Source organism: Phalacrocorax aristotelis, chromosome 23, assembly GCF_949628215.1.
Source record: "Phalacrocorax aristotelis chromosome 23, bGulAri2.1, whole genome shotgun sequence".
Taxonomy (NCBI): Eukaryota; Metazoa; Chordata; class Aves; order Suliformes; family Phalacrocoracidae; genus Phalacrocorax; species Phalacrocorax aristotelis.
The window spans coordinates 5,736,542-5,797,489 of NC_134298.1; the positions used below are offsets into that span (position 1 = coordinate 5,736,542).

Genomic DNA, 60,948 nt, shown 5'->3' on the forward strand with positions numbered 1-60,948 from the left:
GGGCCAGGCCGGCCACCTGCCACCCACCCGGGGGACCCCCAGCGCAGCCGGGCCCGGGGCCACATCCTGCACCTGGCTGCATCCAGCCCTGGGTGCTTTGCAGCCCAGGGACCAAAGGGAGCCACATCCATGGTCTCTCCCCGCTGTACACCGGAGCAGAGCGATGCTGCCGAGCTCCTCCATAGCCTGCCTGGGCTCCCACCCTGAAAACCCCTCTCCCGCACCCCCAGCCTGGCCATCCTGCAGTCAGAGCACCCCAGGCACCCTGTCGTCCGTCCCCCCCAAAAGGGTAGCCAGGTGCCATGCCACCAGCAGTGCCCTGAGTCAGCGCGGGCAGGGGAAACTGAGTCGCGGGCAGTGACGAGTGGGGAACGAGGCAGAGCCAGCGGCCAGTTTCGGAGGCTCAGCCCCCACTGCGGTGGGTCCCGGCCCCTGTCCTCCCCACGCCGCTGCTCCCCACCCTGCACCCCAGCACTGTCACCCTCCTCCTTCCTGCCCCACACCACCTGGTGCTGGCAGGCGGCTGCCACGCTGCACCCCGGCCCTTCGGCAGCCCTGCTTGGGGGGAAGCCCCACGGGGGAGGCCCGGGGGGAAGGAGGGGAGCAGGGGGGGCCGTGGTGAGCCTGTCCTGCTGTGGGGCTTCCCCCGAACACCCTCAAACCATATCCCTATCTTGTGGGAGGAATCCTGACCGGCGCTGGGAGGATGCTCAGCACCTCCTGCCGCCAGACCCCACTAGAAGGAGGGCACCCATGGGTGCTGGGGATGGGAGCTACTCCTCCAGCGCTGCCGGGGCCAGGCCTGAGCCAGCCAGGGGTGACAAGTCGGTGGCAGCTCCGGGCAGGGGGTCAGTGGCTGCGGGGGGGGGCCGAGCAGACGGCTCCTTAATCTCGGGGAAGGAAGCAGCTCTGGTTACGGAGCTGCCCTCGGTGTAAAAGGAGAGCAACAGGAAGAAAAGTCATTAACATCGTTCCAGCTGCTGCCATCCAAAACCCTCCTGGTGCTCGGCCCCACGCCGCCAACCCCCGCGCCCCCGCCACCACCGCCGCTGCCACCGCACTCCCGGAGGGCCCTGGGGTTCGGGCAGAGGGAGCCCCCTGATGCCCTGTCCCTGGGGTGGTCCCGCTCGAAGCCCCAGCTCCCGGAGTCACTGGGCTCAGCAGTGGTGGGTTCTTTGCCTCCCACCTGCGGGACAGATTCTGCCCGCTGGCCCCGAGAGACCGAACCGCAGTTTGGCTTTGGTCCTTCCTCCTCTTCCTCACCATGGCTGTGGGAGCCCGCGTGGGAGGTGGCAGTGTGCATGGGGCAGCTTCCCACCGCATCCCTGCCCAGGTGTCACCGTGTCCGCGGTGTCACCGCGTCCAGGGTGCCACCGTCCCCGGGGTGCCACCGTCCCCCCCTGAGCACGGTGCAGGAGCACCGGGGAGCAGCGATGAGCGTGGGGCTGTGTAGGTGTGCGAGGGGGGGCCGCTATGTGTGCTTGGGTGCGCGAGAGGGCTGGGGGTGTCTGTGCATGGGTGTGCGAGGGGCCGGAGGGGGTGTGCGTGCAAGGGGGCACGGGTGTGAGAGGGTGCCGGTATTTGCACGGGTGTGGAAGGGGGCCAGTGCGTGTGTGAGGGGGCCGGTGTGTGCATGGGTGTGCAGGGGGCTGGTGTGTGTAACACACCAAGGGCGGGGGGGCGGTGTGTGCGTGGGTGTGCAAGGGAGCCAGCCGCGTGCGTGCCAAGGATGCTGGCGTGCGCGTGCCCGCGTGCGCACAGGAGGCCCGCCACGTGCGCGTGCGGGCGTGCAGCGCGGGGGGTCCGCCGGCTGGGTGAGGGCCCCCCCCGCCAACGCCTGCCGGGCCTGGGGGGAGTCCGTTTCACCCCCCGCCGCCTCTCCGCAGCCCCTCGCCCCCCTCCTGTACGAGGCGATTTGCTTCAGCGGGAGCCAGATCCTCGGTGAAAAGCTGTGGCTCCCTGGGGAGCGCCGGGGGGCTGCAGCCCCTGTCTGGCCAGCTTAGCGTGATGGGGGCGCGTGGGGCTCGGGGCTCGAGCCCCCGGCCCTTCCTCTTCGTCAGCGGGAGGCGAAGGCCGGGGAGTGATGTGCGCTGACCGGGCGGGGGGATGGCGGGCGAGACACGGGCTACAGCTTCTGACAACGCGCAGCCCCTGTGGGCACACGCGTGTGTGGGATCACCCGCCCCGCCGCGGCCCTCCCGAGAGCCCCCGTTCGAGGATCTGGCCATGGGAGGGGTCCCGCGGGCTCGGTGGCACGGGTGACGTGGGGACATGGGGGGACAGGACCCCTCTGGGATGGGGTGGAGGATGCCCCTGCCCAGCAGCAGAGATGGCTATGTCTGGTCTTGCCCCACGAGGGACCAGTCCTGCCCCTCTAGGTCCCATCCCATCCTGCAGGGTCCTGTCCTGCCATGTAGGGTCTCATCCTGCCCCTTTAGGTCCCATCCTGTCCTGCAGGGTCCCAGCTGGGTCTCCAGCTCCTGCCACACGGGATCCTATCCTGTACCATAGGATCCAATCCTGCCCTGCAGGGACCAGCGCTGCCCTGAAGTGTCCCGTCCTCCCCTACAGGGTCTGATCCTGCCCCATAGAGCCTAGTCCTGCTTTCCAGCCATCCATCCTGCCCTGTAGGAGGGAATCCTGCCCTATAGGGTCCAATCCTGCTCCATAGGTTCCCATCCTGTGCTGCAGGGTCCTGTCCTGCCAGGTAGGGTCTCATCCTACCTCGTTGGGTCCCATCCTGTCCTGCAGGGTCCCATCCTACTCTGCAGGGTCCTATCTTGCTATGTAGGGGCCGATCATCCCCCATAGGGTCCAATCCTGCCCCATTGGGTCCCATCAGGTCCCAGGCAGTCCTGCAAGGTCCCACGCGGCTCTGGAGGGTCCGATCCTGCCCTGGAGGGTGGCAGGGGCTGGGGGAGGCAGCCGGAGGCAGGGCAGCGGCGGGGACGGACACTTGCTGCGTGCCAAACGACAGAGCCTGGAGTTAAAAATACCCGTGGGGGCCCTGCCGACGGAAGTGGAGGTGTCGGCACCGGCTGCTCAGGGACGGGGGGGGGGCTGCACTTGGGTGTCCCAGCCCTGCTGGGGACCCTCCTACCCAGCACCAGGATGCTACCAAAGCAGACAGCAACACCGGCCACTGCATCCCCACCATGCAGAGCCGGGCACCCCAAAATGCCGGGCAGGAGGAGCATCACCGGCACCCATCCTGCGGTGGGCACACCCAGCCCGGCGTGTGCCCACCACCACGGCGGCGGCAGGGTGAGGGGCCTTTGGGAAATGTAAAGTGACAAATGACGCCCCGCGCGCGTTAATTGATGTGACGCGGGGCTGACACCGTGGTCGCACCCGGGGCCGGCGCGCGGGAAGAGGGAAAAAAAAAAAAAATCCAATCAAATGTTAAAAATAGGTCAGGGGGAAGGAGCTGGAGCCGGTTTCATTTCAGCCGCTGGTTAAAAGGAGCCGCCTGCGGGTCCAGCCGGCGCGATGCGAGCCTGAGCGGCGGCGGGGGGAGCCGAAAATGAGGGAGGGGTGCGATGGAGGTAGAAGGGTACGGGATGCACCGTTGGCAGCACGTATCTCTGCTGGGGGGGGTGGGGGGGGTGGGCCCCAAATCCCACCTGCCCAAAACCCAGCTCCTCCAAAGCGCCTAGGCTCAGCATCAGGCCAGAATGCTCCTGCTGGCACAAGTGGGGCCAGATTTGTCCCCCCAATGCCATTTTCCCAGCTCCGAGCTGCCCCGCAGGCGCTGGAAGGCTTTAGGGGACCCTGAGGTTTCCCGTGGCAGGGTTCAGGACGGGATTGCAGCAGGGACCGCTGGGGCTGTGCTCCCCACGAGGGTGCCCCCGTGCCCGGGGTGGCCTCGTGCTGGCGGTGGCCGTGGCTGACGTCCTGGCGGGTCACAGGGAGTTCAGGCTGCCGGCGTGGGTGTCGATGGCCCCCGGGTGCCCGCCTGGTGCTGGATTTTGGGCCACCGGCCAGAGCAGGGCCACCAGTGGGTCGTGGCCGTCACAGTCCAACGTGTTCCCGCGGCCGCAGTGAGAGCCAGGACCTGCAGCGGGAGGTGTAGAGCAGCTCCCTGGGGACACATCTGCCACCGGGCCACCGCCATGGCTGGCCACCACCGTGCTGTCCCCGAGAGCCACACAGGGACCAGGCGACATATTTTTTTGTCCCTCCCTCCGCTGCATCCCTGCATCACGGAGCATCACTCCCTGCATCCCACCCCAGCAGCAATCCGGGACAAGGGGTGCCAGGGCACAGGGGTTTTTTGGGCGGGGTGTGTGTGTTGTCTTCTACTAGACACCCCCTGCCTTGGATGCTCGATCTAGGTGACCCTGAGTTTAACCCCACTTACAGCGCCAGCAGACGCTGCCCCCGATGCAGATGGGTTGTGACAGCCAAGAAGTGCCCCCCGGCGGGCGCTGGCGAGGCGCTGGCCATGGGGGGGTGGGGGGAGGCAGGAGGCCCATGTCAGGCCGCGTTGGCTCCGTCACCTCCCCGCAGCGAGACGGTGGGTCCCCCGCGTGCGAGGCCGGAGCCAGGCAGGCAGCCTGTGGGTCCCCGGGGGGCCTGGTGGCACTTGTCTCTCCGCAGCATCCGTGATGGCGCTGGGCACATGGCAGCCGGGGCTGTGCCGTCCGTCCCCCCTCGCTGTCATTTGAGGCCGCGGCCCCTCGGTGGTTGGGAACGGCGTGGGGGTGGGGGGCATCACCACAGATGGCTGCTGAAGAGCCGATGGATGATGAAGGACACTGGGGTGTCTTGGCCAGGAGGGGACGTGCCACACCCTCCCTGAGGTGGCAGGTTGGCATATCCGGGGCAGGAGGTCCCCGGGGACCACAGGAGCCACCACCGCTCCCCCCGAGGCTGTGGGGAGCCGAGGCCGGGGGGAGCGAGGCACGTGCAAAAACCTTCTGTCTCTCCAGGAAGAGCATCTGCGAAAGGTCAGGCAGCTGCGGGCACACGTGTGTGTGGAAGGGGACCAGCAGCGAGCGGTGCCGCAACCAGAGCCGGGGCTGGCAGGGGAACGACAGGCAGCTGCTGCCTGCAGGGCAGGCGAGCCAGGCACCCCAGGGTCATGTGGGCATCCCGGGGTGATGCAGGCATCAAGCACCCCAGGTAGATGCCGGTGCCCCGGGGTGAGCCGGGCATTCCCAGGGCGATGCAGGGACCCAGGGTGATGCAGGGACCAGGCACCCAGCTGGATGCAGGTACCCAAGGTGATGTGAGCACCCTGGGGTGACGTGGGCACCCCAGGGCAATGAGGGTGCCAGACACCCCTGGGAAGGGCCTGAGATGAGAAGCCAAAGTGCAGCAGCCCAGAGTCCTTTGCAGAAGACATGGGCCGAGAGCCAAGCCTGCGGCCGCCGCTGCAGCCACTAATCGTGCTGTGTCTGCCCACGGGGCCGAAGGGCTTCTCTCTAAGGGTGTGGGCAAAGCCCCCTGTGCCAGCCGGGGTCCCTTCCCCCGGCCGGGCAGCCCCTCCATTTCTTATAAACGCCTCTGGCGATGCTCCCCCATGACACGGCAGCTCTGGGGCTTGTGGTTAAACCCCAGGGCTCCGGCTTTGACTCACACCGGATCCGCGGCACAGAGGGGCCTTTCGGCGCCCACGGCTGGAAAGAAACGCTCACCCAGGCAGGAGCACCAAGCGCTTCCTCGCAGTGCTGTTTCCTATAAACCCCGACGGAGGGCAGCTGAGCTGAGCTGCTGCCGCAGCCCCCAAGCTGAGCTGGAGGAGTCTCCTGGAGCCCTCCTGGAGCTGCAGGGATCCCTCCAGCCTGGTTTGGGGGGTTCAGCTTGTGCATGTGGGTGATCCCCATGAGCATATGGAGCCCTTCAGTAGGCAAAGTTGAAAGGAATGAGAAACACCCAGGGCAAGACAACAGCACAACATTTACTAGACATCAGAGAATACCCTTCACAGCACACACCGCTGGGAATGCCAGGTCTGGCTGTCACCGCTGTCCTCCCTGCTTGGAGGTGGCCCCGAACACCCAGCAATGGGGCAGGAGCATCCCTGGCCCCCGTCCCCCACCCTGTGACGCAGGACCCAGCTGCAGGAGAAAGCGGGACCTGAGCAGTGAGAATTGCTTCATTTTTCCCCTAAATGATAGAAACACTGAGAAAAGAAAAGAAACGCCGAGAAAAGAAAAAAAACCCCAAAAGCCTGCTGGAAAAAGAAACCTTTCAACCGGCCCAAAATAAGAGGGGTTTTTTGCTGGGAAAGAAAAAAAAAAAAAAGAAAGTTGCCGCATAGGAAACGGCGAGGTGTGACCTGCCGCGAGGCAGGGCTGGCGTGGGGGGCCGGGACGCCAGGGGATGCGGGTACGGAGCCAGGCGTGCCCCCACCATGGGTGGGGGGCACAGCCTCGGGGTGGGGAGGGGGCTGCACGCACCCAGGCAGCGCTGGAGGACGATGCTCTGTGCAGGGGCTGTGACATCCCTGGTGTTTCGGGGATATTTCCCCCCGCCGCGGGGATGCTCCCGCCGCCCTCAGGACAGGCTGGAGGAGATGGACCCCAGCCCCTGCCACCGCTGGAAGCCCCCGCACAGCCCAGCCCTCTCACAGCCGCGGTGGGACCAGCTCGTCCCTTGTCACCGCAGCTGGCGCAGCCAGGCCGCAGCAGGGACCCGACGGGTCCAGCTGGACGCCGAGCGCCCACGAGTCCTGACACGGGACCTCCCACCCCCTGCTGCCAGTGGGACCCCCACACGAGACCCCTGGGCTTGGCCACCACCTCGTCCCGTCCCCAGCCGCTGCCGTGGGGAGTGGGCTGCAACGCCTGCAGCAGCGGGACAATGCTCCCCGCTGCCCGGTCCCCCGCCCCGAGACGTGGGGACGGCGGGGCCGTGTGTGTCCCCCCCCCCACCAGCACCCTTAGCGCAGGGCAGCTGCAGAGGTGCTCCGGGGTGGCTTTGGGGACAGGGGCTGCAGCGAGGGGGAGCCACGCACGGGTGGCATTGCAGCACCCTGAGCCCTGCAAGGCGGTCAGACACCCTGGGGTGCACTGGCTCCCCAGGAGCACCCGGTTCAGCGCCGGGTGGGTGCCCCAGGAAAAAGCCCTGCTGCCCTGGGGGGGGCGGTGAGGATGAGACCAAAAACCACAACCCAGTGCTGCGGTTTGCAGCTCCCTCCTGCGAGGTGCCAAGGAGGCAGCGGCACCCAAGGGGGCGGGGGGTGGGGGGGGTCGGAGGAAACAGGGCCACACACTCACACCCCCACGGGCAGCTTGGCTTGCCCCGCACGCCGGGCGCTGGAGCCGCAGCTGGGTGGCACGGGGGTCCCGAGGGTACGGGAGGCATCGCTGGGGACCTGTCCCTCTCGTAATGGGGATATCTCAGGGTTTCCCCACGCAGAGTGGGGCTGAGGTGGGCTGGTCCCCATGGGTGAAGGTGGGGGTGCAGGGGGTGTGTGTGAAGTGCCTGCATCCTGCTCACGGGATGTGACAAACTGCTCGCCCCGTGACCGCAGGCACCGCACAGCTGCCGGGCACCCAGCGTTGTGCCCCCCATGAGCATGGGTACCCTGGGGTGACCACCAGCCCTTTGTTGTCCCCCCCCACCCCCAGAGGAGCGGGGCAGCCCCCAGAAAGTGGCATCGCAGGTGAACACCCCAACCCCAAGTATTGGGACCCCCAAACTCACACGAGTATCGTGCACTTGGGATGGGGGACGCATCTGCCCCGGGTGACACATGTCCCACAGCCACCTGGCTCCTCCTACACGGTCCAGGAGCGGGAGGTGTTTTGGGGGGGCCGGGGTCCCCGTGCCCCTGGGGGAGCCCAGCAGCCTACTGACTCAGCGGCAGCCGCCCCCGGAGGAAAGCGGCGCTGAGTCGACAGTGGGATGAGTAACGGCACACGCCGTTTGACATTTATCACGTGATTTCAAAAAAAGAGAGAGGAGCTGGGGGGGAGAGTGGGTGGCAGGAGAGGGTGGGGGCCGGGCACCCCCTGCCCGCCACCGGGCCCACCCCCTCGCCCCCTGCCACTGTCCCCGTGCATTTCCAGTCCAAACTGGTGGAGAGGTGGAGGAGCCCGGCTGCCCTTGACGCCACCCCAGGTGCGGATCAGGCCTCATCCCTGGATGGGTGCAACCTCCCCCATTTCACTCTTTTTGGGACCCTTGCCCGCAGCATCGTGTCGCCACGGGGGTCACTGCGCCCCCTCGGCTCAGCCCCCTCGCTGCCCGGCACCCCAGGGCTGCCAATGCCCAGCCAGGGGGCCGGATCCAGCTCAGCCTGGGGCAGGGGCTGCTCTTCCTCCCCCTCCCCTGCCAGATGCAGAGATCTGCTTGCGATAACGCCCGCTGCTCCGCTGCCTCACCAGCAGCACGGAGCCTATCTTCTTCACACCATCGCCCCGCAGCCTGCCATACAGCGGCGGCTGGGAACTGGCTCTGTGCCTTGCTCAGGGCTGTGCTCGAGGAGCCGGGACAGAGCCCTCCCATCATGTCCTGCAGCCTCCCCCAGGCAGAGAGGCCTAAGAACGGTCACAGCTCATCACGTGGATGCTCCCAGCCAGAGCCAGGGCAGGCAGGGACTGGGATTTCTGAGAAGAAGCCGAGTTTAAGGGTATCAGCGCCGAGGTCATGCACCCACATCCCCATAGGGTGCAAAATCAGCCAAGGGCCCCACAGGGCCCCCCCCCCCAACCCTTCCCCTGCAGGCAGGGAGGCTGAAGGCCCTACAAGAACACGGAGGAGTGGGTCTCGGTGGTGCTGCGGGAGTGATGGTACCCACGGTGGGAGGGATGGGGCTTCCCCGTGCATGGGGCAGACCCTTCCCCCTGGTTAACCAGGAGCACCTTCACCCTGGCCATCACCCCGCTGAACCCCAAGCCCTGCGGGGTCTCCCCCACCTCAGCCCATTTGCTGGTAACGTTACGAGGGAGAAGCAGCAGCCCTTAACAAGGCCGCTTGCCAGCAGGTGATGGGAGACGTGAAGCCCGGCTGCCCTCCCCAACCTCCACCCGCTGCCGTGGATGCTTTGCGACCATCGCCCTGGTGTCACGCCCAAGGGTACCCCCACTACCCCTCCCTTTGCAGCCCCGACCCCAGCTTCGGGCTCCCTCCAGCGCTGCCCCGCTCGGCGCTTCGCTTACCCAGCACCTCGTGGGCTGTTTGCTTCCTCTGCGGTCCCAGCCCTGCGCCTTCGGGGCCGCACGCTCTCCCCCACAGCACCTTGCTCGCCCATCGGCTCCCCTCGGGAAGGGCAGGGCTGCTCCGTGCCAGGGTCCCACATGGGGCTGGGGGTCCCAATGTCCATTTTATCCCCGGTGTGTCACCCTGGGGACGTTCAGCATCACCAGGGTGAGCGGCTCAGGGCCGTGCCATCGTGATTCGGACGAGCCGAGCCCAGCACCCGTGTTGGCATCATCACAAAGACAATCCCCCCGCACCCGCCCCGCAGCCCCCCAGCTTGGGACAAGCCCCGGGGGGGGGATGTCCCCAGCTACAAGGGGACCCTGGAGGCACCGGTCTGGCCACACACCAGTGCTGGCTCTGCAGGGCCAGGGTTTGGTCGTGCCCCTGTCATCACCCCTGGGGCTGGTGATGGTTTTTGTTTTGCTTTTGATTGTCCCATTTCTTGTCGCCTGCCAGGCCAGTAAACCCGAAACATGTCGCTGTGCCGGGAACAGGCCCACGGGTACAGGTTACCCACAACGGGCACCCCGAACCCCATCACCCCCGCGGCCGCCCCGCTGGGCCCTGGTGACACGAGTTGGCTCTGCTGTACCAGCACCAGGATCGTCCCCCACCCCCGGGGAGCACCCACAGCCCAGCACCCCCCTCCCTCCCCAGGGGACCCGAAGAGAGGAGATGGCTCTGGTCCCCCCACGGCATTTTGGGCACTGGAAAGGTTTTATTTACTGGAGTCAGTGGCATTGCAGAGAGCGTGGGTCCCTCCGCCCGGGGGTCCCGGTGCAGTGGGGGGGGGCCCACACTCAGCCGGGCCCCCAGGGTGCATGGGGGGGGGGGGGGGGGGGCGCGCTGTGGCATGGGGGGAAACATGCAGCGCGGAGTGGCTCAGTGGTGGGGGATGGTGCTCTGGACCCCCCCCCTCTCCCCGGCGGCTTTGAGGTAGATTGAACGTGGAGGGGGGACGGGGGTGATGGAGTGGGGGGCTTTGTGTGAGCAGCCACCTGCAGCCCTGGGCTAAAGCTGAGGGGGCGGGCCTGATGGTGTGGGGGGCTGCTGGCAGATGCGCTGTCCCCACAATGGGGGGTCCAGGGTCAGGGAGAACCCTAGGGCTGCGGCGCCCAGTGCAATGGTGGGGGGTCCATGCTGCACCTCGGGGTTTGTTTCTCAGCAGCATCATTATGGGGAGAGGGGAGAAATGGGGGGGTGCTTTTAATGAGAAAGAGTGGAAAGATGCTTGAACCGGTGGGACGAGGTGGGGGGAACCGAGAACAAGCAGCTGCTCCCCCCCACCCCCCCAAACCCAACTCTGACCCAAGGAGCCAGGGAAGGGGCAGCCCCTTCCCTTCACCTGCTTCCTGGGGGCCGGATCCAGGACCCAGCCCCTTGAATCCTCCCTGAGATCAAGCAGCAACACCCAAGGGTGCAGATGACACCCAAGGGTGCACGCAGGTCCCCTCCAGGCACCACTCGGGACGGTGCTGTCCCAGCACCCCGATTCGAGCATCCAAACCCAGCGCGGATGCAGGGACGGGGTGAGGCAGGAGCGGAGGAGCCCAATTACGGGGGCTGGGAGCTCCAGGGGGCTCCGGGGTTGTGGCGGGGGGGGGCGAGCTCAGTCTTTCTGTAGCTACTGAAGACTTGGAGGTATTTTGGGAGCTGTGTCGCTCCTCGTGTGTTCTCATGCAGCATCCAAAGACCGGGGAGGGGGCAGGAGGCTCAGATCTTGCTGTTCTCCAGGTGCGAGTCGATGTGCTTCACCAGGGCATCGTCCGGGTAGCCGATGGGGAAGGCCAGCTGGCACAGCGGGCAGCTCCGCACCTCCGAGTCCACCGTTTCCAGCAGCAGCTGCGGGGGCACGGGGTGGCCCTGAGCCCACCACCCGCTCCCCGTGGGAGCCACATCCCCCCCTCCTCCCTCCCAGCACCCTCCCACTGCCAGGTACAGGCTGAGCTACCGCGCAGCCGGTCAGAGATAGGGGAACCGAGGCACGCTGTGGGGCGATCGCCCTGCCTGCACGGTGGTGGGGTTCCCTTGCCTCTCCCCCCCCAAAAACCAGCACACCTCCCCAAGGGGGTCCCGCTTACGTTGATCGAAGGCCAGGACTGGGCATGCTCTGCCCGGGCGTAGGCAGCGGCCGTCCGTTGCACGGCCTCGGCGTCGGGGATGGGGAAGCCGGCGCAGAAGGAGGCGCAGCGGATGGCCCCCGCCTCGGGGCTGGGGGGGCTGGGGAGCGCCCACTCCTCTTCATCCGATGATTGCTTTTCGAAGCGCACGTGCTCCTCAAAGGGCTCGTGGGCGCTCAGGGGGGACCCCGCGCCCCCCAGGTACACCTCGCCATAGGGCCGGTGCTTCGGGAGCGTCGAGGCTTCGGGCTGGAGCCAGAGCGAGCGGCTCTGCTGGTACAGGGCCACGTTGCTCACCTCCGAGTAGCTGCGGCGGCCCTGGAAGCCGGCTTTGATGTGGCGGCTGGAGGGTTTGGCATAGCCCAGCTCCATCCTCTCACCGGGGAGCCGGTGTGGCGATGCCGAAGCCGGGGACGGGCAGGGTGGTGGGGCCGGGGACCGGCGTTGCTGGGCAGGTGACTGGCTGGAAGGGGGCACTGGGGACCGGCGCTGCTGGGCTGGGGACTGGCAGGGGCCGGGGGCTGGCGAGCGGCGCTGCTGGGCCGGCGACTGGCTGGGGGGTCCCGGTGAGCGCCGTTGCAGCGCTGGCGACTGGCACTGGGGTGCCGGCGGACGCCCCGGTGGAGCGGGCGAGGGGCACTGCGGGGCAGGCGAGCGACGCTGCTGGACCGGGGAATGGCACTGGGACAGCGGGGAGTGGCGCTGGCCTGTAAAGCAAAACGGGGTGGGGGAGCACAGAAAATACCCCGCCATCAGCTCGGTGGCGCAGAAAATACCCCTCATCACCCATATGTGCGCCGGGCGGACAGGGGGATGCAGCATGGGGAACCCTCGTGGGAGGGACGCTCCCCAGGATGGGTACCCAGTGCGGTCTCCCCGTTTCTGCATCCCAGCCCTATCCATCCGTGGGGTGCCAGCCCCCCCGGGTACCCCCCTTACCACCATTGAGGCTCTTCTCCTGCAGCAGGGTGCGGAGGATCTGGCTCTGCAGGGAGCTGACGTTCCTCAGGCGGCACAGCTCCTCCGTCAGCTCCGTGTAGGCCAGCGCCAGGTTCACCCTGCGGCGGGGACAAAGCGTCACCGAGGGCGAAGCAGCCCCGGTCCCCTGGCTGGGAGCCCCCTCCCCCCTCCCCGACATGGGGTGCTGGGGGGGTGCACCCAAAACTAATCCAAATTCAGGCTTTTAACTCAAAAAGGAGAAGTTGTGGCCGTGCACCGCCAGGCATCGCCCCCGCAGCCACCCTGTGCACTGGGAGCAGCCGGGAGCAGGAGGAAGGTGGGTGCTGTGCTCCCCCCAACCCCCTCGCCCAGCTCTCGGAGGCCCTGACAAAGTCATCAATTCTTCCCCAACTTCGGTGTCGCTTTTCAAAACCATATTCTCTGTGGTGATGCGAAGGGAGAAGCCATCTCCCGAGGGCCCCGCGGGGCTGGGGGCTCAACGTGTCCTCCTGCGCCGCGTGCGGGGAGTTCAACTGAGCCGTTGTGACACCCCGGGGACCCGGGAGACGCCGCTCGTAACAGCAGCCGACAGGTCTGCCCCTGCCCGCCCTCCTGTCATCTCATCAGGGGGCGGGGGTGAAGAAAAAGAAAAGAAGAAAGAAGAAAAAGAAAAAAAGAAAGAAGAAAAAAGTAGATAAAGAGAGAGAGAAAAAGGAGAGAGAGAAAAAGGAGAGAGAGAAAAAGGAGAGAGAGAAAAAGGAGAGAGAGAAAAAGGAGAGAGAGAAAAAGGAGAGAGAGAAAAAGGAGAGAGAGAAAAAGGAGAGAGAGAAAAAGGAGAGAGAGAAAAAGGAGAGAGAGAAAAAGGAGAGAGAGAAGGGAAAGGAAAAGAGGAAAAAAGGAAAGAAAGAGAGAAAAAGACATTTCCCCAGCCGGGTCCCCGTGTCACGTCCCCATGGCCCTGCCAGGGTGGCACCAAGGACTCGAGCACCCAGGGACATCCCCGGGCACGACTGCCGCCCAGACCCCCGCCCCAGCCGTGGCCCCACCGGCTCCCACCTCTCCTGCCTCAGTTTCCCCTCTGTGGCCCATCGTGGGCACCCGGCTCCAAGCGCGGGACCCCGGCCCGGAGGCTGCGGGTGTTCCCCAAAGCGGGGGGGGGGGGGCGGGTGGGGTCCCCCAGGCTCTCCCAGCCCCGCTGCTGGATTTCAGCCACTCCCGCGGGGGCACCCCAGCGCCCCCCCCCCCAAAGTCACACTGAAGCACAGAGAGGAAGCGCTAAAACCGCAGTGCTGGGGCGGAGGAGTGAGCGGTGCCGGAGAGGGGGGAACGAGCAGACCCCAGCCCCCACCCAGGGCACCCTGCCGGGACCCCTGCCTGCACGGGAGGGAGGGCAGGGACCCACCCTGTGCGTCCCTCCTGCAGCCGGCACATCTGTGAGGCTTTTCAGGAGGTTTGGTGCTGGGGAGGGAAACATGGGGGGGTCTTGGTGCCCCCCACCTCTCAAAAAAAAGCTCTGTTTCAGGGCAAACTGTGCATTTTTGATACGCAACTGCAGATAAGCCGTGAGAACAAAACAGCCGCCGAAAACCCGGCCGCCCACGCCTGCCCGGCTGCCGAAAGCACCGCGGAGCATCACTGCTCCGGCGGGAGCGGGCCAGATCCTGCGGGACCGCGTGTGCGTCCCCCCCCACGGGCCTGGCATGACGACCGGCATCGCGGCCCCTCCTCGTCCCCAGCCAGAGATGCTGTGGTCAGTGTGGGGGGGGTGTGACAAGGAGGCTTCAAAGCACAGCTAAGACCCCCTCCCCACAGCTGGGACAACCAAAGCGAGGGGCTGGGAGGACACAGGAGGGCTGGGGTGCAGTGTCCCCCCCCACCCCAAAGCACCCAATGAGCGGCACCAGACCCAGCTGGGGAGGTGGGAGGTGGGGAATGGCGCAGCCTGGCCAGCAGCCCACGGGGCTGCCCGCCTGCCCCTAAAATGCTACCCATCTCCCCCAGAGCACGGTTGGTGCCTGGAGAGATGCCAACCACGTCATAACCCTCCCACCCCACCACAGAGCTGCCCCCCCACCCCGGCACCACACGGTCCCCAGAAACCCGGGGACTGGGGTTTGGCCCCCACCCTTAGTGGCAGCGTTAATCTGCGGTGTGTGGGCGCTGGCCAGGGTGCAGACCGCCCCTGGGTGGGGGGACAGAGGTGGAGGGGTGGGGGGGGAAGGAAGGGGTGACCTCGAGCGAATCACACCTGGTAAACAAGAAGCCGGTGAAGACTGAAATAAAAGCAGGAACCGCAGGCGTAGCTGCCATCGCCGCCGGGCTGGGGGGAAGCGTGGGCTGGGGGGGGGGGGGGCAGGCACGACCCCAACAGCTGCTCAGCCCCCCTTTGCCACAGGGCTGAGGTTGGGGGAGCCTGGGAGGGGAGCATGGGATAGGGATGTCCCACCACGGCATCGCTGGCAAAGCAGGCAGCGAGCACAGCGGCAGCTCCGGCACAGGCACCCAATGGATGCAAGATTCATTAAAACCCACAAAATCACACCAAAAAGGTGTCAGCAGCGGGGCAGCGAGAGGGCTCAGAGCTTGCAGGGGGGTGCTCTGACCTGCCTGCACCCAGCACCCCCGGCTTTTGGTGCTGCATGACCCCTGGATGCTGGCGGTGGTATCTTGGGGACGCATCCTGCAAAGCAGCCCCCGGCCCTGCAGCTCTCCAGCACCCTACAAGCCCCCAGCACCCCCCACCCTGCTCCCCCCGGGGCTTTGGCTCCCAGCTTTTCCCTGGCACAAGGGGGAACAGCCACAACCTCAGAAAGGACAAAAAAAGGGACAAAAACTAACGAAAAAAAAAAATCCCAACCAAAAAAAAGGGGGGGGGGGGGGGGGGCCCACAGGGACCCCTGCCCTGCTCACGCCGCGGTGACACGCTGACTAATTCAGCAAAAGCCAGCCAGAAAATTCACCCAGAGATGGAAAGCGCCGATAAGGCACCTTTCACACCAAAAAAAAAAGGTGGTGGAGAGGAGCAGGTTACAAAAAAAGAGCTGTATTTACAAGAAAAGAGCAGGGAGGGAAAGGCTGTGCCCGAGGAGGGGGGGAAGGTGCCCCCAGGGCTGGGGGTGAGGGGTGTGGAGCCAGCCGTGCCTCAGTTTCCCCGATCTGACCTGGGAACGTTGGTCTTAAAACCGAGGTAGGTTTGGCAAATATTTATACATATATTTGGAGTTTTATTTCCCGGTGGGGGTTGGATATTGTGGGCAGGGGGATGGGGAGAGGGGGCACCCGCTTCGGGAGGGACAACATGGGCGGCTCAGCCCAGCTCTCCCGGCCACAGCGGGGCTGAGCTTTGTGAAAAATAAAGTGAATTAAGGGGGGGAAGCACGGGGAGGGTTATTGAGGGACCCCCCCAGGGATGTGTGGGAGAGAGATGGGGCAGCAGCCACCTGGCCACGGCCCCCAGAGACGCCAGCGCGGTTGCAGCCCAGCCCCCCTGAGTCCCACACTCTGATTTACGCCGGGGAGACAAGAAACGGCAAAAGCATCTAACACCTTGGGGAAAAAAGGAGGGGGGACCCCACCCCCAACAACAACACCCCAGCACCTTCCCGGCCCCGCGCCAGGCGAGTCCCCGCGCGTCACCTTTTATCTGTCCACAGCTTGGCATGGGCTGCCAGCCCCGGTGCATCGCCGCCCGGCGCAGCCCGACGTGCCCGGAGGAGCCGCGATGCCAGCCCGGTGCGTCCTGCCCGGTGTCGCGGTATCGGGGACACACACACACACACACACACACACACACACACACACACACACACACAGAGGGGTGCGGAGTCCTGCTGCCGCGGCCTCGCAATCACCGGCCGCAGTGGGGACACGTGTGCGAGGCTGAAGCGGCGAGGACAGCGGGGTCACGAGGCCGTTGCCTAATTAAATGGGTAACGGACGGCTGTTTTTAGGGAAAATCTCAGCGCCGGCGCAGATCTGCTTTGTGCACCCCGATGCCAGGGTCGGCCCCAGGGACGGTGAAGGGGTCTGGCTGCGGGAAGCAGCCCCTGCCCCAGCAAAGCCGTGCCACCTCCCCCAGCTCCCCGGGCTTGGGGGCGTCGTGGCCCAGACCCCCAAATCCGTGGTGTCCCTGTCTCAGCGCCGCACAGCACCCCGGGGGTGCCTTGACGGAGCCCCCAGAGCTCACGGCTGCGGCAAGGAGGAGGCCAGGAAGAGGTGCGAGGGCCAGAGGACGGAGTCCCGGCACCGCGACGGCTCCACTTCAGTGACACCATTGCAAAAAAGAAATGGTGCCGGCGGGGTTTGGTGCAGAGCCGGAGCGAGCTGGAGAAGGGGCAGCCAGCGGTGCCGAGCAGCCCGGCCACGCTCCTGGTGCGGCCAAGCTGGCCTCCTGCAGCCTGGCAGGGCTGCGTGGCACGGTGTGGTGCTGTGCGGTGGCGGCGCGGTGCTGCACGGCAGCCACAAGCCGTCAGTGCCCTCTGGAGGCAGCGGCACACTCGCCGAGCCGGCATCGCGCAGACCGTACGGTGCCAGACACCGCCGCATCCACCCCGCGTCTGCTGCCCAGTTCAAACTCTCGGGGTGCGGCTGGTGCTTTTGGGGTGCAGGATCCCACCCACCTGCAGCACTTCAATGGGGGGAAGCCCCCAGGGACCCTGCCCAAAGGGAGGTCACATCCCCCAAGGACACCCTCAACATGAAGCCCAACAGTGCCCCAGAAGAGACCCCCATGTGCCCCCACCCCTCCCTGCCAGGTTGGGGACCCCCCACTCAACCACAGCCTAGCCATCGCCCCAGTTCACCCCCAGCACTTACTGGTCGTCGCCCACCTTCTTCACCCAGGCCATGTCCCGCTCCGACTGGTCCTGGGGAGAGCAGACATGCCGTCAGCACCCAGACCCTCACCCACTGGGGATGGGGGGTGGTCCCACATGGCCGGACCCCGCCCGGTACCTGCTCCCGGGTGTCCTGTAGGTGCTTCAGCTCCGCCTGCAGCCGCTCGCACTCGGCTTTGAGATGCTCCTCGCGGTGCTGGGCACGCTGGGTCTCCTGCCGCGCCGCCTCCAGCTCAGCTTCCAGCCGCCCCGCCGCCTCCAGCCCCCGGCTCTGCCAGCCCCCGGCACGCTCCAGCACTGCGGGCAGGGCACGGCTCAGCCCCTGGCACAGACCCCCCAGGAACCCCGGGGGGCGGTCCTGCGGTGCGGGGAGGGGGGCAGCTCACCGTGGGTCAGGCCAGGGTTGGGGTGCAGGGCGAGGAAAGGCACCTCCTGGCCCGGCAGCGGGGTCCCCAGCCCGGGGAAGGTGCTGCCGTCACGCTGCCGCAGCTGCTGCTCCAGGCTCCGGATGCGGCTCAGGTGCGTCTCCACCAGCGCCCGCTGCCCGGGGAGAGGGCTGAGCCCCGCTGGCACCGCACCCCCCCGCGGGGGTCACCCTGTCCTGGCAGCCCTGGCACTCGGGGTCCCCGCGGAGCTGGTGGCAGGGTGATGGGGGGGGTGTCTGTCCCCAGCACAGAAGAGGGTGGCATGGCAGGGGTGGCCCCCCCAGGCTTGCAGACCATCATGCCGGATGGGGCAGGGGAAGCCAGGGGTGCCCGGGCAACCCTGAGCACACGGCGCCAGGACAGGGACACGTGCCATGCTGGAGCATCCCTTGGCAGGGCGGGAGTGGGAAGAGACAGGGATAAAGCCGAGCCACGTGCACCCCTGCAACCCCCAACGTGGCCAGAATGGGGGCGAGCAGCCACGGACCCCCCAGCCCTGCATCCCCACCGAGTCCTGGCGGTGGCATCAGCCCCTCCGCGGGATGGAGAAGCTGTTTGCCCAGCTGCTGCCGTGGAGAGGGGAAGGGGACCCCCACACTCCCAGGCACTGGTGCCTGCCAGCAGCACCCACCAGCACCCACCATCTCTCCGAGCTCGGTCTCCAGGTCAGCCTTCTCCACGCACAGCTTCTCGTAGGCCTGGATCATCTCCTCCAGCTGCTCCTCCCGCTCTTTGCTCTTCTGCAGCTGCCGGGGAGGCAGGCAGGGGTGGGTGGGCAGCTCGGGGACCCGCCACGTCCCCCAGCCCCACCAGCCCCACCAGCCCCACTCACCTCGTGCTGGAACTGGTTGAGCTGCTGCTGCAGCGACGCCTTCTCGCTCTTGAGCAACGACGTCTCCTTGGCCTCGTAGAGGGAGAAGATGTGCTCCTCCCCGAACTCGCCAATCAGTGGGTACTGCAGCCGTGGGGCAGAGGCATCAGCGGGGACCCCAGCCCCACGCGCCCCCCGGCCACCCTGATCCCTCACCTTGACCTCGTACATCTTGAGCCGGCGCTTGAGCGTGGAGTTCTCCCTCTCCAGCCCCGTCAGCCGGTTCTTGATGTCATCATAGGCGGTGATGAGGGCGAAGTGGGAGGCCGAGCACATCTCGCCCGAGAGGTCGGTGTTGGGGCTGTCGAGCCAGTCCTCATCCGGCCCCAACGCCTCCTGCGTCAGGATGCTGATGTCGTCCTCAAACATGGAGTCCATGTCCTGCCTGGGCGGGGGGATGGATGGACAGACGGTGACCCCGCAGCCTCGCTCTCTGGGCGAAGCGGCGATGAACCCAGCCAGGGGCAGCCCGAAGCCCCCAGAGCAGGTTGGGCCACGGGGGCACTGGGTGCAGGATCTGGCCTGGGGCAGGGGGAGCTGCGGATCAGCCTCCACCAGGCTCGGATGGGTCCTGGGGGTCTGCAGGAGCTCGGCACGTCCCAAAGGCAAAGGGCGATGGAGGAAGGATGGTCCTGGGAGCCGCTACTGGTGGCAGCTCCAACCCCACACCATCCCCCGGGGCGGCGGGGGGACACCGGCCAGGCGATCCCCTCTGCCCTCGCTGGGGGAAGTGGGGGGGACGGGGGACCTGGCAGCCCCCCCAGCAGCGGCCATCACCGCCGGGGACCACGGTGGGAGCCGGGATGACGGAGGCTGTCCCCAACAGAGCAGCCTTGGGGGGACACAGTGACTTTCCCCATGTGCCCCCGGGAGCAAGCACCAGAAATAGCGGCCGGTGCCGCTGCCTCCCGCCCCGCCGCCGCACGCGAGCTGCTTCCCGCCCTCCCACGCCTCCGCGGCGGCACGCAGCCCGCGCCGTGCCCTATATACCGGCGCTGCCGCTCACCCCCCGGGGAGCCACCTGCCTCATGGCACAGCCCCCCAGCTGGCACCAGTGGGGGCCCGATCCTGCCCATCCCGCTCTACCGCGCCGCCCGCACCGCAGGATTTGTTCCCGGTTGAGGATTTTGAGTGGTCGAGGCTCCCAAAAGCTGCTGCCACTGGCAGCTCTCCCGCAGCTCCTGGGCCATTCGGCACAGCTGGCCCGGTGGGGAAAACGCGCCTCGAGCCGGAGAGGAGGCCATGACTGGGGTGCTGAGCCCCGGCACCCGCACGCGGTGCTCTGGCACTGTCCCTCCATCCCGGCCGGGGACCCTGCAGGCACTGGGGCGGCCGCCGGTCGTGCGCAGCCTCGCCGGCTCGGGCAGACATCTGGGAGCTGCTGCTGCCCAAATAATTCATAGCACAAAGCCGGGTGAGGGAGGCGATATCTGCAGGGTGACGCAGGGGGGGACAGCCTGAGCCCCCCCACGCCACTGCCAGAACTGGTGGCCAGCCCAGCCACGCTGCCACCCCGGTCCTGCTCTTCGCCAGGGGGCAAAGCCCCTCCTGGCTGCGGGGGCAGCCCCAGCCCAGCCGGGGTCAGGCGGCTGTGGGTTGCTGCAGCTGCGCATTTTGCAGCCTCCGCTGGGACAAGGAGCACGAAATGCAGACAAACCCTCCAGCACCGCGACCCCTCCTCAGCTCCCCCTAAGACGGCTTTAAATCCACCCCCACAGGGCAGTGATGGAGGGGACAGGGCACCCAGGAACCACCTCTGCTCGGGCGGGGAGGGCACCACCATCATCCCCCACGGGGAAACTGAGGCACCCTCATAAGCCAAAATAAGACTCCCCAAACCTCTGGTGACCCCCTCAAAGAAAGACCCCAGAAGTCCTGGGTCATGGGGCTGGTGTGTGTCCAGAGCCCTGCCTGGGGGTCCTGAGGGCACCACACAGGGTGGAGGGGGAGCTCCCTGTGCCGAGCGGGGATGGGACCCTCTCCCTCCCTGACACACAAGGCCTGGCAGCAGCTCTGCACCCGCAGTCTGGCCTCGAGACCCCTGGCCTGGCCCTGCTGCTCCCCAAACCGTGCCTCAGTTTCCCCATCTGTATCACACCGTGACACCTGCCTTGCAGTGGGCCCCGGGCGCGGGGCGAGGCGGTGCGGGCTGGGCAGGGCTGCGGCGCAGGCACGCGTGTCTCAGGCGTCGGCGGCGCAGGCAGGGAGCCACGGCGGGCAGGCGCTCAGGAGATCAGCCACGAGAGGGTCAGCGAGAGATGGCGGCGCCGTCATTAGGCTCCAGGGGCAACGGCGGAGGTCCCCACGGCACCGCACCAGCGATGGTCCTTTCACGTTCCCAGCAGTCGGCCCCTCCTTGAGGCCTACAAATACCTTTAAAGAGAGCAAAAACGGGGCTGCAGCTCCCCAGCACTGGGATGCTGCGGGAGGGCTCGGTCGGCGAGCGGCAGCTCACCGCCCCGGTGCACCGGCAGGGATGAGAACGGGCTGTGCCGGGCAGCGGGTACCACCGGGCTGCCGGCACCCAGCTGGCATTCGGGGAGAGGCACCGCGCAGCTGCCTGGCCCCCCAGTATGGCCCCACTGGGGGTTCTGGGAGGAGGTGCTCGGTGGGACTGAGCTCCCACGCAGCCCCCAGCCACACACCCCCTGTCCCGAGCCTTGGGGGGGTGCAACCCGTGAAAGCCCCCTCCCCATCGCTGTAACCTCCCTGGATGCTTTCCCCACCGCCAAGGTGGGAGTTGCGGGGGTCCTGGGGGGCTCTGGGGGGCTGCGGGGATGGGGCTGGTGGAGGCCAGGACGTGGTACCACTGCTACGGCCCCGAGTGAACGTGGCCAGGCTGCAAAACTGCGTGTAAACCTTGCGTGCAAGGGGGGGCCGGGAGGGAGCGTGCCCCCCGAGCCCGGGAGCGGGGCCCGGGCAGGCGGGTGAGCCCGGGCGGGGGTCGCGGGCACTGGCGGGCGGGGCTGGGGGGGGGGGGGGGCGGCCTGCAGCGGCCCCGGCGCCTCCGGTAAAGCCTCCCCGAGCGCCCCCGGCCCGGTCCGGTGCCGCCCGCCCCTCCCCTGCGCCCAGCCCGGTGCCGCACCGCGCCGGGGGTCGCCGGGCAGGGGACGGGGTCGGGGGCGCAGGAGGGGTGCGGGGCGGAGCCGGGGGTGGGGATGGAGCCGGGGATGGAGCCGGAGCCGGGGATGGGGATGGAGCCGAGGATGGAGCCGGGGATGGAGCCGCGGGTGGCGCGGGGAGATGGGGCCGGGGGAGGCCGGGAGCCGCCGGGCAGCGGGGGCGGGGGCAGCCCGGTTCCCCCCCGCCCCGGCCCCGGCCCCGGCCCAGGCCCCGCACTCACCGGCGGTGCGATGCGGTGATGCGGCAGCGCCCGCCGGGATGCGGCTCCTTCCCCGCCCCGGTCGGTGCCGGTGTCGGTGCCAGCCCGGTCCCGGCCGCCCCCGCCGCAGCCCCGGCCCCGCCGCCGTTTCTTCCGCTCCGGAGACACCGAAAAAAACCACGTGGGCACCGGGCGGCCGCCAGCCCCTCCCCCCGCCACGCGCCGGTGCCGCCCCCGGGGCTGCCCCCCCCCATCCCCCTCCAACCCACCCCCCCGGGGCACGGCGGGTCCCCGGGATGCTCCCGGGGGGACACACCGGACGGACACACGGACACACGCAGCTCCGGACCCCCGCCACACTGCAGCGCCCCCCCGCAGCCGGCCCCCCCTCCCGCCCTGCCCCGGGGTGGGGGGACCGGACCCCCCCCCCCCCCCCCCACCGTGGGGGTGACACCGGGGATGGGGGGCTTCTCCCTTCCCGGGCAGCCCCGGGGGCGACGGCAGAGCAGAGCCGCAGGCACAGGCTGTGGGGGCTGGGCTCGGCCCCCCCCCCCCCCCGTCCCCGAGAACATTTTATTCCCTGAATTGTTCTCTCGGAGCCGCTTCCATTATGGAATTACATTTTCTCTCCCTTTGCTGCGCAGGGTTATTAATAGCTGCTCTCCTTTCGCCGCTGCCGCTGCCGCCGCGCGCTCCACCAGTGAGTCCTGTGCTTGGGGGACAGACCCCTGCAGCCCCCCCGGGCGGGGGGACCACCGCCACCTGGTACCTGCAGACCCCAAGGACTGGACGGACAAACCCACGGCACTGGCTGACCCCAACGGCACAAGCATTCCTGCCGGGGCCTTGTCCCAGCCCACCCGAGGACCTGTGGGGGGAAGCGGAGCCCCATGGATGGGGACTGGGACGGGGGGCTTCGCTCCTGCCCAGGCACCGGCAGCAGAGGTGACCCGGGAGGCGTCAGCACGGTGCGATCCTGCGTCCCAGCCATCTGCCTCCATCACACGACGGCTCGTGCCGGGCTGGGGGAAAGGGCGTCAGCGCAAAACCGATGAAAGATGGGGCTTGTCTTCACCCAGCCCTTGATCCCCCCTTCAGAGACCCAAAGGGACCAAAGCTCCCGGCCGAGGAGCTCTCATGGGGCCCCCAGCCCAGACCCCCCCCCCTTCCCGGCGCTATGTTTAGCGCAGCTGTATCATCGCTTGGATGGAGCCTGGGCTGCGCCGGGAGAGCGCAGCGGTGATTCAGCGCGCGGAGCCTCGCCGCCGGAGCAGGAGCGAGGCCGGCGGCGGCGCGGCCGGACCCCCGCCAGCCCCACGTTGGCATCGGTGGGTACCGCTCGTGGGATGTCCCACCACCGCGTGACTTCCGTGGCTGGAGCAGGAGCCGGGCACCGCACCAGGGGTTTCTGAGCCGAAAAGGCAACGTGAGGCCCATGAGGTTTTGGGAGGCCGACGCCAGGCGGGCACCGGCTGCTCCAAGGCTTCAGCAAGCAAAGCATGGCCGTTTCCATCTGAATTCCTGCCAGGGAATCATCGCGTTGCCTTCAGCGCATGGCCTGGAGAAATCAACAGCTCTTGGGGGCTGGGGAGGGGGGGTCGAGATGCCGGACTAAAAGGCGAGAGCACCAACAACCCCGGGGGCATCAAACGGGTGCAGGCAGGAGCTGCGGGGCCAGGCTCTGCCGCAAACAGGGCCCCGGAAAAATCCTGAGTGCCAGCTCTGGCTTTGCTCACGCTGGCAGATTGCTGCAAAGCACTTTGAAGTGCAAATTAAGGTTTTCCATCAGGTTCGAAGTTAATTTTGACGCAAGGAAAACAGCACGGCCTCAGCCCCGTGTGCGTGCGATGGAGGCAGGCGGGGTGCCGGGGACGGGCAGCCCGGCGGGGAGCGGCGGGCAGGGGGATGCAGCCCAACGCCCCCCGCGAAGGGGCTGCACGCAGGGCACGGGGCACAGAAGTTCGTGCATGAAGGAAAAGCCTTGCAGCCACCCTGGGAGCTGTTGCAGCATCAGCTGTGGAGAGGAGGAAGGCAGAGGGAGACTTTAGAGGCAGGACAAGCGATCCAGGCTCCTGTGATCGTCGCCCATGTAAGCCAGGCCCCAGGATTTGGGGTCCCCATTGCACCTCCACAGCCAATGCACCATCTGGGACTGCGGGTACGGGCAGAGCCGGATCCAGCCGGGCCGCCCCAAGGGATGCTCTGCTCTTCCCAAGGCTGCAGCCTGTCCCCTGCGGTTTCCCCAGCATCCGACCCACCGCCCCGGTGCAGGAGGGATGCCGGCGGCAGGAGCCAAGGGGAGCACAGGGCATCCTCCCCTGAGGCCTTTTTTCCTCCTCCCAATAATTTCTGCAAAGTTTTAAGCCGAGAGCAGCATCAGGAAAGGTCCCCAGCTGGCGGAGGTCCCTCGCCCACCCTCACTGCTGCCTCTGGGGCGCTGGGGACCAGCTTCATCCTGCAAAGGGAAGATCACCCAATGGCAAGGGCAGGCTTGCAGCACCCCCAGACATTTGGGGTGCAGTGGTTGAGAGATGCAATGCCCAGAGTGATGGGAATGGCTCTAAAGGCGCTTCCACAGCCAGCTTTCACAGTAATTATCACAAAGCCAGGTAAAATCCCTACTTCCCAGCAGCGTCTGTGCATGGGAATGCACCAGGCAACCACAGTTTGTGTGGTCTGCAGGGGTCCTGCTCACCGGCTGCCCCGGGCAGCCGAGCCTGAAAGCAAAGGCACCTGCCCAGGCTGTGCCACGGGCAGGGATGCTGGCAGGGCTCCACGTGCTCACCCCGTCAGCCTTCGCCTTCATCTCCCGGCTTTGCAAGGAGCAGAGGAAACACCAGCGCCCACGTCCCTGCCCAGGAGCTCTGCCGGCTTCTCAGCTGCTTCAAAATCCTGCTTAAAACCACATTTTTCCATCCCTTCCAATACGATGCGTGCCTCCGCTGCCTGCCCGGGTCAGACCCTCGGGCTCCCTTCCCCGCTGCCCAGCCGTGCTTTCGCCCCGCAGCTGGGGCTGCCTCCCCTGCCTCTCCAAGCATCTCTTACACCCGCCTCTCCCGCAGACCCCCACGTTAACGCCGTAACTGAATTATTTAACTCTGATACATCTCAGGTACGCTCAAAGTCTCGGCTAACTGGTGAGCTCCCACAGTGCCCATGGCAGGGAGATGGTGGAGAGCAGGGGAAGAGCAGGGGAAGGCGGGAGGGGAAGAGCAGGGGAAGAGCAGGGGAAGGCGGGAGGGGAAGAGCAGGGGAAGAGCAGGGGAAGGCGGGAGGGGAAGAGCAAGCTCTCCTGACCCCAGCCTGCCTCTCCTCCCGTGTTCAAGCTGTAAACTCCCTGAGTTCACACGAGGCCTGAGCTGTGCTAGAAACATCAGTTGAACCCCCAAAACGTTGCCTTCATCATCCTCAGGGACTGCCTCTCATTTGTGACCCCCATTAACCACATTCAGAAGGAACAAAGGAGCCCGTCAGATCCTTCGATGCCTACACAAAATTATTTAGTGCATTTGTGGTGGAGGCAGCGTTGGGCTCTTTGGTTATTACCAAAGGAAAAAATTAGCCCGGCTGCCTTTTGGCAGGGGACGCTTAAAACCCCCGCCGGTGACGCCCGGCAGCGTTAGCCTGCAGCCGGCCGAGGTTTTCCCTTCCACCCCCCTCAGCTCCGGCCGCCACCGGGCCGAGCAGTCAATTCATCCATCGGTTCCTGCTCACAAGCAGGGTCTAACGGGGAACACCAAACTCCATTCCCACCCGCAGACACGGCTGTGGAAGTGCTGTTGTGAGCAGAGGGGTTAGAGCAGCACAGAGACGCCTTCACGGAGAGAACCTCATCCCCCTGCCACGCAGGGTGGAAAACCTCAGACCATTTTCCACTTGGCTCCTCTGGCCCCGCTGTGGAACAGCACTGGCTTGGAAGAATGAGTCCCACGTGTTCAAAAAGCCAGCGCTGAGCTCGTCTCCCACCTGCACAAGGCATCCTCGGGCTCCCGGGGGTGTCCGAGCACCCCGCGCGCCCCCACCGAGGTGTTCCCCCCACTGTGCATTCAGTGCAAAGGCTGCAGCAACGCTCCCAGCCCGGTGCTCGCATCGGCGCCCGGCTGGGGCCGCGACCCAGCAACCAGGACCGGTACGTCACACTCTCAAGCTCCCCAAAAAGCCGCAGCTCTGAGCACGGAGCGACTTCGCTAAAACAGAGGCAGCTGCACGCACGGGCGAGTGAAACCGTGACGTTAGCCAGCACCCAGGAGCCGCAGCGGTGGAAGTCTGCGCCCGAGCCCTTCCCCGCTGTCGGCTCCAGCTCAGCCTGGCAGGACGCAAGTGAAAGGCTGCGAGTCCTCGCACAACCCTGCGCCTGCCTGATCCCCTGTCCTGGCCCCGGGAGCAGCAAGCGGAGGAGGATACAGCGGAGTATAAGCAGGGGAAAGCTGCGTCCTGTGACCGGCGAGGATAAAGCTCGCTAAGTCCCAGTGCTGGAGCCTGTCCCTGATCAGCACAGCCCTTCCATAATCGCGCTGGTCCCGGCTAAGCGCCTGCGCGGCCCATCCAGCCCCGGGGTGCTCGCAGCAGGGGGGCTGGACGGCTCCTGGCTGGACTGCCCGGGATTTCGGTTGTGGCAGGAAAGCCTGGTGTCCCTGCCGGGTGAGGGTACGCCAGCGATGCCGCTGTAGCCACGCAGCGCCCGGGTTTCGCCGGGGGGACGCTCCCCATCGCAGGAAAGCGTGGTTTCCTCCGGGGTCCCCCCGGTAGCCAACACACGGAGCATTCACCGCCACGAAGTGCAAGAGCACCCGCTCCGCTTGCAGCCAGCGCCTCAACGACAGGGTTAAGAACAGCCATAAAATTAAGGTCCCCTCAGCTAGAAAGTTTCATTCCAGAGTGGTGACACCAGCCCAAGGCCTCGCTGACCACCCTGTCCCCCTGCGCTGCCATCGTGCCACCCCCCCGGGCGGGAAACTGCTGCCTTCAGCAAGTGCCGGCGGTGCCAGACAGCGACTGCGAGCTACAGCAGCCCTTCGCAGGAGGGTGCCGAGGCCACGGTATCACCTCCGAGACTACGAAATTCAAGTTGTTAGTTGTTTTTTTCACCACACCCCCTCCCAAGGCTTCAGGGAAATCGGGTTTTCTCTTCTCCCCGTAGGGACGCAGCCATCCCAGGGGAGCTCGGCTCATCAGCCCGCTCACCTCAAGCCACCCATCGCCAGAAAGATGCTAAATAATAAAAATCCAGCGTTGGGAGAAGAGACCAAGCTCCTGCTCCCAGAAATAGTTCCGCACGGCCCCGCTATCCTCGGGTGCCGGAGTGGCACATATGGCTGATGACACACTGCTGTCACCTCCGGCTCCCCCAAAGAGGAAACGGGCGATCGTCACTCATTGAGCGCGCACCCACACAGTCTCTCCGAGCCACCACGGCGGGGGAAGATTGCTGGCAGGAGGAGACGCGGCGGGCTCTGGGAAAATGAAGCAGCAAGAGAAAAAAAAAAAAAATGGTAAGGAAAACAAAAATAAAGCGGCTTTTATTTTATTTAGAAGGTAAATAAATCGGTCCTACCGATTCGTTAGTAACCAGGTCCTCGGAATTACCGGCGGGGAGGCGGCGGCACTGGCGTGTCGCGGCGGGTTAAAGCCTTTGCTATCAGACGGCGGACGAGCACCGAAGCGCCGGTTCCTTCGCTAGGTACGACCGACAAATCGACAAAACTCAGTTAATAAAGGAACTTGGTTCGGAGCTGTTCGGGATTGCATTAAACGGGCACTTTCAGAGGTTAATCTTTTCCCCCACCTGCACCGAGAGGTTAGTTTAGGAGAGGGCACGCGAGCGCCGGGGAAGCGCCGCTCACCCCCACGCCTTCGCAGCCCTGCCCGGCGGCGCCGTGCCCAGCCCGGGCTGCCAGCTGAGGCAGGCTCCGATTCTAATGCTGAAATGGTGCTTCAAAAATAAAAGGAAAAAAAAAAAAAAAAAAATCAAGGATTTATTCTATTAATTAAATCTGCCAAGCAGTGAAACCAGCTTTTAAAAAAATAGAGAGTATATAAAATCAGCGTTTGGCCCTCCCTCGCCAGCCAGCGGTGACGGGATTAGGGGTAACAGGCGGAGGGGAGGCATGGAGCGCCTCCTGCTCACGCCGCTCACGTAAAGCCTGCGCCGCTGCAGTTACTTTGGAGAATTGGTTCCCCCGAAACAAACCCCCCCCCCCCCCCCTCAAAAATGAGAAACCAGAAAAAAAAAAAACCACCCCACCCCAACACAAACAGGACAGACACAAGGTTTGTTTCCACTACTGTCTCAGTGTACTTTATTCTCCTGCTGTCTACAGCTGAACAGCCACACAGGACAGAAACAGGTAGCACTGAGGAATGATCAGATTTCTTCCCTCCACGCCCCCTCCCCAACTTCAGGAATGGCTTTTTCTTTTTTTATAATTTTTTTTTTTTAGGAAATCCCACCCCACCTCGAGAAACAAAATAAAAAGAAAAGGCATTACTAGAAACGTGACCCAGGCCTCTCCCTAGTCCGTGCTCCGGAGCTGGCTGGCTCTCCCAGTTCACAGAGCTCCTCCTCTCCTCTAAACACCTGGGATTTTCTATTTATTTTTATTTTTTTTATTTTTTTTTTTTTTGTACACTGGTTCAAAGTCGGCACTTCGACTGCAATCTGAACCCAGCACTGAAAGGCACATATCTGATACCCTGTACAAGAGCTATTGTGGATGCTGCAGTGCAGATGGGCAACGAAAGTGGACTCCATTGTAATGGATCCTAGGATCAGACCGGGAAAAGGAAACTGGGGAATAAAGCAGATCCTTGCCTGCTTCTTAGGAAAAAAAAAAAAAAAAAAGAAAAATTAAAAGAAAATAAAAGAAAAAATACTGGCTAAGGTTTTCTACTCTCCCTCCCACAAGCAGCTTTTAAAAATGCCCATGTTAAACTGCAGATTCGAATGCTGGTAGTATCAACAGCTGCATTAATAAAAAATGAAATGAAAAATAGTCTCACAACCCTGCACCTCCTCCGTTTGTTTGTTTTTTGTTTTTTTTTTTCTTGGCTTATTGCTGACAACCTAGGGGTAAGCAAGGGACTATTCCTCAAAAGCAAAAGTCTCATTGGAAGGGAAACAGATTCTGATCCTTCACGTGAAAAGAAGACGTTGCGTGGCTGGGGAAGCAGCAAACAGCCAGTTCATTGCCGAGTTGCCCATCAGACTGTTACTACTCTATTGAAAAAAAAAAAAAAAAAATAAGGTTATCGTTAATGGGTTCCCCTTTTACTGGAAAGACCAAGAATACAAAAAGGAAGTATTGGGGAATGTTTGACACCATTTTATTAATCTTCAACTGCAGTGGAAAAATATAACCTTTTACAAGTGCCGTCTTGTGTAAGCTCAAGTCAGTATATATATATTTTATATAAATTTCTTTTTTCCTTTTTTTTGTTTTTGAAGTGCAGCAAGAGACCAATAACCACATTAAATTTGATCAAATAAAGAGCACAAAAGGCCAAGCAGTTTCCAAATGGCATTTTATCAGATTTTTTTTTTTTTTGTTTGAACATTGAATTTATCCTCATTTTGCAATCCAAAATATTACCTGAAGTTTTCTTTTGTTTTTCAACTCTTTGGCACAATTTTTTGTGGGTGTTCGGGCTGCTACAGTACAAGTCAGGAGAGATCTTTCCCTTTGCGTTCTCACTGCCAATTCGGAGCACTTTAACGTTTGTTATTTATTGTGTTTGGTTTGTTGGTTTTTTTTTTTTTTTTTAAGCCTGAAATCGTGTTCGACAATTTATTTCTATTCCCTCTAACGCGAGAGTTTTGTTTTTCCATTTCTACATTCACAGTTGAACAATATTAAGGAAGGAAAGGCGCTTCGATGAAACGAGATCATGAAAAGCGTCACTCGGAACGGGAGCTCTGAACATTCGTCAGTGTTTCCCTAAAATAAGAAGCCCTAAAGAGCGACTTTCCTTTTTTTTTTTCTTTTTTTTTTTTTTTTTTCCTCTTTTTTACATCTCTTATGCTGCATCAGTAGACTGAACTTCGGTTAGTTTATGAAATGCAACAGCTAACCCTTTTATTTTTGGGAAAAAGATAAACTGCAATGACTTGAAGTTGAGAATGTGGATACCGCCTCATTCACACACACTCACTCCTAGACTGAAAATCCTTCACCCCTTCCTTTTATCCCAGGCACCGACAGCATCGTGCGGCAAAGGTTACAGCGGGCGGCTGGAGACCCAGGCTCCATCTCTCTCCAGCAGCCAAAGCCAGACCTCAGACAAAGAGCACCACAGTTGAACCCAGTTTCCTCTCCTCCAAACCGGCCGTTCCCCTTCTGCGCCGGCCACGACAGAGAAGCCAGTCCTGGTCTGTCGGAAGAAGAGACTTGCTCGTTACGTGGACAGAAATCGGTCGTTCCCTCTTCCCGAAGATGGCCGATGCCAGGTTTTCTACGCAAGTCAGTGCTCAGCTCGCTAACGGCGCTGCTGCTGTTGCCGTGGCGGGATTTTCAATGTGGTGTGTTTCAAGCCTCACTCACTCATCCTCTCATTCCCAAACATTCAGCATCCGTGCACACTCCTCACTTCCGGGTTTTTTCAAAAGATTGGAGATTTCCAGTGGGGGTCTCAGGTGTCATCCCAATGGTAACAGATCTGCAAGCAAAAAGGGTCCATCAAAAAGCACCCCCCGACGCCACAAAACCCCATATTTGGGAGATAAAACTAGTAGTAAGGGGAAAAAACTGACTAAGAGAAATAATAGGGACGCTAAGGAACCTCAAGGTGGGGTGACAAAGCTGTAACAGACTCATCCTCCCAAGCGCAGATACACCATCATGCCCCCCTCTACAATCTGCTCCTCTGAAAAGGTGTTTCAGTAGATCCACGGGGTATCGCAAAGCCGAAGGGACCCACAAGGATCATCGAGCCCGACTCCCGGCTCCTCGAACTCCGAGTAGGACCAAGGAGTCAATGGGCTTCAATGATACCGCGTGCGGAGCAGCGCGGGACCGTCCCCACTAGCGAGGGTGACCGCTTCACGGCGTCAGGGCCCTCCGGCCTGCAGCTGCTCTTGCGAAAGCCAAGCAGCTCGCCCTGTGTCTCGGTTTGGATTTGTTCTGATAGACAAGACCACAGATGGGGCTTGTTTACAGGAAAAAATGAGAAACAAGCGTCTAGAGAACAAGGCTTTTGTGAAGCATCTCTTTCAGACTCAGGAGTTTAGCCAATTTCGTAATTATGCAACATGAAAAGGAGGTGGGTGTAATCCCTTACCAAGCTTGATTCTTCAGTTTTCTCAGTTCTTTAGTCGCCCAGGTAGCGAGGGTTTTTGTTTTGTTCGTCTTGGATCTTCTTCCTTCAGTTAGCAGTTCATGTATCATGGGTCTAGCTTCTACTAATTTCAGTACATCTTTTCCAAATGCTGTACACAAATCCCTGCAGAAGAAAGAGAGGCTTTGAGGCTGAGTGCCACAAACAGATGTGCCAGTACCACTCCGATCGGCTCTTGCTAGCAAAAAGAAATCTGACTCACAGCTAATGTCCTTTTTAAAATGCTGCATATGGTCACTAATTTCAGCAGGAGGAGAGCTGAACAGTTTTCTGAAATTGTGACTAACCGGAGACGTTCAATCTCCTGTCCAAAGACTGATCTCCCCGATGTTCCCATCGGCTCTCCCTAAACGCAATAGGAAAGACTAAAACACCCTGACCCGCGTTCCTCGTACCCAAGGAACTGAGGGTGGGGTGTTTTGTTTTTAAGCCCAGGTCATCCTTGCAAAATCCTCCATCTAGAATTTCTGTAACACACGCCCAACTTTCACTTCTACCTACTGGTTTTCACCCTGTCAGTTAAAGGATCTCACCTGCCCAACCACTTCACACCTCGGGTTAAACATCCAACACTAGACTGAAAAAACCCAGAACTGACATTAAATACTTCAGTCACAAAAATGCAGCTTCAAATATGAAGGCTGTGGTACAAAGATTTCTACCTAACAAGCGTGCTGGCGATTGAAATAGGATCGGGAAGCTTACCCTATCAGTCCAGCAGCACATGCCACTACTCCATCAGTGTGATCCTCATCTCCAGCAATGTGGTCAATGTAAGACAGAATAAATTCTACTCTGGGCTGCACCAGCATCACATCAGCTGAAAGAAAACAGCTTTATCACAGCAGGGTGAAACACAGTTCCTGTTTAATAGTCTGTCCTTTAAAAGGGCTTCCAACATACCCCCCCACCACCCCGACAGCCAGAACTCGATCCCAGAAGAGCTCGCTGAGATAGGGAGGGGAAACGCTGCCGGAGGAAGAGGAACCACAGCGAAGGGCTCTGAACGCTTTCCCTGCTCACGGCGGCAGAGCGCTCACCCCCACGCAGGCAGGAACGAACACGGATATGCCCACGGAGGTGACAACCACCGCGAAGCAGCTTGTCCAGAGTCCTTCCCATCTCCCTTTGTCATTTCAGGCACAGAAACACCCCGGCAGGACAGAGTACTCACGGTGCACGTTCTCTTGGTCTCCCTTCAGTCCTTGGATGATGCCAGTGTAAGCTTCCAGGCAGCCCTCCCTCAACTCATTCAGGTAATCCACCATGTCATAGTCAGACTGGAAAGGCAAGGGGAAGGCACACTTCAGCAACGCCCCGATGACGCGTGCACAGCCCTTGCTCGGTTGTGATTTTAATGAAGGAACTGGAGTGCGCGCCACCGGCCTACCTTATCGACCTGCGCTTGGGAAGCCTGCTGGAGGGTGTTCAGTACGACATCTAGGTACTTCTTAAATTCTCCTCCAATGGCAAGGGCAATATCGCCAAACACCGAGAGAATCTGCGGCTTCACAGACCTATGGACGTTTTCATTCTGGAAGAGTTTTCAGCACCATTACATTCAGTTGCACGTCTTTTTAAGGGGGGAGGAGCTAATAAATCAAGATATTTGCTGGAAATGTAAATCCTTACCCCCAATAAGTTTGGATTCCATTCAAATAGCAAGCAAGATAGTTGTCAAACACAAGATCTTCAGGGCATGCCTAACACTTCTGCTTCTCCCACCTCCCACTTTCTTCTCAGTGTGCAAGCCAACTGTTACTAACTGGCTAATGAGAAGGTAAACACTCACCCCCAAGTTCTCCAAGAGCAGCTGCATAACCTCATCACAAAAAGGCAAGATGTTGGATTGCAGGGCTCTGCATAAGTCACCAACCAGGCCCACTGCAGCCAGACAAACCTGCAAATAGAACAGCAAGACACCCACCCAGTGAGTCAGTCTTCCACACTCTATTCTTACAGCTTCAGCTTATTAAAGCACTAAGTAGTGGTGAGAGTCTGCAGCCATTAAACTACCAAGAATAATGACCCTCATATAGCAGCCGACAAGTCCCTGCTTCGTTAACCACTTCTATCACAAAGCTGCAAAGACCTGAGCTTGCTTCACCAAGGGGGAGGGCAAGAGATCCAGATGCCAAAGAGACAGGTACTTGGTCTGAACAAACACGACCAAATTCAGCAGCCGGGTGGTCTAAAACATCCACCCCACGGCGAGTACCACGACGTGACTGTCTAATGGAAATTCACAGCCAGTAGCAACCTCTTTCCTCATCAAGGCCAACTAATATGCAGCCACCGTGAAAACACAGGTGTCAAGTCAATGAAGGCCTTCTGCTGAATTAAACAGAAGAGAGTCCAAATTTGTGCGTGCGGCCAGTAATTAGAGAAAAGTCTACAGGGCTCCAATTTTTGTTTCATCACCAGAAGCTGTGGTATTTTACAGATGCACACCTGCTGAACTCAGCATCTGTGAGCAGATGAGAATTTAGAAATTGTGAACACAAGGCTGCCTGGTTTGACCTCTACCTGGTACTCAGCATAGTTCTTCAGTCCAATGCCAAGGAACGGTTTGAAGGCATCCATGTACTTCAGAAACTCTCCACCTAAGACTGTGCGCAGAAAATATTCTCGTTAGAGAAAAACATCCCCACCTACGATGCGTTTGCTGGAATGCAACAAAACAGAAACCCACCATTATATTCCACCCAAAACCAGTGCCTGTATGTTCCACAGAAGCACGACAAATTGATTCTCACACAAAAACTGAGCATCAGTGAAATAGGTCCGCCCGGGCTAAACTGAGATTGGAAAAAGCTCAATTCTTCGCAGGCCTTTGAAGACAGACAAGCCCCTCCTGTGCTGAGAAAGGATGTTAAGATCTGACTGAGCAGACCCATCAGAAGGACACGGCGGCCCGCTTCAGACAGGGTTCAGCACTGCTACGCTGCTTTGCATCAGCTGAGAACTCTACGCCTTTTCACATCGCTTCACTGCCTTAACAGCTGTAACGGCCTCATTTTGGAAACAGCTGCTCGGCCTCCCCGGAGCCCCACAGTTCAGGCAGGGCACTCCTCGGTATGTTTATATTTAAACAGTATTTCAGGTAAAACATTTCTGGTCTTCTCTGCTAACTCCTACCTTCCCCGAGTCACTTGCATTACTAAGACTGTGCATGCAGACTTATCAAACCAAAAGTGAGAAGGCCTTTGTCCCAAGAGGTTCCACACTTGCGTTTTTACTTGCTGGTTAGCTTGCAATGGTCCCACTCAACCTTCTCATTCGCCTCCCAGCCTCCTCAGGCAATTCCGCTAAACATTCCCAAGACCAGAGGGGCACCCACCAAAGACCTGCTCTCCAAAACACGCTAGTGTAAGAAGGGGCTACTCCAAAAAGCCGAAACTAACTCTGCTGCTCTTTGTCATGTGTTCTCAGGGCAATCAGGCTTGTACTTCTGCTAGAACTAGGCCCTGTCGCCTGCTCAGACCCTCAGCAGGCTAGCCAGGGTAGCACCCTCAGGAAAAAGCGAAGACTCAAACAAGCCTCCTTACAAACTGATCTCCCTGAAGACCCATTTCTAAACCACGCATGGCTTCTACTGGAGGTAGGGCAGGGACGTTAGGCAATGAGGTAACACACGGACTTTCATCAGCACCTCAACCTTCACACTCACACGTAGCATTTGACAACAGAGCGTGTTCGTAGAGCTCCAGATGATGCCACAGCCACTGCCTTCTACACCTGAACCACGAAGCTCAAAGTGCCTGGAATACCACAACCCAAATTTGATTTTGCTTCCCCCGTTCTGACCCACTCTAACGCTGATCTTTGCCTCTGTAATTTCTTTTAAACAAGAGCAATGACCGCAAACCCACCACTGACAAAACTCCGCAAGACAACCGTGGGTCACGGGCAGCAGCAAGTACGAATCACAGAATCCCAGGTTGGAAGGGACCTCAGGGATCATCTAGTCCAACCTTTCTAGGAGAGCAGAGTCTAAAGAAGATGGCCCAGCACCCTGTCCAGATGACTCTTGAAGGTGTCCAACGTGGCCGAGTCAACCACTTCCCTGGGGAGATCCTCACTCGGCCTTCCCCAGGGCCATCGCCAGCAGCTTTAGCAGGGGAGGCAGCTCCTGCCGCAGTAGCCGCTGCCAAAGCCAGAGAGGCCAAAGCCCCCGGAGGAGATGGGCACTCCCTGAGAGCTGAGGATGCTGCCAACGGCAGCGGAGGTGGAGGATCCCACGGCGGTGCTCTGTGGGAAGGAGCTGAGGATGGGGCCGGGCAGGGTCACCACCACGGGGGAGGGCTGGATGACGACGGTGGAGTCCTGGCACTGCCAAATCATTAAGGTAACGTTAAATCTGTTCTGCAGCAGCACGAGGAACCCAGGTTCCCCTTGTGCTGGGCACTGTACGAGAAGCACTAGGGTTTTTTTTCCTGGGAGAATTTGCATGGTAGCTACGTTTCTAAGGGAAAACGCACCATTCAGTCACAAAACACAACCTAGCATAACCAGCCAGTGTGAGAGCTTCACAGATAGATGTGGTGAGATGTGTGGTCAAAACCATACCTCAGGCAAAACCAGGAACTAACAATGTTTTTCACTATATAGTCAAACAGAGAAGGAAGCAAACCAGTTCTGTCCCAGCTCTGCCTCCCCCCGAACACAACCCTGTTCCGCAGCGCAAGACTGACCTTCTACCAGGGTGCTGACTGCCATCAAGGCATCCTCCTGCACGCCCCCCGAGCCCGCCGTGCTCTGGAACATTCTCAGCAGGGATGCCATCACCACGTCGGAGATCTGCAAAGCATCCTGGTGCTGGACCTTCCGGAGGACGTTCTGGGTGGGAACGGAGAAAGAGATGGTAATTGCTTCCATCTCTGCAAGGCTGCATCGCGCCTTTACATCTCCTGCGCTAGCTCTGAACACTCGTGACCACACTGGGCTGCTAAAAGGGAAGCCGCTGTTTGAACTCTGTTGCTGCAAAAATATGCTTCGTCAGTGCAAGTGCAAAGTCTCATTCATTTTAGCTGCATTCAATTTTCCAGCTACAGAACAAACTGAATTTACCTTTCCTGCTGCATAGGCTATTCTCCCAGCTTTCCATTTGTAAGCTGGCATTAACTGTGACCAGCCCAAATTTGGCCCTATAGAAAAAAGCCCTTTTCCATCATAGCAACGTGACTGCAATCTCTTACTGCCAAGTACGGGCTGTCCATAAGCTTTGCTTCTAAACCACAGAATTAAACTTAGAAATCCGACCTAAGAATGTCCTTACTGCTAACTGCAGTCCAACCTCCCGACCCAGGATGAAGACAGAATAAAGCAAGGTACAACCAATGCAAAACAGGTTTACGGAAACATGCTTAGCACTGAGGTGTTTGAAAAGCAAAACCAATTTCTGGAGAGCAGAGGCAGCCCTGCACACAAGCAGAGCAGGCTGGGGTGCGGACGTGGGCTCTGTGTTACCCAGCACGTTATAGGGAGCAGAGGGGCCAAGGGAGCACCCCAGGTAAACACCTGAGCTTCACCGACGCTCTGCTCCCACTGCACAGCTCTGCCCATCCCCTTCAGCGCGTGAACTGCAGAACACGGCTTCGACGTATCCTTATTTAAAATAAATTTGCATTTTCTATGAAAAGAAAAAGGCTGATTCCTTAACCTGCAGAGGAAAACAATTATTTCAAGCCTGATTCGTCAAACTGAGTCACTCCAAAGAGATTGACTTTGACTGTTTAAATAATTGGTCCTGATTTTCTCTTTCCATTTAAATATTAACAGATGTTTTTCCTCTGCTGGATGTTCATAATTGTATTTCCAGCAGAAGCGAAAAGTTATGTAACAAAGTAGTATATTTGACTATGGAACGCTGGAAATCATCTCCCTCCTGATTTTTACTTAGTGGCATTTAAGTATCTGCTGCAACTACTGTAAATACTTAAGGTTCATATTTTGCGATAATGAGGAAACACATGTTTACAAATTAAAACTAGCAGTTTAATTCCACCTGTATTACACTTCCCACAGGCAGAGCTGTCCTGAAAGAGATCAGCGATCACACTGTGCTAAAAGGAGAGAGTCTAGATACTGAATTCTCCCCATTAAGGCCCATCGTAAGGACAGATTATTCCCATCTACCCATTATATGAAAAATTACCCTGAAAATTGGAGAGTGAAAGTAACAGCTGACGCTATGGGCTTTTGAACAAGAAGGATGAAGTTAATGATTTCTCAAAACAACCTGGAGACAACACCCAGGAGACCTCCTAACCTCGCTTAAGAGAGCGAGAAGCTAAAAGTGATAGAAACAGGCTGTTACCTGCGGGCGAGGAAAAGGCTCCCTTCCCTGGGCTAATAGGAGTGGAAGAAACAAGCTGCAGGGAACAGGTAACACCACCCAACGATGGAATAAATCCGAGTACAGACACTCCGCTCTGCTTTTATTTCAGATTAATAGTACTCTGTCACAGCTCCAGAAGAAAACACTCCCTTCTTCCCCAGGCTGCACAGAGCTGCGTTGATGCCGAATCTACGTCTGCAGAGTTTTAAAGCAGCTCCTCGTAACTGTTAATAAGCCAGGAATGACAGCACGTACCACCCTTTCCTGCAGGAAAGCTTCAATATCAAACATCACGTATTTCTGAGGATGGTCTGATCAAACTCCTGAGCAGTTCCAGGGGAGAAAAAGTGGCTGTTTTCAGTGGACTTCGTAGGAGTAAGCAAGGAACTGAAATGTGCTAGTACTCCAAGTCACACGGGCTGTTATTACCAGATGTTTAATTTCAAGGACACTCGGTGCATTTTAACTAGTGCCACTTTAAGAACACCAACTACAAGAGGCAGATGAACAAATTAAAGTTGTTAGAGTTTTTTGTCTGTGCCAACCAAAGCGATTGTTCAGCCTGTAGCTAACATAAGAACCAATCTCAAAGCATACACAATCTTTAACGTGCTGCATGCAGTGTTCTTTATTCATATTGCCCCGAATTTTGTAAGTCGTACTCTACTGAAGCCTTCTGAACCTTGTGTCCCAGCTGATATGTGGGAGGTGATACAAGATCCCATTTCCTCACTCAGATCTCATCAACAGGACCAAGTCAGCATCCTCCAGGGCACAGAAATGTCTCTAAAACTGCCTCTTTCCCATAGCCACAATGCAGAGACAGGAACTTACCTGTAGAGTAGCACAGAGAAGAGACTGAAGATCATTGAACTGGATTCTATCAGAAGTGCTCTGGATATGAGACTGAAAAAGAACAAAACCCCACACGTGAAAAGCCTGCATCGCAGTCTGTGCAAACCCAGGGGATTTTGACAGCACTGCGAGTTGCACGGGTTCAATTTTAAATATTTCACAGAATCCCAGGTTGGAAGAGACCTCAGGGATCATCTAGTCCAACCTTTCTAGACAAGATGGCCCAGCACCCTGTCCGGCCAAATCTTTAAAGTGTCCAGTGTGGCCGAGCCAACCCCTTCCCTGGGGAGATTATTCCAACGGTGACTGTCCTCACTGTGAAAAATGTCCCTCTCGTGTCCAATCGGAATCTCCCCAAGAGCAACTTGTGTCCATCCCCCTTGTCCTCTCCATGGGGCTCCGTGTAAAAAGGGAGTCTCCATCTTCTTTGTAGCTGCCCCTTAAGCACTGGTACATGGGGATGAGATCCCCCCGAGCCTCCTTTTCTCAAGGCTGAACAAACCCAGCTCTCCCAGCCTGTCCTCGTATGGCAGCTTCCCAGTCCTCTGATCATCTTGGTAGCCCCTCTCTGGACCCCTTCCAGCCTGGCCACATCCTTTTTGTACAGCGGGGACCAGAACTGGACACAGCGCTCCAGGGGTGGCCTGACAAGTACTGAGTAGAGCGGGGTGACGACTTCTTTCTCTCTGCTGGCGATGCCCTTTTTGATGCAACCCAGCATCCCGTTGGCCTTCTCGGCCGCAGCAGCCACTGTTCGCTCATATTGAGCTCCCTGCCCACCAGGACCCCCAGGTCCCTTCCCACAGAGCTGCTCTCCTGCCAGGTGGATCCCAGGCTGTGCTGCACTCCCAGAAAATGTGTTTCTTCAAATTTAAGACAAGACGTACTGTTCAGAAGCTTAATATATCTACCTATCTATAAAAATAATAAAAATGCATTATACTGTACAATAATGGGTGAGCAACAAACCTCATTTTTATACCTCAGGTGAAGCCACGGCACAACAGCAACACCGCACCTACTGAGCTTCCTTAAACCCCTGACCCGTAACAGCGGGTTTAAACCTCCGCTTTACCTACCTCCATCTGCAGCACTTGCTGAAGTCGTTCCATGATGACCAGAGTTGTCTTCTGCACAGCAGGGTAACAGTCCTTGGCACTGTTTTTCACTATTTCCATCAGAGATTCATATGCAGAACTCCTCAAGTTATTCTGGTGTCCATCAGGCCTGTAACAGAAGGAATACATTTGCAGCTCTCAGTGCTCAGGCTTGCTTAGAAGCAGAGTTTTTTTTAAGTAAATTGGTAACAGCTGAACTTTAGTGTTGTGACAAGCAGAAGTACTTGCATTCCTGTATTCCAAGACCTGAAAGTAAATGAAATTTGTGAAGCCACTTTTGGAACATTTTTTAATTCACTAATGACCTCCAATATCTTCAGTCGCTGGCAGCAAGTACAGGAGCAGAAAAAGCCTCAGACCCACATCTTCCAGCGTGCCGTTATCCTGCCTGGGAAGAGACGGTCTCAAGAGGTGGGCAGCATACATTACCAGCGCTCTAATGTCCTTCTGAGATGTTGGTGAGGGTGTTAAATTTGAAATAAAGACAGCTGAGATCTACGCTAAGATGACTGATGGACTTCAGAGCCTTGAGCTAGACACTACGCTTCTGGTTGGATGTAAATTATATGGGATGAGTTTAGACTTTGAACTGTTCAGACAGAGACACCATTTAAGAAGAAGTCCTGCAGCAAAAGGCTTCACTGACGACCGAACTGATCCAACGATTGAACTCTGAGCTGTCAAGATCTATGCGACCTTCAAGGCAGAATACGACTTCAGCATTACCCTTATTTTTGCATCTGTAGAAGTGAGAAAATATTTTGCCTCGTCTATTTATATTTCAGCTTAGTTGGGGAAAGCACAGTATCTAGCCTAACTGGGTCCTCAGCTCTCCTGGGAGTACCTGGTGCTAATGTGAATGGATGCAACGCTACAGCCACAACCGCAGCATGAAACAATCACAGTAAAACGAACTGTACGATACGCACAGACTTCTAATTATCACTTGCTGCAACCCTGACTATCCAGTGGCCTTGCAGCCAACCTTGAGGAGTCCTATCACTACCGGACAAAGATGCACACAGTCTTCAACTGTGCTCGGAAACTTCAAAGTAAAACATGGAAGAGGCATTCTTGGAGGAAACCCCAGACTTACTAAAAGCAGATACGGACAAAATACTGAGAAATTATTCTGTGTGAATAGCTTTCTTCCTGGGGATTAGCATTCTATATTCCACATGGTGCCAAAAAAGCCCAGTTCTGGTACGAAAAAAGCCTGGTTCTGATAAAAACGCCATTCAGATTTAAGCTGCAAGAAAAGAGCAAGCCAGCAGTCTGAAGTAACAACAACAACAGAAAAGGCATCTTTGCAGAGCTTAAGCCAGCCGGTTTAGCGTTACCTATCTGCAGTCTCCAGAAGTTTCTGAACTATTAGCTCAAACGAAGAGGATAAGCAGTAGGTTGCTGGTTCTTCCTGATCATCAGCTACATCTGCAGCTTCATAGGCAGCTTCAGCAAGACTAGAGAAGGCCTGAAACACAGAAGAACCATAGCTATTACACATATGAGCTTACCCTGACAAGTGCAGAAACCTATATTCCAACGGTTTTCATTCTAACTAAACAGCCCCCCCAAAAAAAACCCCAAACGTGTGCAGGACTAACAACTCCCTTCATGAACAGCTCATTGTTCAATGCACTGAACTTCAGTGCAACAGTGGTGAAAATTTTAGAGACTTAAAACATAACATTAACACGCAAGGCAGTCACCCCGTCTGCAGTCAAATGTCTGCACAGCGCTACTGGTCTCGACAACCGGTAGCTGTCAGGAATCAAAGCGAATAAAGGCAGATTGCTTGAACCTCACGGGGTATTAACAGAGTCTACCCGCTATCCAGCATCATCATCACAAGTTAAAATCCTGGTTTAGACAAGGCTGCAGACCGCTCAAATTCCCAGCTGCAGAGCAATTGTACCTGCTCTGAGACACAGGTGGATTAGAAGAGTTGAAAGCCTCCTCATTTTCATTTCAATCTAACAACATACAGCAGCCATCGTCTTCAGAAGGCAAAATCCACAGCTACACGGACTTTTGCCAGGATCAACTGCTGTGGAAAAGCTTCCGTCCTGACTGAAGTCTTCAAACCTCTGGACTATGAAGAGAACTAATCCTGTCATTTCTAAGACTTGTTTTGACGTGCAAATACTCATCTCTAGTGCAATTCTTTTTGAGCAGCTCTCTTAAAAGGCAGTTAAGGGACACATCCTTTTTACAGCGGAAGATCAGATATGCCACTTGGTAGTAGACATGCATCAAGACGATACTACAACTGAAGTTATCAAGGCAACCCAAGGGGCTGCAGCTCTAAGTGAACACAGAAATCTCACACTCCTTAATTTAGTGCTGGAACCGCTGCAGAAGCAGGCTTAGGTAATGGGAAACAAGACATCTCGTCTCTCCCTTAAGATTAAGGAGGCAATCCAGCTGCCCTCAAGACAAAAGCTAAATCCCAGCATGTCTTTTCTAAACAGCCACCACACCTGTTAGCGAGGACAGTTTCCACAGCATTTTCAAACCAAAGGCAACTTCTACACTCAGTGAATATGGGCATTTTTTTCTCCTTAGAAATCCATTTCTTCCTTTATTCTTTCCTACCGGAGCCACAAACCAGACTCGAGATAACTTACAGTTAACAACAGTTGGGTGTGCTGGATGACTAAGCCACGAGTCATCTCTGAAATCCATTTAAGTGTGTGAGTATATATATGTATGTGTGTGTATATATATGCCTGTGTGTGTCTATTCATATATACGAATATGAGCTGCGTTCCCCTTGTTGATAGAAACTTAATCATACGTCCAGCAGCGAAGGGGCTGCCTCACCCAGCACACGTTGGAGGCCACTCTGGGCTCAGCGCTCAGGCCCTCCATCAGACACTGCAGCAGTGGAGCGAGGTAAACGTCATTGATGGCAGCTTCGGGAAGCATCTCACAGATCCTGCCCACGGTCCAAGCAGTCGTGTCTCGAACCACAACACTGGGGTCCTTCATTAGTTCTATTAAAGTTGGCATTGCCTAGAACATAATTGCAGTCAGGAGAAAGATGTGATCAAAGGCAATACATGGAAATACGGGTTTGCCACTATTTCTGATTTTAATGTGTTCCCGATGAGATAGTGATAGGCTGGGGAGGACAGTCTAGATCCAGTCAGGCCATTTTTCTTGTATTTTAAGATTGATAAAGTTATTTCCCAGGAGGAAAGGCTTGAGAACTGATGCATCTGGAGTCAGGTATTCTGAAGTCCTGCATGTCCCTGTGACTCAGAGCTGTGTAACCAAACTGCCTGCCCTGGGCCCTCCAAATCTCTCTAAAACATGATAAAAAGGTAGCATCTGTTTGCTCTTCCTGAGATTAAGGTGCAAAGCAAGCATCCTCCTCTGCATAAATCAGAAAGGTTTTGCTCTACAAGCCTCCAAGAAAACACAATGAATCTTACCTGTATGACTAGTGGTTTGAGCTGGTTAGGCTCTGGTCCTTCCAAAATGCACCCAAAAGCCATCACAGCTGCATCTCTGTATCGCCAATCTGGATTTTTAATGTGTTCTTTAATAAAGGGCAGCACATGAGGAACAATGTCATCTTCACAGCAGGTCGCCAGGAGCATGAGGCAGACTCCTGCTGCTTTGCAGGGGTTCCAGTCGTCGTCGTCATCATTTTCATCCTAGGAGAACAGCACCCCTGGTCAGTCTGGGGGAAAACACCCCTTACCGCTCACTGGCAGTGGCATCTTGCTGGATTTACTGCAAGTAATGTTGTCGTATTACCAGGTGTTATATTTAGAAATTAATTCAGGTCTGGCAGTACCAGCTACATCTCTGGCAGAGAGGCAACCTGAGTTACTTGCATCATCTGTACCTTTCCATCCTGGTGTAAGGCTGCTAGCTCTTTACTGACACACCTACAGTAGCCTCATACATCTTCCAAACTGCTTCTCTCTCATCTAAGTTGAGATTTAGTTCCTTTGATCCATGCCGTCTCCGTGCAGAGCGGCCGCTGTACCAATTAAATAGCTTCTCCCCACCCCCGCCACCGTTAGCTCAGCCACTCACCAAATTCCTTTGAAGCTGTGTACCTGCGATTCTCTTATCTGTTTTATCTTTCCTGATTTAACAAGCACTTTAGAACCTCCTGCAATTTAACTCTCTGCATCCAAGTGGACAGCGATACAAAACAGAGGAACAACTCCCTGGATTTGCTAAGAGCACCGAGAATTTCTCCAGTTCACCGCAGTAAGCCAAATGAACTCTGTCCTGTATGGCTTAATTAACAGTTTTATTTTATAATTAGACTTGCTGTAGCAAGTGATTCCATTAATTTTTATTAGACTGTGAAACACAGTCCAAACAAGTCCCTGTAAAGTGCTTAATAGCTGCTAAATAAACATGGACTTCACAGTGCAAAAAGTAAAGCTCAAGAATTCCAGAAATTGGATCTCTAATGACGCAGAGACTGTATATTGGTTTTAACTTCACAAACATTTCGTTAGGAATATGGACAACTATCAAACCTCTTCCAAAACCACAAATACAAGCACGCGTTAATAGAATTCAGCACAAAAACTACTCTGCGTGCAGTCTCTCGGTCTCAGCCCTAAAAAGCAATGCATCATTCAGTCAGAGTGGTGCATGATGTCTCCTCACAGACCAAGGACTGCCACTACAGGTGCTCTGAATAACTGCACCATTAAAAACTACCTGAGGGGATGTAAAGCACCTTTGGGACCAACCATACCAAGAAGTCACCTAAGCAGGGGAGCTTGCTCTTCCACGCCACAGTAGCATCACTGTCCCAGAACGTGAAAGCAGGCAGAGCACACGGTTTCTGACATGCAGCAGGGATTTTGCAACTCACCTGTTTTGTTAATGTTTGTGTTAGAATCGGGACCAAATACTGTAGTGCTCCCTTCGCATAAAATTTGCTAGTGTGCTCTGGAGGCCTTCCTTGCTCTGCTGCCTAGAAAAAAAGGTTACAAAATGATTCTCAGTGGCTATACAGGCATGAGGTCTGAAATATGAACTCCAGGAGACACAAATTCTCTTTGGCATGCTTTCCTCCCCTTCCCAACACAAACTTTAAGTTACCATAACACACAGGAACCTCAAGGACACCTTGCACCAATCCCAGCTAAATATTCAATAAGCCGGTTCAATTTGCCATTCCACACACGCATAGCATGTACACAAGGTAAAAATATAAATATTTTCAGTTTGCAGCTATGTATAATTAACAAGTGACCCCAAGAAGAAGCAGCAAAAGGTCTTCAGCATATAAACTAAACCTACGTGCTACTGACTGTCCTGTTATCCTTGCTATCCTTGCTTTTTGGGCATTCAACATAAATATATATTTAGCTGCTTTTAAAGATGGATCTGATTCATCTAGAGCCCTTCAAAGTTTAAGCTATTATTGATCTCTGCAGCTAATTTATGCAAACAGCATCTGCATGCAGAACAATACCCCAGATTCATCTCCAGCTCCGTCCATTGTAAGGGATAATGATTACTTTTATTTCATCCCGTAATTTTATACTTAACTCATAAATAATGTATTGTATAGAACGTGATCAATCTTTTTGCGCACTGGGGTAGGACTATGTTGCTCGTGCCTGTAACACGCCCCAAAATCTTACATGTCAGTGTAACAGAGTCCACAAGGCCTCCAAGGCAGCAGGTAATTCAAGAAATGCCCTCTCTTCAATGTGGAACATACACCTCAACGATCCGAGATGGTGGCTTAATGAAGCAACAGCTCAAAGATCTTCATGATACTGAGAATTTTCTGGTATTACGCTGTGCCTAGTATACGTGCTTAATGCACATTTAGGTTAACCTTGCACAGGAGCTTGAGTTGACTTTGGAATGCTACAAAGAAATCAGGTAGCTGTCACGAACCGTTTGCAGAAAACTAGCACTTATATGTCACAGCGCGTTCTCATCAAACCTGTCAGAGACTCGTCATCTCAAGTGGTTTCAATTCCCAGCCAGGCCGGCACTAAAACCATTTTGCTCACTTAAAAGCTCGTCCTAATCTAATCTAGTATCAAAAGGGGTTATATTCAAGCTAACCTAAGACCTCTACATTAGGCTACAGAGCCTAGAAAATAACCCAAAAAGTGATTAAAGGGAATTCCAAATGGCGGCCCCGTCAAACTTAGCTACAAGCTTCACATTCACCTTGAACGGCAGAATAAATTAATCAAAGCTGAGCCCTGGGTAAGACAGCTCCTAGTACCCAAGCTTGCAGCTAAAAAACTGAGTATCACAACACTGTGCCGATGCCTGCAGCGCACGTAACACCCGCAGAGTCAACCAGCCTCGCGGACTTTGTGCAGCCGCAGGTCTCGGCTTGTTACAGACGTGCATCACATCGCATCAGAGCGGCGCGTGATGTCCCATCCTGGACCCACGATTGCTGCACAAGGGGCTCAGACGGGCCCTTCCACGCTATCCCACTCGGGAGGAGGACTTTCAGATGCGGTTCAAAGACAAGTTCAGCGTTCCCGAACACGGTCGCAGGCATGCGCCACTTTTCAGTGGTTGTCTGCGAGCTCACCTCAGACGCCTCTATGGCCAGGTCCATCTCCTCGTCGCAGACGTTTGACCAGAACTCTATCCCCTGTAGAGCCACCTCGTCTATGTCACTTTTCATTGCTTCAATAGTTATCTTTAGAAACATGAAAGAAAAGGAGGGGAGAAAAAGGACCTTTCAGCAAGTCATTCCTCCTGAAATATGTGCCCCAACTTTTGGCCAACTGGTACAGGATTCGAGATTGTCTGAAATAGGACGCCACGTAAGAGTTACTGTTCTTGAAGACAATCTCCTCATTTAGAAGTTTATCAGCTATCTATCAGCAGCTCGGGAGGACTGCGGAGCAAGTCAAGCAAGCGGCATTGTCCTGACTTTTGGAGTCTCGAGTCTGAAACAGCCGACGCTGGTATTAAAGATTTTGCTATGAGAGAGGGATTCACAGCGTGCAGTCACAGCCAAAGAAAAACAAATCTGGAACCTAGGAAAACAACTCCTCTTGGATTAGGACAAAGGAGTACAGGAGGATCAGACAGCTATATCTGAGAAACCCCATACTCACAGCAAAAAGCGCAGGGCCCATATATGTCTCCATATACTGATAATAAAGGGACATTATCTTCACCAAATTCTGTAAGGCAGCCACTCGTACCTGTCAGAGTAGAAAATGGACCAAAGGTGTGACCTTTGAAAACCAAGCACAGCCATAGCCAGATTAACAACCCAGGCTTTCTGCTGATTTATGTTTACTCCATACCTAACAAGGTCTTTCACAACAAGCGACATAAATCCTCCCAGTAGTTTAATGCTTATCACTTTAAGTATGAAACTCACTTTGCTTGAGTACTTACATACGCGCCAATCATTTAACAGAATACTGTTTCTTTCATGTAACACTTTTCAACTGTTTGTTGGTGCTAGAGGTTCTGGTCAGCTTCCCCAAAAAGGTGCAGACAAATCAAGCATTTAATTTCACTCACCCTTGTGTCTGGACACTGCGTTGCTTCACAGACTACTTGCATAATAAAGTGCCTTTCAGACTAGAAGGAGAAATAAAAGAACATTAGAACTGCCTTACAAAAGCATGACAGTCTTTGCAGCCCTTCCTATGGAGGCTGAATTTTGAGTCTGGACTAGTACAGTCACTCATGCAGCACTTCTAAAGATCAAGGGACAGTGCAGGTTACTGTTCACTGCAGTATTTTAAATCATTTCTTCTCCAAAACAGGAATCTCAAGCTTCCGTTTCAAAAAGTGCTTAACAGGCTGTCCAAAAGAGAAAGATACAGCAGAACTAAAGACACTAGCTTTTCAGGGGGAGAAAGAAAAACCCCTGCTGTTTTCTGAACTGCCTTTCAGCAATTGCTTCAAGAAACCTCAAAACTCAAGTCAGGACATAAATTTCTTGAGGGGTAGTACCTGCATACTTGCATTTTAGCGGGAAGGAACAGACTTATGCCCAGGCTATTTACGGCACTGAAGCCCAAGAGAAATATGGTCTGAATGGATTGTGCACCTCCCATCTCCAATTCTGAAAGACTTCAGTTGATCCCCATCAACATCAGCCGAACGGGTGACTAGGGAAAGTTTTCAGTAAAAGACCTTCTAAGCTGAAGGTTCAATATTAATTCCATCTTCCGCATACTCTCCCTGGTAGAGACCTAGAGGATAGGCTTAATCCGAGAAGGAAAAGAAAAATCAATAGATTTCTCTGTTCTGAAAAGACTCTCATTCCGAGGCCCCTATTCTGAAGGCTCTTACAGGCCTTCCTCCCCCAACAATTTGCAGAGGCAAAGTTAAATCTGGATTGCTGCCACACCACTTGAAAGAAAGTGCTGATCCAAGCTTGTACTCTTACAGCAGCATTATAGAGTTTGATTAGGAAGCAGATCATCTAACAGGCTAAACTCTAAGGTTAGTTCAAATTTATCCAAAAAAAGCCAACGATGCTTCCTTTCCATTGATGAATCTCTGAAGATTCCCACAGTATTTTTGCATTACAACAAGAACACACCGGATTTACAGAAACGAATCCAAGTCTCAGTTGCAAGAGAATTATGCATCAAAATTCAGCGTGGTGCATGATTTCTCATCACAGACCGTGGATTCAGCCCTTGGATTTTAGGCCAAGAATCGTTACCCCCCTCACCTCTTTGTCAAAGTTTGCTTTGGTGAATTCCAAAGAGTTCAGGAGTGCATTAGTAGCTGCTAGCTTCACATTGTTGCTGGGCTCTTCCTTTCTCATTCCCTGGATGATGGCTGTCAGGATCTCATTGGATTTGTCCTGAAGCTGCTCTGGATCCTAAAAGAAATATTGATGAAGTTATTTGCCAGCTGAACAACCTTCTCCGTATTTTAAAGCAACCTCAGAGTTCGATCCTGAAGTCTACAAGCAGAATTTTTAAGACATTAAGGCCCAGAAGCTCTTTGTTCAATGGGAGGACCAGAACGCAAGTACAAGGACTCCGTACACCATTATGTCTTTAGAGCTTCTGGGACCGGAAGGAGAAGACTGAACCGAGCACAAATACCCCAGATATTCAGGTGATAAATGCCAAATAAACTCCACTGTTTCAAACAGTAGTTCAACAAGCTTCAGACTGCTTGACTTCATTCAATAAGCAAGTAAAAAAACACTGACTGTTTTCCAGTTCCTTTATATAGGGGGGAGAGGTCTACGCCAGCAGTTGCAGTTAATTTCATCGGTAAAGTTGCCAATCTTTTTTGGACAAAGGGCAAAAATATACTGCCTGGACCAGTAGCAAGGTCTTACTTAACAGGTTACTTGACAGGTAACTCAAGGCTTAGAGAATAAAGCTGTGAACATAGACTAAAGATTAATTTTTCTTCATGGTTAAATTTAAAGACTGCAAGATCCCCAAGTAACTGTATTAACTGTTAGATCAGAATTTATCCAGCAGCAGATTCCCAAACTAGTCACAAACCGTGTCACAAAGTAACTGACAAACTACAAAACTCTAAAAGGAATTTTGGTTACAAAATACCCGACCAGCAAGCCAGGGCATCCAAAAATCCAGAGGCCAACGACACATGTCACGAAGAAACAACCAACACGCACCCAAGTCTTGCACGGACACGTAACCAACAACGCTTGACCCAGAGCACTCCCCCCACGCAAGTGTATGTTCCCTCTTTTGTTTCGTTGACCCTCCATGAAGCAACTGACCTCCCCAGTAAAACCAATCCCCTGCAGCCTGAGGAAAGCACCAAAGAGAAGATTCCTCTTTCTACCTCGCTATACCGAGGTTCAACCAGCAATGTGCCGCACGTACATCCTTGGAGGCATTCAGCGGCACCAAAAAAGCAGCAGCTCATTTTGTTTTTCAGCGGCAGGTCAGACAGTGCGGAGGGCTTTTGCAAGCAGTCCACATCAGCTACCTGATGCAACACGTCACCATACAGCAAACTATACCGCTATAACCATGAGACCTTCTGTAGAAGGTGCCTCAAAGAGCTACATACTCTTGCCTGTGCATCAAAAATTCCAAAATCAATAATAAAGGCACTCCTCAGGCAAGAGGAAGGTAGTTGTCAGGTTTCCCCAGCACAGAAAGGAGACAAACGCTTATCATTGTCTATAACATTTTGCACAATGAGACGTTCAGCTGAAGTTTCATAAGGGCACCCCTCACCATCACGGGACAGCAGCGACATACAGACTTAAATCTGCACCTTACGAGAGGTGACCTGCATTTGTGCTGCAAAAGCAGGTCAGTCCTTTCAGACACCACCCGTGCGTGTTTACTGCCCATCGTTCTGTCAGCACGGAGACATGCTCCGCGCGGGTATTAAAAGACAACCGCAAGGAAGCATTACAGCCTACTAGGCACAGAGGTGTGAGAGAGGGGAGGCTTGAAGAGAAAAGGTGCTGGGGAGAAGCTGGGCAATAATACTTAAAATACACTCACGATATCCTGACAGATGTACCCAATGGCCTCCAACGTCGATTCTTTCATGTGCTCCGTACTGTGCTGATTCGTAACGTTCGCTACCAACTGGGGAATGAGTTCGGGCCACTGGTTCATGGGGATCTCCGCACATGCGATGCCAGCCACGCACTGAGAGGCTGAGCTGGGCCTGTATGTTTCTGTCCCCAACGTCTGCAAAACCTGCGGGAGAGATTAGCAGGCGATGGTTTGATGTCACCAGAGAGAGCCGGGCGCTGGCTTCCCACCGAAGCCTTGGCGTGATGTTTTTCCAAACACACCCCTTTCCCCACTAAAGCCGTTTGCTTGTTCTGCTTTCTCCCGCTGCAAACGAGGCCGTGACCACGGACAAATAATGTTTGAAATGAACTTGGCCATGGCTGCCCCTTTCAGGAAGTGAGATAGAGCTGTGTGATTACACGTACTTCTGCCACATCCTTTAAATCCCATACACAATGCTACGCGCCATAACGCGCAGCAGTGACTCACCGAACAATTCCTCCCGGCTCGTATTATAAAGTAAAATTGCAAAAGCCAAACAAATTGTGGTTAAACCCCCTCCACCCCCCAAATACCAGACTGTTTATGCCAAGATAATCTGAATAGGACTAAATAATTTTCTTTCGGTTTAATTGCAATCAAAAGAATAATTTATTTTTTTTAATACTTAAAAAACTGTTTCTTTAAAAAAAAGGGCACGGATCTGTTTCACCATTTCCAGTTATACATCTACATTTTCCATATACCCACCCAACAAATACTGTATTTCTAAAGGTACTGGACAGAAAACAGTAATAAACTGGTTTTGCAAGCTCCAGTACATGACAATATGACAGCTCCTGTTAACAGTATATGCTCCCCTTTTGCTTTCATCGATGTAAATAAAAGATTAAAGTTGTATCATCATCACTTGCGCAACCTTGTTCTTCGATTAACACAAAAACGTTACATGAAGTATGGCCAACTTGTATCATCTACAAAATGCTGCGTACATCCAAGTGCACCTTTGTTCCCGTTAGCCAAAAAACAGTAAGCTGCCAGCTCTGCCACTGCAAGTCCTGAACTGTAGCTATCAAAGAACAAAGGAGTCCTCAGGCAAATTCACCAACTGTACAAAAATTTAAGAATAGAATTTCCTATTTGGAACTTACAAATTTTTTACCATATTCTACTCTTAAATTTCGCTAGGCCTCGTGTAAACGTATGCGTTCAGACACGGAGAACGCTTCAACGATGTTGATGCGGATTGTAGAACAGTCGAGGCAGCTGTTCAAGTATAAGAAAAAGCAAACCCCAGCCCACCTGCAGTCACCCAGGGGGGAAGCCATGCCCATTAGCTCCTGCAATCACTATTCAGAGGCTCCTTGTAAATGTATTTACAGGTGTGAATTTAAAAGCAGCAGCCTCATACCTGTTTGGTTTTTTACCCTAATAATTCCACCGATTAAATAGTCTACATGCAACAAAGCACCCAAGCGAGCACGATGACGACGCTTGCCTCACGAAAGGGAGCAGCCGGCCAAGAGAAGACTCCCCGGGTGGGAAAGGACGGACAAGACGTCCATCGCCCATCCACCCCCGCGAGAAAACAACAGGCGGAGAACGAAAAGTCACAAAACTTACGTAGTTCTTGACTTCCCTGCGGGCGTTGGCGTCGATCGCGAGCCATCTCTGTTGGTACTGAGCCTTGATGTCGGGGTCCTTGGACGTCAGGGAGTTCTTGATCTGCAAGCCGGCCGCCACACGGGCAACTTGGCTGTTGCCGGGGTTTGCCAGCACTCTGGACAGTTCCACCAGGAAGGTCGGCTGAGGAGAGAGGAGGGCTCAGCACCCGCGCCTGCCCCGCCCCGCCAACGAGGGGGGAGACAACAAAAATGGTCCCCATTCACCCAGCAAAACGAGACCACCACTCGCTGAAGCTCCTTCTCTCCCAGGCCGACTGCGGACGGCCACCGCCGCGCGACGGCGGCGGCTCTACCCCGAGATTACGGGCGTTAAGCTCCTAATTAGAACCGCTGGAAAGTGACGTAAGTAGGCATCGATCGGCTGGATTTTTTTTTCAGCTTACTTGAGAGACTGTTACCTTCCGTGCTCCTGCCTGCTTTATGCGTTCCTTTAAATAAACTACTCAGGTCATATGCCAAGATATGTATTTTCTGGATGGATATCAAACACGGTGAAGAATAACTCTCTGCTGCTTATTTCCTTGCTTCAAGGCAAACACCCAAACCATAATCTAACACAGGAATTATTAAAATGCAAAATCAGATGCTCCTGTGGTGCATTACAAATAAGTTTGCAAGATAACAAACTTGCTTCTCTGCAATCAAAGGTACATAGACATATATGAAGACCTCCCCCCGCTCCAAAAGCACGTACACGTGGAGAGAAATACATGGCATTTGTGCCACTTGCTTTTGGTGAGAGCTAGTGAGAAGTGCCTCCGCATTTAAACCCTTTCCTCATTTGACAGCTTTACATTTCAGAGACTTCCGCTGAGTGCTAGATACAGCTAAAGTTTCAGCAGCGAAGCTTTTTCATTTCGCTGGCCTTATAAAGCATTTTGCCTACTAAGAAAACCTTTCTAGGAAACGGTGGAAACAGCTGTGCCGTTTCCGAAACTGTTTCACACCAAGCAGGACCGTGGTTTTCCTGAAAACGTTTAACGTCCAGTTACGTGTTACCCATCTCTGTGATCTCTGTAACAGAACTTAGGATACATACAAAGATTTTAGGGCACTAAAAAGCCATTTTTAAAACTGACTTCCCTTTAAAAGTTCAACAGAAACAAATCTTAGACTCCATGTCTTCAGTGACCAAGCGCAGCTCTTCAAAAAAATATTTAGCCGGGCTCCCCAGTGCTCAACAAATTGTGAAATTTGGAAACAGAAACGTGGGACAACTTAAACTGATGAGCGCAAGTCGTTAGAGATACTCTGCAATTTTAATGCAATAGGCAAAACCCCTACGAACACACCACACTAAACCACTTCCCAACCATCGAGACTGCTCACGTTTTATACACCAATTTTATCGAATATGGGAAACCATTCAAAAAAAGTTCACAGAACAAAACAGAAGTGTTGCTGCCACCTTTGAGAAAAAAACTGTACTAAAATTCAAGGATGAAGCAGCACCCTTGGATTTTCCACTCATAAATTAGCAGAAAAAATAAAAAGGTCTTTTCATGGAGCTTTAAGAATAATTCTAGCTCAAAATGAGAAGCGTCACATTAAGCGTTCCAGACTTGAGGCTCAAAGCAAATGCAGATGCATATGACCTCAGCTCTCACACCTACAGAAGTGTCAATGAAAATCTCAGAAAAGGGTCTAAATTAACTACGGGGAGGAGGAGGGGATGAGGAAGAACAAGCCGCTCTGCGGGTGCATCTCCATTAACTAACTGGGAGATACTCCCAGCTCTGGGCGCTCAGCTGCGGCCCTGGGCACAGAACCTCTCGCTCGACCCCGTGTCTCCTACCCCTTCCCAGGCACCCTGTACTGCGATGGGAACAGCCCTCAACCTCTCATCCTCATCCTCCTGCAAAGCCGAGCCATTAACTGCCCTCACAGCCTCCGTGGAGCTACTCAACCCCTGCCCTTCCCATGGCCGGACCGTTCCACGTCCCCATCCCACACAAGGGCACAAACCGCAGCCCTGGCGTAAGCTCCACTTCCCCGACCTGGCTCTCGCAAGGCAGCAAATATAAACAAAACCTTGAAAAACTGGCGTTATCCCTCAGCTGTTGTAAAAGCCTGAAACCCAGGATCGCGAGCAGCTCAAGCACATCGCCCCGAAACACCTCACATAACACAGCCCAGGAAGCTTCAGGCTAATCGAGAAGATCCTAAGATTTAACAAACTGCAATTCAGAGAATTTTGACTCAAAACCGACATTTAGCACAAAGGCTACGTCAATTCTGGTTCTGAGGGATGCTTCACACACCTTAAAATGGAGCAACAGAAATAAAGACTCTGTGACTTTCCCAGCTCACACCAGTGCAGACCGGTGTCTGTAATTGCTTAAAAGCTGAAAGATGCCGGTTCTGCTCGCGACAGTAACGCATGCGTGACACCCCCACGGCCCCAGCGCCAGGAGCTGACACCCCCCCGTGGCCCAGCGCCACCGCAAACCCGTCCCCTCCCGGGACCGCCGGGCAGCTGCGGCACCACACCTTGACTAAGCAAAAATCCTCATCCGACGTGGGGAGTTCAACTTCCCCGCGCCACTCCCGTTCCAGCACATGGATGACACACGGGTTGGGTTTTCTCTTTTTTCCCTTTTCTCTCCTTTTATGCCTTTCCTCAGGATTTTTTTTTCCTTTTTTTCCCCCTCCCGTTTTTTAAGGTCACGGGGAGAACTCCAGGCCCAGCTCCCCGGTGCCCAGCAGCACTCCCCTCCCTTCGCTCGTGGGTGAAGCCACCAGCCCCTCACCCCCCACCGGTCGCCCCCCTCCCCAGGCCGGCGGGGCTCCGGGGCCGCTCCGGTACTCCCGTCCCGCCGCCGCCCAGGCTGCGCGGCGGCCACAAGGCCGATGCCGGTACGGGGAGGAGAAGTAAGGGCAGGAGGAAGGCTGCCCGCGGGGCCGGCCGGGGGCCGGGGGCTCGGGGCCGGGCGGCGCCCGGGGCAGCGATGGCCGCGGCCGCACATGGCCCGCGGCCGCTCCCGCAGCCGGCGCCGCCCCCTCCCCGGCGCCGCGCTCCGATTGGCTAGCGGAGGTAGAGGACGCGCTGCCATTGGCCGAAGGCAGCGGCCGGGCGCGGGCAGGGTAGGCTGCGCTCTATGGCGGTTCGGCCTGGCCGGGCGGGGCGGGGGGGGGGAGGGGAGCGCCCGCCGCCGGCCCCGTTCGCGGCCCCACCGCCCTCGGCCCGGCCCCGCCGCCGTCCCCGGGCGCTCACCAGGTTCTCGATGGCCGCCTGCTCCAGGAACTTCTGCGCCGCTTCAAGCTCGGAGCGGTCTGCGGAAAGGCGGGGGAGGGGAATGGGGGGGGGTTTGGGGGAAAACCGGCGTCAGTCAGCGGGCGCGCGGGGCCCAACCACCCTCCCTCAGGCGCCGCCGCCGGACACCGCGGCCGGGCCTCCCCCGCCGGTTCCCTCCCCGCGGCTTTCCCCGCCGCCGCCCACGCCCTCCCGGGGCCGGGGCCGCCGCCTCGGCCGCCCCAGGGGTGCGCGGCCCCCGCCCTGCCCGGCCCCACCGCGGCCTACCCACCGCCTTCCCCTCCCTCCCGCCCTCCTTCAGGCCGCCGCCGCGCCCTACCCGGTGAGACCGTCTTCTCCAGGATGGTGATGAGCTCCATGGCGGCGGCGTGGCGGCTCCGGCGCCGGCGGAGAGGGGAGGGGAGGGGGGGGGAAAGCGGGGCGGGCCGGGGCCGGAGGAGGGGAGGGAGGGGAAGGGAAGAACGACGGGGCCTGCCCCGCGGAGGCGGCGGAGGGAGGGGTCCCGCGCAGAGGCCTGGCGGGGTGGGGGGCGGCGGGCGGCGGCTCCTGCTGCTGCGGGCGGCGGAGGGAGAAAAGGGCCGCGCGAGCGGAGCGGGCGCGCGCGCGCACACCGAGCGGGGCGGGCGGCGGAGGGATACCGACCGCGGCCCGCCGCCCCGCGCCGCCGCGCTCATTGGTCGGCGGCACCCGGCGGCGCGCTTTTTCATTGGAGGAGGGCACCGGGGAGAGGCCATTGGCGGGTAACGGAGAGGAAGGGAGGGGGCGGGGCTTCCGGCGGGGCGCGCGTTCATTGGGCGGTGCCGGGAAGGGCGCCCCGGCGGCGCGCGGGGGGAGGCGGCCACGTGGGGGCCGCGGCCGGGCGGGGGCGACCGCCGGTACCGGTATCGCCATCGTCACGGCCCCGCCGGCCGTTCCCGGCGGCCCCGGGGGCGGAGCAGTCGTGGGGGAGCGCCTCTCGCTCCCCCGGAGCCGGCCCGGGGGGAGCCACGTGCTGTGCCCACACGGGAACCGGCTCCCTCAGAGGGAACCGGCCTCCGCCTCGCTGCCGCCCCCGCCGGAACTGCCGCGAGTTTAACGCTGCACCGTGTAAATGGAAGGCGGGGGGCGGCTGCCCTTCCGCGGCACCGGAACCGGCGCCTTGCAGGAACTGGCGCTGCCGGCCCCGCCTTGGTGCCGGTAGCCGTGAGTCAAGGCTGTAAGGCGGGGACAGGACGGAGCCCCGGCCCAGGCTGATGCTGTAGAGCACCGCCGCGAAGAGCACCGGGCCCGGCCCCAGTTCATGTATTTAGCGGTTCCCCCTGGGCGGCGCCCACCGGGGCGACCCCGCCGCGGCAGCGGGTGCCGACATCCACGTCCTGCCGTGGTCCTTCCCCACGGGACCCGGGGGCCAGTGGGCGCCCTCTGCACCCCGTGTGGCCTGACCAAGGGGGGCACATGGCCGCAGATCCAAGAGCAGGAGGGTGGGTGTGTGTGTAAAAATAAGGAAAACCTAATAACCGGGGGTCAAAAAGGGAAAAATTAATAACTGGGGGAAAAAAAAAGGCAGAAGGAAGGTGTAGCTGAATAATTAAAGCCGGGTGAAGGCAGACTCTGTGACTTGCAGGGCTGTAACTTGCTCACCAGGAGAGAGCAATTAGTAACACAATCAGGCTGCATTGTGGGACGAAATAGAAAGGCCACAGGGAGAAGGGACAATTACCTGGTGACCCAGCCCTGTCCGCTCCTGCGGGTGCAGGGAAGAGCGCTGCTGCCCTGGGAGAGGCAAGCTCGGCTCTAGGCTCCGCCCTGGCAGTCCATACGCTTCCATTAATCATTCTTTGCTCTGAATATATTTTGGTTTCCTGGGAAAGGGACACACTCCAGAAACGGGATCTGGTCAAATGTGGCCATCTCTGAGCGGGGGGAAGAGGGGAAGTTTAGCTGACTGCAGCGGGGGAAAACTCTTGAGTTAGGAATCCTTGGGAATAGCTGACGTTATCAGTGTGACAGAGTGTCCTGACAGTCACATTCCCGCACCATGCAGCGTACGCAGAGTCGGTCCTGCAGCTAAGCCTGGAGTTCAGTTCCAAGAACTGCATTTATGAACCCGCTGCAAGAGTGGTACGTCACCCGCGAGCACACCACCACCTTCCAGGCTTCAGCTGCTCCGTCACCGTCTCAAGCCCAGGACACGCAGAGGCGGGGCGGCATCACCACCGCTGCTTCCTCCTGTGGGCCGAAGCCCCGGGCAGGTTCTCTCCCCTATCCAGCTGAAAGTGGAAGGTGGGGAAAAGTAGTCTAACTCATCCTTGACGTCCCCAGGCGCTCCTATCCCATGCTACTACTGTTCTTCCTCCCCGTGCCACAAGCCGTTGCCCAAGGAAAAGTCTTATGCTGTGGAGCAAAGCAAGTGCTGGCCCTTGAGGGCTGGTCATACTCATTGCTGAGGAAGCGGACTCGTAGTCACAGCTGTGCAACACAAAAAAGCCTCCTCGTTCCCCTGAAGAAATCCAGGTTTCAGGGACAGACCAGTACTCTGGGGCTCAGGAGACCTAGATACTGGCCCTGCCTTTGCCAGTGGCCTGCAGGAGAATCTCGGAGAACACTGTGCCTGCTTACGCCTTGAGTCCGATTTTAAAATGGGGACAAATCCATATCAGCTTCTTTTCTAAAGTGCTTTGAGATCTCTCTATGAGGAGTACTTAAGTATATATGCCAGCAGGTTTAATGCAGTTACAAGCAAAGAAGAAGGGGCTAAAAACGATGCAGACATCGGGATTTTTTATTTCTCTTTTTGAATTCTTTTGAGTCCTGCTGCCATCATCTTGTTGCACGTTCTTACGGTGTCTCGCCTACACTGTCTCAGCTGCTCCAGCTGGAAAAACAAAGCTGAGACTAACCTCCAGAAGGTGGACGGGGACTGCAAAGCTTTGAGATCCCTGAGATAAGACAGCAAGGGAGCGCAGGATGCGGAGGCACGGACAGCGTGACCGCGGCACGTGGTGCCAGCAGGAGAGAGGGGTGCTGCTCCCTGGTGAATTCGCGCCGGCGGAGGACTCTGGATGGGCAGAGTTGTAAACAGTTCCCATCATAGACTCGTTTAAGACCAATTACTATTTACAGCTTGACTCATGGAACAGAACGGACACGTTATTCAGCCTGAAGGAATGGAGTTCGCTTCGCGTACAGCCCTCTTCGCCAATCTGTAGCACGCCTCTGCCAGCAGATAAAAGCCAACTCACTGAGCAGCATTTGGGTTGAAATCGGGTGAAATTCACTCTCTTGCAGCTATTCCCCAGAGCGGAGGAGGGACAAGACAGGAACGGAGAAGCCTCACACAGCTGCGGTTCGCTGCTGGGGTTAGCCGAACGCTGTCCTGCTCCAACATGCTTCTCTGCTCCCCTCCCCACCCCTAAGCTCCAGGACAACCCAGAAGCGCACGGTGCTACAGCAAGCGCAGTTTCACTGATCGTTACAACCCTTCCGTGCTGCTGATGACTTTCCCTGGGGGATTCCTCCCGAGCGGAAACGAGGGAGAAAAAGAAGGATTAAAGAATTTTGTACAAATCTGGGCTCTGTAGCAACAAGAGCCTGAAAACCCAGTGTAAAAATCAGGATAAGTGAGACTGTGGAGTCCGCTCCCCCCGGTAGCGCTTAGGCTGGAGCTATAAACTTGAGCTAGATGCACTGGTTTTCTCCTCATTGCCATAAATGGCGTACTCAGCATTACAGAGGCTTATATCATCTCCTGCTTTCACAAACTGACTATGGAAACTGGGCGAGAAATGCTGAAAAGCTGCTGACCTTTGGAACGGTTCTAGAGACCGGCAGGGCCCTTGGGGTTATTGCAGCAAGGGAGATGGGGTTAGAACAGGAACTAGGTGACCAGGTTCCCCTTCCCAAGCCTACCGAGGCTCTCAATACCTTCAGGTTTCTCAGGAAATCCTACATAAATTCCAGGGAACAAGAACTATCTGTGATTTTGTATATACCCAGAGCTTGGAGTTCAGTGGAAGCCTCTAATAAACCACCGTAAATCAAGCAGAGCGTAGATGATGCCAGGCTTAAGACGTTAACGCAGGAATCCAGAATAAGGTTATTTACAGGAACGAGCACGTGCGCTGAAAGGGCAACGCGTGCACCAGGTGCGGCCCATCCTCTGCAGGAAGCAAAACGTTAAAGGGCCGCTTTAACGCTCAGCGTTTCTCTAGCACCGAATTGCAGCAACGTGGTGAGCGTCTGTGTGCTCGGTCCCACCTTGCCGGAGCAGCCCAAAGGCTGACTTCTGTGCCGCCCAGAGAAGATGTGTTTTTCTAACAGTCAGGTGATGAAATCCAGTTTTGAAAAAAACAACCTGGATGAAATCCAGCCAGCACAGATGACTAAGTTACACAAGGCTGAGCAGAGACACTCACCTGGTCTTCCTTGCTTAGAGGGAATGATTTCCAAGCCCTTTGGTTATGTTCAGTCTTAAAATAACCTCACTTTTCTTTCCTGGTTTGTGTCCCTATAAGAGAAAAGTTAATGAGTCCACGATATCTACTCGGGGATAAAGACTGGAGGGGAGCACAGCACCCTGTCCTCTTTGGCTCTGAGCTTCGGTTGCACGTGTGCATTTGCCCCACACATTTTCACTTGAACGTGAATAATTTTAACCTTACAGCACAAATTTAGAGCAGCAAATTGAGCTCTTCCGTAATAAAAAGAAACTCTGAAGGAGCCCAGGTAGAGGTCACTGAGCCAGCCACGTCTCAGCCTGATTTTTGATCTCTTGTTACTGCTTGGCTCTCCCTTCACTGGGGTGGAAGGATGCTCTTCCTGACATCGTCACCGAGGGACAAGCCACACGTGATCCTCCTTCGCTACCCAGAACCCGCTCGGCAATAAAAGAGGGCTTCTCTCAGGCTGTAACAATCCTACGGCTGCCGTGAGCCTTGTTCTGATGCTGGTGGCCAAGGCTCATTTCTCCCTCGCCTCTCACGCAGCATTTTCACTCGTACGGGTATTTCGCATGGGTTAAGGTACCTTTAACAACAGCACATGGGGGTAAAGTCTCTGCAACGCAGCGATATAACGGCTGATCGCAGGGCCAGTCAATGGTGGATGACACCGAGACCTCACTGCATCTCATGGCCCTGTACAGAAACAAGTAGGTACATGTTAGAGGAGGATTTGGGAAGTTCAGGGGTTTGCTGGTTTTTGATGGCTTTTCAGAGAGTTCACGAGTTGGTTTTTTTTTTTTTTTTTGCTGTACACCACTTATTTTTACTATAATTTAAAATACGGAACATATTCTTCGTGCGAGTACGTATGGGGAAAGAGCCTGGCATTTAGGAGAGCAAATAATACGTCTTTCCAGATGCTGCAGTTCCACTTATGCTAGAAAAAATTTTGGTCCGAAATCTGGGTGTTTTTGGAGAGTAAGCCGGATTCCGAAACTTTCTTTCCCAGCTAATTCCACATCCGCCTGGCAAGCTTGTGCCTTTTTCCCCGACAGATTAAATATTATTCTATCCCACGTCTAAGTGTCTTGCAAATATCAAAGCAAGGCCTATATATAGGAACGTATATTTTTGTTATTACGAAACTCGCCTTTTCCAAATCGGAGAGTTCACACGTGCAATTATTAGTTTTTAAACGGAGGGGACACTTTCCGAGCAAACCTGGCTGTTTCAGCGGCAGGACTGGATCTGCATCAGCAGCGGCAGGGCCACCGGTCCTCCACCCACCATTCCTAAAACCAATTAAAAAAACCTCCATTTCCAGCTTATTTGAAGCATTTTGGTATCACGGGGACAAGCACAGTGCAGGTGCCTGACCCTTCCACACTGGCTCGGTATCAAACTGGCTTTTTATCAGCTTCCAGTGGTGACCAACGCCGACTAGATTTCAACTGGTTTCATTATTTTCACCGCCCCTGCTATGAAAAGTGAATAAATGAACCCATTGAGATTTCCTTAAAAGTCAAGATTCAATCATCTAAAGCTGATGGGGGAGAAAAAAAGGACAGATCTCCCAGTGAAGATCCACCCGGCCAAGGCTGCGACACCTAATCGTGACCAACGCAGGGTGATAAAAAGAGAACAGCTGAAAAACGAACTATCGCCCAACCATGCCCGCTTCCTCCAGGCCCCCAACGACCCGCAGCACGGAGTTGTTTCAGAAATGATTTAAAATATGAATTAACCCTTTAATCTCAAGGCTAAAAGAACATTGCACAAATCACTCGTGCATCCTCTGCTCAAGATCAA

General features: G+C 56.6%; 2 protein-coding genes and 1 long non-coding RNA gene across 4 annotated transcripts; all 3 read right to left on the reverse strand.

The window, feature by feature from the left end:
• Positions 1 to 10,279: 10,279 nt before the first annotated feature.
• TBKBP1 (TBK1 binding protein 1) lies at positions 10,280 to 18,721 on the reverse strand. Its single transcript, XM_075116706.1, has 9 exons — positions 18,500 to 18,721; positions 18,305 to 18,427; positions 18,114 to 18,218; positions 17,434 to 17,587; positions 17,166 to 17,344; positions 17,028 to 17,077; positions 12,213 to 12,331; positions 11,235 to 11,980; positions 10,280 to 10,995 (listed from the first exon to the last, which is right to left on the reverse strand). The coding sequence occupies exons 1-9, from the start codon at positions 18,719 to 18,721 to the stop codon at positions 10,867 to 10,869; spliced, it is 1,827 nt and encodes a 608-aa protein (XP_074972807.1). The 3' UTR covers positions 10,280 to 10,866.
• Positions 18,722 to 28,964: 10,243 nt separating this feature from the next.
• On the reverse strand, positions 28,965 to 55,385 carry KPNB1 (karyopherin subunit beta 1). Of its 2 annotated transcripts, XM_075116642.1 has the most exons (22): positions 55,038 to 55,385; positions 54,680 to 54,738; positions 51,404 to 51,586; positions 49,763 to 49,963; positions 47,983 to 48,135; positions 46,815 to 46,874; positions 46,397 to 46,486; positions 45,862 to 45,972; positions 44,161 to 44,262; positions 42,746 to 42,970; positions 42,132 to 42,323; positions 40,649 to 40,779; positions 39,270 to 39,417; positions 38,170 to 38,241; positions 35,690 to 35,834; positions 33,522 to 33,604; positions 32,788 to 32,895; positions 32,386 to 32,529; positions 32,170 to 32,275; positions 31,701 to 31,815; positions 30,939 to 31,100; positions 28,965 to 30,317 (listed from the first exon to the last, which is right to left on the reverse strand). In XM_075116642.1, coding segments are annotated over exons 1-22 (2,631 nt in total). In that variant the 5' UTR covers positions 55,078 to 55,385; the 3' UTR covers positions 28,965 to 30,316. The 2 variants fall into 2 exon arrangements, with proteins under 2 accessions (XP_074972743.1, XP_074972742.1); XM_075116641.1 differs by lacking the exon at positions 28,965 to 30,317 and having other exon boundaries at positions 30,935 to 31,100.
• Positions 55,386 to 59,013: 3,628 nt separating this feature from the next.
• Positions 59,014 to 59,834, reverse strand: LOC142067723 (uncharacterized). The gene is made up of 2 exons (XR_012664135.1): positions 59,723 to 59,834; positions 59,014 to 59,204 (listed from the first exon to the last, which is right to left on the reverse strand). It is a non-coding gene; the product is annotated as an uncharacterized LOC142067723 (long non-coding RNA).
• Between the last annotated feature and the right edge of the window lie 1,114 nt (positions 59,835 to 60,948).

What these genes read in the sequence shown, in the direction of transcription:
- TBKBP1 (XM_075116706.1), bottom strand. Translation starts at nt 18,721, where the DNA reads ATGGACTCCATGTTTGAGGACGACATCAGCATCCTGACGCAGGAGGCG. An exon ending in CAACCCTGGCCTGACCCACG is followed by an intron (nt 17,345 to 17,433) that starts GTGAGCTGCCCC and finishes CCCTGCCCGCAG; the next exon opens with TGCTGGAGCGTGCCGGGGGC. An exon ending in AAGAAGGTGGGCGACGACCA is followed by an intron (nt 12,332 to 17,027) that starts GTAAGTGCTGGG and finishes TCCCCGCCGCAG; the next exon opens with GGTGAACCTGGCGCTGGCCT.
- KPNB1 (XM_075116641.1), bottom strand. Translation starts at nt 55,077, where the DNA reads ATGGAGCTCATCACCATCCTGGAGAAGACGGTCTCACCGG. An exon ending in TGGCCATAGAGGCGTCTGAG is followed by an intron (nt 44,263 to 45,861) that starts GTGAGCTCGCAG and finishes CTTTTTTTCTAG; the next exon opens with GCAGCAGAGCAAGGAAGGCC. An exon ending in AGACCAAGAGAACGTGCACC is followed by an intron (nt 31,816 to 32,169) that starts GTGAGTACTCTG and finishes GTTTTCTTTCAG; the next exon opens with CTGATGTGATGCTGGTGCAG.